This window comes from Rhipicephalus microplus, chromosome 7, assembly GCF_043290135.1.
Source record: "Rhipicephalus microplus isolate Deutch F79 chromosome 7, USDA_Rmic, whole genome shotgun sequence".
NCBI lineage: Eukaryota > Metazoa > Arthropoda > Arachnida > Ixodida > Ixodidae > Rhipicephalus > Rhipicephalus microplus.
The window spans coordinates 54,634,995-54,695,942 of record NC_134706.1 but is presented as its reverse complement, the minus strand read 5'-3'; the positions used below and the strand labels follow the sequence as shown (position 1 = coordinate 54,695,942).

Genomic DNA, 60,948 nt, shown 5'->3' with positions numbered 1-60,948 from the left:
GGAGCATGCCGGCAAATCAGCGTTAGTCACTAAGAGGCATTCAGTTGGGTCAGTGCTTAATAGGTACGAGGGAGTCATTACTAGTCACGCGATCGTAATTTTTTCTGTTTCATGTTTGCTTGACTGAAGTTTAGTAGCAAAAAGTGTCGTGACTTGAGACTATATTTTCCAAAAAAATGTAAGAATGGCATTGCTGATTGATTCCGATTATGCCAAATATATATAAATAAGCGTCTCCCGATGAGTGTGCTCTTTCATATAGAAAAATACATCAGAAGACATGTCTGCGCTACAACTTATTTCTGCAAGGAGTGCCTACAGAAAGAACATTTATTGAGAAATAAAGCGCGACTGAGCAGCCACATCTAAAACACATCTCAAAAATGCAACCAAAGGTGGCACGCTATCGTACAGTCGTCGAACTTCAGTGCACGCAAGCTTTCCTGCAAGTCTCCAACGTGTTGAAACGGTTCTTTCCTGCCAGGCACAGCTTGCCATCAAGGTTCTTGGCCGTGGCTTTCAAACATCGCTCAGCCGCCCCCGACGCGGCCAGGTTGGCAAAGTAAGGCTTTTTCAGCATGTCTGGCACACACGCCACTTCCCTCGGCGCTATACAGCGGCTGGTCCGTGAATCCTCATTGTGGCAGGTACGCCGGCATTCTTCTGACGTCGCAAATAAGCTTCCCTGGCTGTCGTTTGCGGCTGGGCAGAGGCCTCCAGGGAAGTCCCACTGCTCACAACGATGGCCGTTGTAGTACCACAGCGGGCCGACGACGTCCTCACTGCGTACAGATAGACACCTCAATTTGTGCACCTGTTGCTTTCTTGAAGGACTGCATCATGTATCTTAAGCCACCAAAAGCTGCTTCAACAATGAATTCCTAAACCACGGGCGGACATGTACAGACATGGGCATGCACTTTAACTCACACGAGCGAAGTCACTGCTCGTGTGATTTACTGCCCGACAAGTCTACAGACAAAGAAATGAAATTTTTACACTGAGAAGAAGGCTCTGGGCCTGAGATTGGAATTTAACCCGCTTTACTTTCGCATCTCTCACCAAGTCGCCGGAATAAAATAGTGATAGGAAAACAAGCCACACAAAAAAATCAGAGATAGCCCCGAACTTAATATTTCTACCCTCTACCTTGCCATTCCTGATGTTGTTTTACATTCGTCTTTAAATTCGAGTCTTGAAATTCTGCTTTCCAGCTATTACACGTAGGCGCTACATTAAACTAAACCTAGACAAGCTCCATTTAACCACCGACAACGAGCTAGCTACGCGTACCCCAAAAGTTGAATATCGGTTTTGCTTGAAAGCCTTACCGCTGGCCCGGAGGTCTCCGGCAGCCGCAATGCGATTGGGGCGCAAATGTGATTCTTTCTGGTATAGTTCGAATGAGGTGCATATTAAGTAATTCCTGGTTTCCGCGAATTCTGGAGCCTTTTATAGCATACGCTACAACAGTTTGAGCGTAATTATTTAACGTTAAAAAATACAAAATTAACTTGCACGAATATTACCACTTATAGTTTTTGTTTTTTCAAATAACAATCATGAGGTGCTCGTTTAAATAACCGAAGCCTGGGGCGATTGCATGCCTCGGTTATTCACATGCAGTACGTGCTTCTGTATTTTACCTGACGCTTATGACCAAAACCGACTTCCTATTGGCTAAGAATTTTTTTACAATGGCACGACTCTCTCCATTTTGAAAATGTACCACCGTTATGCAGTTCTCTTATCCCTAATGTGGTTCTGTATTCTGTGCGGTAGAAAAAAATTCGATTTTTATTTTTAAAAGTGCAAAAAGATACTACATGAAGGCAGCGTCCCGAAGCTTTGTGGTGATGCTACTGCATAATGGGAAATGCTCCAACATCGCCTGATAAAGTCATATAAGCAAAGATATTTTTTTTTTGTATGAACAGCATGCAAACCGACCACATCAGTACCGAGGAAGGTATCGTCAGCAAAAAAAGTTCACAACATGAAGCATATTCCCAGTAGACGGTGAGCGCCCTAATGCTATCAGCAACGGAGGAGTGCACGGGGACACATTCATTCATAGCGTGCGCGATGTCGACTGATGGAATCTGTTACATCACGGATATAATTCATGAAGCTGGTGCTATCCGAGCCATTGAAGTGTCCTAGGTCCATTTCCACGAGAAGGCTACACTTGAGCGACTTTAGTTGGTATCAATACTACGGATTATTGAGGGCTTGAGGGCAGCGATTGCTGTGACAATGGCGCTAGTCTAGAATGAACACCCTCTCTATATGTTAGTGAATATAAAATGCGTGACCTCACGACATCAAATCATTTCAGATGCCAAACTGTCACGTGCAAATATTGCAGAGACCCATGACAGATGAATGGAGTTTGCCTGGACATGACCGCACAAAACTGTGCAAGCTATTTGAGATCAACCAGTTCAATACTTGAAAGATTGACCGATTGGTGCGAGATCTTGAACATAATTGGAAAGAAAAGGAAATGGCGAGCTACCAACAGTCGAACGAGAAGTGATGCAATTTGTTTGTTTCACTTTTTTTACAGTTATGGTTTTCTCCAGTTGTTAGAATTTTCGATGGAATGAATCAACTGGCAACGCGGTGCCATACCTTACACTAAATGGCCAGGCAGTCATGAATTGTGTATTTCTGTCAATGGAATTTTCCCATTTTCGCATGCAGTACCACATCAGTCAGTGGCATTTAGAGCAAACTTTCGCATTTGCAGCCACGCAAGTGGCCCCCGTCATTGTGAGCAAGTGGGCGAAATGATGTCATTGTAGGATCATACGAAAATTTGTATTCTGCCAAAGAGAAAAAAAATACCATTCTTCTATGATTGTAGCCAGATGTTACACGAGCCTTTATACCATAGAAGCTTCAGTCTTGCACTATTTTGTGCTTTCTAGAGAGACAGAGAAAAACAAACGCATATACCTCATCATATGGAAGAGAAGCTGTGAGGAGGCGAGGGATCTCAGTCGTAGTAAACCGCCCATGCCACCTCCGCCCACCACAGGATAGCCTCCTAAAGTTTGGGGTTAAAACTGCACATGGCAGCTTCTCATAGCTTACTTCTTTAAGAAAACTCGGGGACGAGAGTGATTTTGCCAGTGCCACGTAAAGTGGTTATCCTCCACTTCCCTCACCGCACAAGACTTTCCTGAATTAGGATATACAATACAGAGAAAATTTTATCACATGTCAGGAGATGAAAGTACGTGTTCGCAATCTGCTCCGTTGAGCGTCACGTCTGCGGAAGGTCTAGGCAGCGAAGACAGCAGTGTTCTACAACCAAGGTTACAGTGCCCGAAAGTGTGGTTGAAGTTTGTTTAGCTTGCCAAGTTGAACCAAAGCCTATACGCAACGGCAGGTGACAAAGTGATCTCAAGAAATTGTGACAGCAAAGCCGCCAACATAGCATCAACGGCTTACATCGATCTTTTTCAATGATCGTTAGTCTCAAAGCGAAGTACACCACCATCTTGCGTGAGTTTGGCAGCCGTACATTTGCTGTCGTAAGGAAGAAAAACGTATGGATCCTAGCAAACTGCACGCTGCAGTCTGTTAATCGGGCAATTATGCGCATGGCGCCGGACAGGAACGTGAAAATACAAAAAAAAGATGAGCGCAAGAAGGCATTGGCAAAAAGAGTCCGGTGACCGAAGAGCTCATCACCACAATGAGCACATATTACGACTGAGCTCTTAAATTCGGCGACATTGATTAGAATGTGTTTGTTATACAGTAGACTATGACGCAGTAGTGGCAATGGTATCGTCGTGCCAAATGTAAACAAGAATGACTCGTCCACCTACAAAAGCCCGTCTAGTTTGTGCTTATTTATTGTGTCTTCCCAACGCTCTGAAACCAAAAGGCGATGAACTCCATAGGCAGCACAGATTGAGAAGGATCTCACGACCTCCGCTTTTTGTGTATTTATGACTGGGTCAAAACTTTGTTTTATTATGACGCCAGAGATTGCATCGTACAATTTGAAACAGCGCCTTAAATCGGTCATTTCAAGTTATAGGTGGTACATCAAACTACTTAAATTGGCCCAGGTGGTTGTGGGGTGTTAAACCCCACATATAAATCAATTCATTTCTAAAATAAATTACATGGGCAGTTTCAACTTAAACTCACCATATGAATAATTGCCGTGCAGGTATTTCTGCTTTTTATACCTTCTTCAGCACTTCGATGCAAAAGAAGATGCTCTTCTGGCTAATCACGCTAACACGCTGCTTTTTGATGAAAAAAATCAGTTCCACATGAAAGACTATTAGGATCTATGTCAACCGCTTGAAAACAACGGCACAGTATGCATCATAGTGCGATATAACACACCCAATGTACCATGAATGAGGCGTTACCGACGTTCAATATTTAGGATAATTGTTGTATGGATTTGGCCATTTCAATGTAGCCATTTCTCGCAGATTTTCAGGATAGTGCGAGCTCATTTATTACGGGCTTTTGAAGGAATATTTCAGAGTTTGTTGGTTCGTAATGCTAACGCCAGCGATGGTTCAGCGATGGCGTAGTGATTAGAGCATCCGCCTTGCATGCAAAAGGTCCGTGGTTCAAATCATGGTGCCGCGCAGTTTCCAACCGGATAAAAAAAATCCACGTGGTGATGGAACTGCATTAAGAGGTCTGGGAAGCGGCGGTAACCACCGCCGGGAACACACTCCCTCAGCAGAGAAGGATTGACCACCCTGGTGCAGTATCTGGCCACTACCTCCCGCATGCATACGTCAAATAACTCACGGCCCTCAGTCCCCAGCAGCTGCGAAGCGACTGACCACGGCGGCGGTCAGATCTGCAACGCAGCAGAGGGTGCTAAGAATCTCTGGATCCGGACACGCCGCCATTGGAACCTAAACTTGGCAATGTTTACAGGCCAAGAATTACAGGCCGATCAGCTTGCTCGCTGTAATATACAAGCTATTTACAAAGGTAATTGCTAACAGAGTAAAAACAAACATTAGAATTCAATCAACCAAAAGAACAAGCAGGATTTTGAACAGGCTACTCAATAATTGACCACATTCATATTATCAATCAGGTAACAGAGAAATGCTCAGAATATAACCAACCACTATACATAGCCTTCATAGATTACGAGAAGGCGTTTGATTCAGTAGAAACATCAGCCGTCATGCAGGCACTGCGGAATAAGGGCGTCGATGAAGTATATATAAACATCCTAGAAGAAATCTACAGATAAACTGCCACCATAGTGTTTCATAAAGAAAGCATCAGAATACCAATCAAGGAGGGTGTAAGGCAGGGGGACACAATCTCCCCGATGCTATTTACCGCATGCTTACAGGAGGTTTTCAGAAACCTATATTGGGAACAGTTACGGATAAAAGTTAATGGAGAGTACCTTAGTAACCTGCGCATCGCCGATGACATTGCATTGCTGAGTAACTCAGGCGACGAAGTGCGACTCATGATTACGGAGTTAGACAAGGCGAGCAGAAAGGTGGGTCTTAAAATTAATCTGCAAAAAACGAAAGTAATGTACAACAATCTTGGAATGGAGCAGCGCTTCGAGATAGGTAATAGCGCACTTCAATTTCTAAAAGACTATGTCTACTTAGGGCACGTAATAACTGCGGAGCTGAACCACGAGATTGAAGTAACTAGAAGAATAAGAATGGTGTGGAACACATTTGACAAGCACTCTCAAATTATGACAAGTAGATTGCCACTATCCCTCAAGAGGAACGTATATAACAGCTGTATCTTGCCGGTACTGAGCTACGGAGCAGAACCCTGGAGACTTAGAAAGAGGGTTCAGCTTAAGTTGAGGACGACGCAGCGAGCAATGGAAAGAAAAATGGTAGGTGTAACCTTAAAAGACAAGAAGAGAGCAGAGTGGATTAGGGAACAAACGGGAGATAAGGATATCATAGCTGAAATCAAGAAGAAGAAATGGCATGGGCCGGACATGTAGAGCGTAGACAGGATAACCGCTGTACATTAAGGGTAACTGGATCCCCAGAGAAGGCAAGAGGGTTAGGGGGAGTCAGAAAGTTAGGTGGGCAGATGAGATTAAGAAGTTTGCGGGTATAAATTGGCAGCAGCAAGCACAGGACCGGATCAACTGGCGGAACATAGGAGAGTCGTTTGTCCTACAGTGGACGTAGTCAGGCTGATAGTGATGATGATAATGATGATGATGATGATGATGACCTAGAACTTTACTGTTACGTAGAGAAAAAACAACTTTCTCACAATTATCGTAAGAAAGTATTCCAAACACAGCTAATACTTCCGCCAGCATGAATCTTATTGGCTTCTTGGCTACATATTTGAAAGTAAATTATTAGGTGAACACGTGAAAAGAGCGGCCTATTCGTGACTGGAGTGACCGCATATCATTGCTAGCAAATTGTTTGATATGCTTGTAATCAGGACTATTTAAATTGGCCCAGGTGGTTATATTTCTGAAGCACTTCACTGCAGCACCTTTCATGTTGATGTCGTATTTTAGATTCAATATTTTAATGAATATATTATATTTGTTGGTGATGTCCTAATCAATCAGAAACTTTCTTTTTATCTAAAACAACTATGTAGAACTCTAATGAGGAGAACGAGATATACGACTGCCAACTTGCCGAAAAAGATTCGACAACAGCTTGAGACAAATGCTGTGCGAGACCATCTCACCTCTTGCACTCCGTGAAGGAAGCTGCCTCTCGGCATTTAGGATCCACGTGGTCGGCGTTTGAACCGCAGGCTGCGTCGCAGCTGGCCAGCGATGCGAACTTGTTCGCTCCCCGGATACACAGGGCAGCCCCCTTCATATCAGAGACCGAAAGGCACGCTCCTCGAGAGGCATCGAAGTAAAACTCGTGCCCCGGGGAGCCGCAGAAAGTGAAATAGAATGTCCCACAAAACTTTCGCTTCTTCGCCTGCAAGTAGCAAACAACCTAATATTTAGAGGAATGAAGGACAAAAAACATATACTGACAAAACGGACTTTGTGGCAAGGGGCCAGCTTGGTGCGCATGTTACATCTAGCAGTAATGGCTGTTTTCCGCTACGTGAACCACAGGCATTTGTCGGTCTGCCTTGCCTGCTGGCCCAATAAAGTGATCAGATAGCCAAGGCTATCACTGCCCAGGAACTCCTCCCGTCGCTTCACACCTGCTTGTTCAATGAAGGACAGTAGGCGGAATATACTATTGGGCCTATGAAATTGAGTAAATGCAGGTTTGGATCATTTTTTTTATCTTGAATAAACACAAGTATAGCTTCTTATTTTCGTTTAGCTCTAACGAAGTTAACCCTAAATTTCGAACTTCGGCTAAACTGCACTTGATGGTTATGCACAGGAATTTTCCAGTGTTGGTGCATGTTTTTATAGCACTCAGTCTAGACAGAGAGTGATCCAAATAAAGCACAGCCCTACGCAGAATATGCCCGAAGACAATATGCTTTGTCAGTGTTTTAGCTGGTCAATTGAAACATATAAGATGACCAGATCAAAAACATTGGCATATCCCACGTACAGTGGGAATCGCTGACATGCGAATCACGAATAAGAAAAGTTTATATGTTTCTTTAAAATCCGTACAACAGTACGAGGCGGAGGTAAATTAGGCCGAACATGACTTTCATGTCATAATTATGATGTTTGGACGTGTGATTTACTTTCGTCATCTATTAACATCACCTGATACCAAATTTGGTATATGTATAGCTAGCTAAAGGGCCGCGAGCACGCTATGAGCGTAGCATGTAGTGATGTTTTACATGAGACGAATATCATGCTTATCATGTTCGCACAAGTCACATACCTTCGTCGTCCGTTCACGTCTCGTTATACCAAACTTTATATATGTGAAGCTAACTAAACGGCGGCAAGCGTACGTAACATGGACGCACACGCACGCTGGGCGCAGCGAGGCTACGCTAGCAAAACGCTAGCACTTTTATGTCACCCTAGGTGCGACCAGCGTCAGCCGGCAAAGCCCAGCGGCAACCAGCGCGCAATGCGACATGCTGCATTTCGTGCCGACGACGCTATCTAGACAGCACCACGTCTGCTTATCTTCGTGACGGAAGAACGCCGGGCGCGCTCAAACGCCCATGCGTCAAAGCAATGCCGCGTGGCGTGCACCTGCGAGGCACATCGGTGCCTGGCGTAGCATCGCCGGCGTGACGCGACGAAACGAACGCCGGTGCGCACGGGAGCCGGGTCACGTCCAAGTGTTTTGGCGCCTTGAGTGTGACACGTAATCATGTTCTTACATCACACGCATCTCATGATTATCATGTTTGCACCAGTCGCATACCTTAGTCATCTATTCGCGTGACGTAATAATAAATTTCGCATATGATTGATTGATTGATATGTGGGGTTTAACGTCCCAAAACCACTATATGATTATGAGAGACGCCGTAGTGGAGGGCTCCGGAAATTTAGTCCACCTGGGGTTCTTTAACGTGGAAAAATTTCGCATATGTTAAGCTAGCGAAACGGCCGCGAGCGCATCATGAGTGTGGCATGTAGTCAAGTTGTTACATGGCACGCATCTCATGATTATCATGTTTGCACCAGTCACATACCTTCGCCATCCATTCATGTCACGTAATACCAAATTTAGTGTATGTGAAGCTAGCGAAATGGCCGCTAGTGCATCATTAGTGTGACATGTAGTCAAGTTGTTACATGGCACGCATCTCATGATTATCATGGTTGCACCAGTCACATATCTTCGCCATCCATCCACGTTCCATCACACAAAATTCGGTGTATGTGAAGCTAGCGAAACGACTGCGAGCGTGCCATGAGTGTGGCGCGTCGTCATGACTCAAGAGTCATGACCCTGATTTTCACGTTAGGGTCTATCCCGTGTGTTCGCTATCCAGTCATATCATACCATTACAATTTGGAACATGTCATGTGAGCGAAACCAGTGCAAGAGCAGCAAGACCATTAAATGTATATCATGACATTCATGACATACATGTCGTGATAGTCATGTTATGACTAGGCAATTATGCTCGTCATACACTCATATAATGCCATACCAAATTTGGTATTGATTCCATAAACGAAATGGCCAGGAGAGCTTAAAGTCGTAGATAGATAGATAGATAGATAGATAGATAGATAGATAGATAGATAGATAGATAGATAGATAGATAGATAGATAGATAGATAGATAGATAGATAGATAGATAGATAGATAGATAGATAGATAGATAGATAGATAGATAGATAGATATGCTCAAAATAGCCGAAGTTCTTTAAGAAATGGTTCGCATTTAATAATTCTCTTTTTTTTTTTTGCTCTGAACCGCATCGTCTTTCCTTCAGCGCACTTCATTATGTATCTATAAATTCACTTATACGTGGTGCCAGACTTAACATTGCTCAGAAAAAAAAAAAACTGTCTCATACTAAACTCTATAGCACACATCTAAAGGTATTGAGAATCCACAAATTCTTTAAAAAGTGGAAACGACCAACGTCTACGTGAACCAGCTTCATTTCATGATTTTGGGAGACTTGATGATGAAATAAATTAGAAAAATTTTATGGCAATACTACTACCAGATTAAGAAAACTTTACCTCGCTTAACAACTTTAGATTGTACAGCCATTGCAAAGGAAACCAAAGCTCACCGTTTGTGAGAACTGCGCAGGAATATCTGCTAGCGTGCTTGTCACCGCTTCTAGGGTTTCCGCTTCCTCGGTTGGCGCCTTGTGCACGGTGCTGAGTCATGCAAACAAATAGGTATTTCGCTGTACGTCCGTTAAGCAATGAATTTATTATTGCCACTTCAACAATAGACGGGCGCATAGTGAGAACCTGAAATGTTCAAAAATTTTTGACGAGGCGTCCGCGAGGCAGATAGTACTGTACATGAAAGGAGTTGAAACTATATATCCGCAAACCTTTCTTGCTATAGAGCCGTGTACTTATTTCGATAACTACATCGAAAGAGTCGAACGCACGAGTCGAGGCCTTCAAGCACTTCAAATAGTAGGGCATTCATAGCCAGTCAGATATGGAACGTAGTTTCAAATATCCAAATCAATTTGCAAAGAAATTTTATGGGCTTAGAAAGTTTCGAAGCACAAAACACAAATGCTGAAATCAGCACAGTAAATTACGCGCTGGTTACAAATTTTAAAGAATTTTAACTAATAGGCGTATTAGTTTGAATGGCCTCTTTTGTGACTGCGCCATGTGCATTTACAGAGGTTGTTCCATCATCCCATTGTAGTAGTCAAGGCGTGGCAGTGACAAATCATTTACGAAAATCAGTCGTTTGAATATTCGCATTTGAAAATGCTAAAAATATTTGATTTCAATGTAATTCAGATATATTATTGTACTTCGCTTCGAACTTGGTATTTTCCCACTGCTAGTATTCATTCGGATGCCAAACTCCTTCTCAATTTGTTACACAAGAGCTTGGCCTTAAAACAACACTACGAAAGCTACGACCAGAATTCCGCAATATTTTAATTTGCGATACAGAATAATGGTATTCATGTCACTTATCCACCATTTTCTTTAACAAATGATTTTTGCAATGCTACAAAGAGTATTACATATTTAGGCCAGTGGCGGAGGCGGCAAGCAATACCGCTGCTATGCGCTCCAATTATACCCTTTGCATTGTTAAACATTGTTTGTGAGCTATTAAAATGATATCATCAGCGCTTTCTGCTTTGCTTATTACCTTATCATACATTTATGATCACACGATCTTAATAGGAAACCCGCGAGAAATTCTTTCGTTGGTAATGCACAAAACATAATGCCACCTGCGCGCAGTGGGTTGATGGCAAGAGCTGCTCTCGCCCTAGGAGGGGAATGAAGAGCGCATGCATCTTTTTCGCAAGATTAATCTATGATGGACAAGTTCTTCTAGAACTAGTCACTCGCTGGTTCATTAGATAACTCTAGCAAGGCCTCGGGGATATAAAATGCTCGCTACACCAATGACTATTATTTCTGCTCCAATAGTTCTTTCACCAAGACCATTTTAATCTCGAAATTTCTGTGAAGAAACCGATTTTTCTGTTTGTGTTCTTGGTAGCATTGCTACACAACCCCGCTACGCGGCTGCAAATCACGAAAAAAAAAATCGCAGCCTATCTACGGAGTGTATGATAATAAGTGGGGCGAAGCGCTGGGGGGTTTCCTCGCTAAACTGTGAACCGTCCGCGAATATCGCCCACTACATCATAAAAGACGCGGCATACAGTGTATATATTTGTGCAAGAAATTTTATAATTGGTAAGTTGTAGCTATACGTCGCTTCCATTCCCCTTCATTAACGGCTGTATGGTTGGTGAAGTGATGGATTGGTGTTGGGGCGTAGCGGGATGTTTGCGAGGACGAAGTAGTGGTCAGTTTGCAAAGGTGGAACTATGGGCGGTCACATAGAAGCAAAGGATGAACACAGTGGCAAAATCTATGGTTCTTCAACGCGCACCTGGATACAAGTACACGACCATCTTGCATTTCATATTGGCTACTTCTCAACAGTATTGGCTTTATTCGTCGCTGAAGTGGGGGATTGGTGATGGGGTGTAGTGGAATGTTTTCAAGGTAACTACATACACCAATGGAGGAAGGACAGACCCGTACCCTAAGGAGTTTCACCCCTAAGAAAAGACTCTCTCGAATATATTTACGTTTCAACATAATACCACGCGCCAAGAAAAAGTTGCGCAAAAGCGCAGCGTTGCCAAGGACCTCTGGGCAAATGCATGCGCATGATTGGACAAATTGCATCACAGGCGACGTGCGCTGCTTCGAACAGTACTCAGGGCATGTAATGCGATAGACAATTGAGGCTGCAGCTGGCATTCTTCCTGCGACAAGTAGTCGCTGTCGACGCTTCGTTCACTCACTATGGTATATGTTATTTGATAAAAAGAAAATTTCTCTGTTCGCGGGATGAAATCCCGGCTGCAGTGGCTGCATTTTAGATGGAAGCGAAATTACTGTGGGCCCGTGTGCTCAGATTCGGGTGCACGTTAGAGAACCCCAGGTGGTCGAAATTTCCGGAGCCTTCTACTACGGCGTCCCTCATATCTCTCATATTCATATGGTGGTTTTGGGACACTTCAATCCTACATAACAATCAAAATTCCTATGTTAGGTACCACCAAATTTGAGATGCTATGCAGTAACGAAGCGTTCACCGATTACAGAAATATCAGTCCTGCACAATTTGTAGGCCTAGAAGTTGTGCAATACCTAGTTTATTCTTTAAAGAGACTGTAACGTTATCTGTCTCGCTTCAAGAGACAGCTTCAAAGTCATAATTTATATGTACATTGGTGGTCAAAATTTTGCGGACCACAAGAGTGCGTGTGAAACAGCACCACTGCGCCTTCTGAGGGCTGCCTGCCAACGCCAAAACCGCGCACTGCGCCCTCGCGGCCTTTTTTACCTACCAGCCGGCTCGTTCAGTTCCTTCAACAGCGTGCGCACCGGATGGATGGATGGATGGATGGATGGATGAATGTATGGATATGGCTGTACCCTTTAGATCGGGTGGTGGCTAGCACCACCAAGCCGTAATACCTAATGAACCAAAAACTATATTAATTTTTTTCCTTTAAATAGTGAGGTTGGGGATTCGTACTTTGCAGTGAAGGGCTTAAATTTCACTCGTGCCTTGACTTTAGCCCCCAATCAGATAACCTCCTTCTAGTTCACTCTACCCACTTAACGTCTATTTTGCCGTCCCTGTCCCTAAACCCCAGTGCTTCGAAAAACCTAGCGCCATTATCCTGAACGAAATGCTAGAAGCAGCGCCAAAAGTTAATGCAGCTGTCAGTGCGCGAACCTTATCACAAAAGGGGATTTTCGAGAAACTGACGCGGTATGCACGTTTCCGTAAAATAGGAGCGTCTGGGGCCAATCCGCAGAAGACGGCACGCACCGAGCACTGCCAGTACAATATACGTGTTTTCGTCACTATATCATCACTCGACTTGCCGCGGTGTTACTGTAGGAGTGACATCATGCGCGTCATCTGGCGCTCCGCTGCGCGCGCTGTTGATGAGGGCGAACAAACGGGCAGGCAGTGAAATTGTGGACTATTACCATTTTGATCACAGTCTTTATACACGCCCATGCAAATGCATAAATAAAGCGGAGGAGCGGCTTTTACTCCTACTCTTCACAAACACAATGCTGTGCCCAGCAGCCCTCAATCGTTTCGATCCCACCCTTTCCGGCAGCTGCTCAAACTGTGGGGAGGCTACTTCCGATATCTACCACATGGTGTGGGCCTGCCTGTGCAACCCTGCTGTACCCCTATACCCAACCATACCCGGGAGGAGTGGGAGGCGACTTTTGCTTAGATGGTTTTACCTTCAGGCCCAAAAGGCCTTGGCTCGACGAGCCCAGGCAGCAGCCGACGCCACTGGGGTCCCGTACAGGGGATCGCCACTTACTCGTTGCGGTTGCCGTCCTCTTATGGGGCGGTTGCTGCATACCTCCTGGTTTTCATTTTTGTAAATAAATGTTTTACCACCACCACCGGGCAGGTAAAAAAATTGGGGGACCCTTAAGCTTCGCCTTTATGAGTTGAACGAGATAGTGAAATCTGGCCCCTAGCGTGCCCTTAAACCGCTAAGTGCATACCTAATAATATGTTCTGTTACACACACATACAAACACACACACACGCACACGCACACACGCACACACACAAACACACACTGACGCGTGTGCGCTTACGCGACGTATAATTAGTAACGCAGTGACTGTGCAGTGTGGCCACTTCCCTCTGATGTAAAGAGTCTGACAATGTCTCACAGATAACAGCACATTATCTAGCGTTGGCTGTTTGCTACATTAACGCAATGCCTCCTGTACACCTCTAAGAATGCATGGTATATTTTCGGCTAGATGGACATAGTTGTCCATTTTTAGAGCTGTTTGAAAGTTCCTGTGTGTTTTTAGCGGCGATGGTGGCAGTATCCCAGCCTTCATCGACGTAGTTTGATGACCTCGAAAATGCGCCTACACATCGCCGAATCGGTTCGTTTTCGTCGTGACACCTGTCGAACTAAATGCGTTAAGGAGACTCCTTCCACTACATGACATTTATGTAGTGTTTTTTTGTTTTTCAAAGCAGCTGTAAGTCACATCTTGGCTTTCTGGTAGAACATCTGCTTGCCACGCGAACGGCTCGGTTGCGATCCTCACTTGTACCTAAAATTTTATTCTTTATTCACGATGTTTCACTCACGCACAATTTTTCACTCACAACCAATGGTGCCGACGCCGACAGCGGTATTTCTGCGACAGGAGTTTTTTAAGGCTAGCGGGTTAAAAGGGCCCGCGTCCGTAGTGCGCGTTTTTGCCTCAATATTCCTGGACAGGTATTTTCGTGGTCTGCAATAATTTCACCACCACTGTACACAAAGAATATGTTTGAGTCCCACTGTCAAAAACGAAAACAAAAAGCACTTCACCAACTGAACGCTTTCTCTGCTCACCGTGGCTTGAATATCTTTCGAGTATCGCTGTTCGGGCCCACTGCTACACGCGCAGACGCATTCGCACGCGTCCAGGATCCGACGCCACTGCTTCTGCGGGAGGCCACTCCAGCAGCCATGGGTGACAGGAGCTGGTGGTTGTCCGGATGACCATTCGGCTCGTTCTGTTTGGCCATCCAGGCACTGGTGCGCGCGAGCAGCAGCGACGCGACCAGCACTGCGATCAGCAATACAGAGAAGACCAGCATGCGGGTCGCGTTCCTCGTCCAGGTGCTCTGGCCAGTTGACAGGCTGCTGTGGCCCATGGATTCTCCGTTCTCCTGGGACAGCAGTCACCAGTTAATGAAAAAGTATGATTAGGCACCCCATGACACGAATGGCACAGATAATGTAATAATCATAATATCTTTGGCTTTCTTTCCCAAGAGCACGCCATGATTATACAGTGGAGGGCTTCAGGAATTCGACCATCTGGTGTTTTTCAACTCTCACTAATATCACACAGTACACGGGTCTTTAGCATTTCGCTTCCAAAGAGATGCGACCACCACGGCCAGAATCGAACTCACGACCTTCAGGGTAGCACGTTAATGCATTGTGTATAATGCCAAAATAGACGTGATTACCGTTTACGGCTTGATGACGTTGTTATGCGTCGTTCGCATGGCATCTAATTTTGGCAGAATCGGTGGCGTCACCAATGCTTCCAGTGCTTCTGATCATGAAGGCAGTGTAAATTCACGTTGGGTGCAGGAAGATCAATGCATTACTTTGAGAGTTAAAGAACAAGCCCCACAGATAACTGCTAGTTTACCAACATAATTTTCGCCTTGATGAATCAGTGGTTGGCATGTTCGGCTGCTGACTTGAAGGTCCCGGGGCCCATCTCGGTCATGGCGGTCGCATTTCGGTGGAGGTGAAATGATAGCGGTGCACGTACTGTGCGAGGTCAGCCCATGTTAAAAAACATTAGATGGTCAAAGTTTTAGGAGCCCTCTACTACGATGTCTTTCATACGTATATGGTAGTTTAGACGCGGTAAACCCCGCATATCTCTAATAGTATTATCAACAAGGTCATTACTAGCGATGTTCTCAGGCTCCTAGGTACTTCACTAAAGTAATAGTGTAAAACGATCTCAGTTTGCCGCCTTGTAAACGTCAAAATTCTAAAGTGTGGCCTGAAGTGGCGTAAAGTTTAGCCTTGCTTTTTTGCGTTGCTTGACTTCTGTTGTGTTAGGAGCAGTGGTTCAACACAGCGGTCTTTCATTTAGCTCCGCCTTAAGAAGTTGAACGCGAAAGCGACACCCTGCCCATAGTGCGTGCTTTGAGCACAGTGCACAATTTTATTGTTTGGCGTTACTCGAGAAGTTTAAATTATGAATTACTACGATGTAGGCGAAAAATAGATAGTAATGTCATTTTAATAAACTTTTGCAGCAGCTGCTCAAGAGACTCACAGCAAGTTTCATCGCTTGTTCGCCTTAGGGAGAATTGCAGGGCTTTTCGTCACCACTTCATTTGCGCCCGTTACCAGTGCCCGCAAACTTTCATTCATTCACAGAACATACCACGTGTGGGCTGCCGATAAAAGATTTTGATTTTAAGTGGAACATCACGGCGACGGCGAAAAAGCGTCTGAATCGAGTCCATAAAACATACAACGCAATAATGTCATCACAAGGGGGAGTAATCGAGATCAGAAAAGATTGCGGTGCCCCATTGCCTCCTATGTCCTCTTACTCACCCTGTGAAGCATGATCTTATAGTTATAGCATGAAGTACCGACCAGCCGCAGCAAGCACCTTGCCAACATGTAATTATATTTTAAGAGTGTGAAACGCATGATACGCTGCACTTACATCGTTCCAGGAGTGGTCAGCATGGTCTTGTCGTGCGGCCGATGGCGCCCAGAAGTGGACAGGGTCTGCCGGCAAGGACCGAGCGGCTGCCCATTGCATCTCATGCGGCAGAGGGCCACGGAGGTGTTCGCGGTTTTCATGCAGTGGTTGCTCCATTTGGGACAACACGACTCTTTTTTACCTGTTGGCTCGACGAAGAGGCTGACCAGATTGCTGCTTCTTCTACGTTCTCTTTCTTGCGTGCCCTGCGGGTGGAGAGCATCATTCGCACGCTCGTGCTCTGTTGATGATGATGGTTTGCTAGGTAAATGTGGAAACGCGCTGTTGGAAAGTCGTCTAACACAATCAATCCAATACTTGTGCAGTCAAATACATCGAGAACAAAAAACATGTGTGGTTAAGGCATGAGTTCACGAGTGATATAATGGAAAAGGTGGAACTGACCCCTCGAAATGAACGTGAAATCAAAAGGTCACTATTCACCCTTAACGAAGCAAGCAAAAGCTAGTATAATATTGTCTTAACTAAATCGGCAAACACGGTTTCCTATGCTGCCGCTTATTTTTATATCGCAGTACTTAGCTATTTATTTGGTACTTTAATGACGATGGTATCAAGCGCTTAGGCAAGCATCCTCATATTACATTTTTTTGCTATTTGAATGTCGCTGTTACAATGACATTTTTCTGAAAAGCTAACAGCTAAGACTGATATGTTCCAATCCATTGCGCTACCTACCTGTAGAACGCATCTCTCGTGGCTAGAGAACATGTTCAAAGACTAATCGCACACAATGACTCTGCACTGAATGCCACGAGCCATCATTGCACTCTTATGGTTTGCTTTCTCATAAAATTGCTGGAAAGCTCGAACAGGAATCGAGTGTAACAGCTGTGAGCATAAGTCAATGCTCGTTCCTGCGCAGGATAGGCCCACTGCGCGGTATAGTCACTTGTGTCAGGAAATGTTATCAAGTTTGACCGATCGATGAACCAACTAAATAAAAATATGATATGATCCAAAAAATGAACAAATGGAGGAAATGGTAAAATGGTCAGCAAAGTGTGGAATCCCGGCCACGGTAGTTTCGTTTCACTGGAGGTGAAACAGTTCAGGCCCGTATTCTCTGAGCGATATTAGTGCACGTTGAACAACACAAGATGGTGGAAATTTCCGGAGCCCTTCACTATACTGTGTCACTCATCATCATATCGTGGGTTTGGGCCGTAAAACATAACGGATTATTATTAATATTAGTATGAGAGGGGAATTTCGCGGAATATTCCTGTAGCTGTGATTTTAACGGTGAAGCTGTGCCTAGTCGAGGCTTTCATTTTCGGGAGCCATCGTAGACCGCCCACTGTCTTGGGATCACCCCACGAGAAGTTTGCAGATCCTATTATGCGGATGTACCGCTCCTTTCACGACTCTCACTACTCCCACAAGTCACCACAGCGCCACTACTGCTCTCGCAACTCAAGTCACATCATTCGCCCATTTGATTCACCAACTTCATTCCCACGTCGTTCCAATTCATTTAGCCAGCAGCTTCGATGTTTTATCAGCCTACGCCAATCAGAACGGGTAGATTATATAAAAAATCCTTCATGGCTGTTCGTCTTTCATCATATTCATCTCTCATTAACCATTTGCCGCAGACTGCAATAATCTGGGATAAGTTGGAACGAAAACCCCATCCCACAGAGCAACTGCGTCGTAAACGAATCACTTTATATCAGTAACATAAGTAACCGAAAATAAAAGTACGACGAAAAATCGCGGCAAAAACGCCTCCAGAAAGCAAGGCATTGACGGTGGAGTTCAACAAAAGTTCTAAACCAATGCGCTGCCCGGCTAGTCAGGAGTTTCGACAGAGCGGAAACTCTTTGTAATGATTCAAACAAAGTAAAAAAAAACTGAAGCTCTGAAAGTGGGCGTGCAGCGCTTGACTCGTTGTTGACCTTTTATTCTATAAGCGGTTTCAGCGCACTACTTTCGCAGAGATTAAGATTTGTTGAGAACTGCATTTATAATGGTGTGATTGACCAAACATGGGAGATGTCTTTGCGCTGCAATGGGCCTAGTTAGGCTGACGGTGTTGCCCCGCCACGGTGATCTAGCGGCTAACGTACTCGGCTGCTGACAGGCAGGTTGCGGGATTGAATCCGGGCTGCGGTGGCTGCATTTTCAATGGAGGTGGAAATGCTGTATGCCCGTGTGATCAGATTTGTGTGCACGTTATAAAAACCCACGTGGTCGAAATTTCTGGAGTCCTCCACTACGGTGTCTCTCATCATCAGTGGTATTGGGACGTTAAACCCCATATAACAATCAATCAATTAGGCTGACGGTGTTGATGAGCATGATGATGACGACGATATGGGAAGGTTTATGTCGAACAGATTGGCAGTTGCGTCAGTGATTGAGCATGAAGCCACTTAAACGTAATTTGGTTTTTTATGTACCTACGCTTCGCACGAGCAGTGCATTTGAGTGACTGCTGACTAGCATTTGATTTCTGGGGAGAAGTGGAAATGCGCTGGCAATAGAGGAAATGGAGGCTCATCACGTTAAAAATAAAGGCGGAGGTTGTGCCAGTTAGGTTCTCTTGTGCTGCGCAGTAAAACAATACTGATCTTAAAAACATGGTTATGGTAGGCGTATCTCTGGCTGTTTTCATTTTGACTAGCATTGTTGACAATCGCGTGAATGCGCCGGCGCGTACTGCTCGGCTATGTAGATATTTGGTAGAAGTCTCGGAATTAAGCTTGGAATAAAAAAATGGCAAATAACCTATTGCTACAGGCATCAGTCCGTCCTACGATTGAAGCGCGACTAGCTGAGGAGGGGGATATAAAAGAATCACTCAAAAGATTTCTAATAAATACTGATAATTTTGCGTATGACAAAGTATTGCAGAAGTTTCATTATATGTGAGGTTTAGCGTCTCGAAACCACCATATGATTATGAAAGACGCCGTAGTGGAGGGCTCTAGAAATTTTGACCACCTGGGGTTCTTTAACGTGCACTCAAATGTGAGCCCACGGGCCTACAGCATTTTAGCCTCCATCGGAAATGCAGCCGCCGCAGCCGGGATTCGATCCCACGGCCTGTGGGTCAGCAGCCAAGTATTTTAGCCACAAGACTACCACAGCGGTACGTTCGTTTTGAATACAGAAGAGGCACAGTGGGTACTCAGTAAACTAACTCTAATAAAATAAACGTTGAGGGAGGTCATTCGGCAACAAAATTATGTATGGCAACTAAAGTAATCTTTCAACAAGACATTTCGTTATGCAAGGGAATAACGCTTGCGTTAAAATTGTGCCTGAAACAGTGATCGCGCGTGATCAGTTCTCCACGTGCTATGATTTAACAGAAGAAGAAGAAGAAGAGCGCAGCCGCTTCGGAAGTGACCTGATCGCGTCCTGCATTTCGAAACGGTGAGTAATTGATTTGCAGCAGCAGCAATTGCACTTGCCCCAGCAAACTCTAAACACAACGACGGTACCTGATTATATTTGTGGGGTTTTACGTCCCAAAACCACCATATGATTATGAGAGACGCCGTAGTGGAGGGCACCGGAAATTTCGACCACCTGGGGTTCTTTAACGTGCACCCAAGTCTGAGTACACGGGCCTACAATATTTCCGCCTTCATCGGAAATGCAGCCGCCACTGCTGGGATTTGAACCCGTGACCTGCGGGTCAGCAGCCGAGTACCTTAGCCATTAGACCACCGCGGCGGGGCACAACGACGGTACCTCACGCAAGACCTCTTAATACCTTCACCAATGTTAGGAAAGGGCTTCGACTAAGGCCTTGAACACAACTGATAAGTATGAACGAGCTATTTTGCTTATAGTACAAAAGACATCATGTACTGTTGTTGCTTGGCGCACGTGAAATACAATTGCCAGGACTTCGGGAAAGGACCGCAATAAAGACGGATACAAACTTGGAAGGCTCTCTTTGTTGAACGCGTTTAGCTTTATCTCCCTTTAACTGGACTGCCGGGTACATAAAAAAACTATGAAACGACATCGCATCGCTCATATGGAGGTTCTAAAACTAAGCAACGAAAAAGCGGCGGAGCATGCCAAATAGATGAAGGCTGCCCTTCTACCTGCACTGTCATTTATACTCAAGTCTGCTTCTAAGCTTCTGTTTAGTAATACGAATGCCAATGCGACAGCCCTTTATTGAGGATAGCATAACTCGATTGAAGTGTGTGTTGTTCAGCAGGTGAAAGTGATCCTAGTCATGGTTAAGACAAGGAATCAAAGTAATAAATCCATTCTTTATAGTGATAGGATTTCTGTCCTCTATGCCCAAAATACCTCCCAAGGCACCAAAACTTGCGGTAAGCATTCGGGAGGCCTCTAAAAAACTCAGTTAAATTGAAGATGCCTAGTATTAGAACGAAAAATGAGTTTCACACCGTTCATTTTTTTTTTGTATTGATTGCAGATTTGGTGATTGGAGCTGTGAAAGAAAACAGCCCCATCATGGAAACGACTGGTAAGCTTAGCCAAGGAAAAAAATGTGCTCTACGATGCTTCCGCTTTCGCAAATATCGAAGTTAGAATTAACAAGAGAAATTAGAGCAGCCCGCGTGAATATGCGTGCTTCTTTAGGGGCAGCGTAAAAAAAAGGATAGAAGTAACAAACAAAAATACATGAACGACGCCGGTCTTTCTTAGTGTCTATTGAAAGGAAGAGTTCAGCTTTTAAATCGGGATACGAATCTTTAGCTCAATTAGTTACAGAAGAAAAGAAGTAAACTGACGGGACGTTATACAACTTTCAGTGTTGTTGCTCAGTGTCCCTACATGGCGCTTTAGCTTGTGCATTAAAACAGGTTCACTACAGATGCAGAGCAGGCTTCTTTCACTTTTGAAGTAAGGAGCGAATGCGTTAGGCAGCCTTCTGTAGGATTCTTTAGTAAACAAAATGGACCTGCTTAACGACGGTTATGTTTTACATTTCGCGCTCATCCATGTATTAGACATGGTTCTTGGTTAAGTACATTTTTGGGATTAGCAGTCTGACTATGACTTCTCACTGAATGAACTCATATACAAACAGCGTCAGTAGTGGCTGTTTTTCTCCGTCTTGTCCTTTGCGTTGTTGTAAAAATGCCATGCATTCTAAGTAAATTGCGCAGTCTGCCATTCTACTTCAGTTTGAATATACATTTTCTAGCAGCAGCAGTCGGCCGGGTTGATTAAAGAAGCACCAGTTAAAGACCTTCAGCGTCAATATTAAAATAGGAGTAGTTGTTTTATGAATGTTCATTCCGTCTCATTTCAGTGTAATGGAAGAGACACAAATATTAATTCAAAGAACGGGAAAACACCTAACAGCTGAAAAAACATACTAGCTGCTACTGCAGAAGATACGTAATAAAACTATTTGATAAATATTGTGCAATGCCGTAGCTTGTTTTGCAATACTGCTGCCCTACTTGAAGTGGCTCTGAGTATGTCGTTAAACAACTAAGGTAACATTGAACACCACATCACAAAATGTACAAACCTTGGAAACCATATTGTTAAAGTATGAAAGGTAGAATAATCACAGTAGTCAGAATTGCATGCATTATTCTATGAAATATTTTAGCCATACATTTCAATGCTGTCGAAATGGGCTATTAGCTGATGTATTTTAAAATATAGGAATTAAGTCAACAACGGCGTGGTAGTCATATGCAAATAAAAACGGCTCTATTGGTGCTTTTGGCAATGTATACCCTTTCTGATTATTTATCAGGACACACAATAGTAACTAAGTGTTTATTGACCAGTCCGCGGTAGACCTTGTGTACTACATAATATTTTCTATCTGTGGGAAATTATCAATTGTATAAAATTTGCATAACTTGACAGCTCTATTTGCGCCCCACCGCGGTGGTCTAGTGGCTAAGCTACTCGGCTGCTCGCCCGCAGGTCGCGGGTTCGAATCCCCGTGGCGGCGGTTGCATTTCTGATGGAGGCGGAAATGTTGTAGACCCGTGTGCTCAGATTTGGGTGCACGTTAAAGAACCCCATGTGGTCGAAACTTCCGGTGCCCTCCACTACGGTGTCTCTCATAATCATATGGTGGTTTTGGGACGTTAAACCCCACATATCAATCAAATCAATCAAATCAATTGACAGCTCTATTTGTTTTGCACACGCTAAAAATATTGCCATTAAAATTTTTGCCGCAGTACAATGAAAGAAAACGCCTCACTCCTAACGCCGATTTTGTGCTATATTATTAGAATTGATAACTGTGACAGTTGTTTAAATATACTCAGATGACCCGGGAAGCCTCGCAGGCCCGTACGCGTACATAGGGCTAGTGAGAGTCTGAAAGCGTGAGAAAGCGTTTTCAGCAAAGGAGATATGCCTCATAAATTGACCTTGCGTTACAGAACATAAGGTATACCGTAACAAAGATGTGATTCTGGGTTTACACTGTATTAAGTCGAACGTTTAAATCGTTCCAGATACGTCGAGCAGGTCATCCGTAAGTATATTAACTTCCTTGATTTGCACATTATTATATATTTTTGTGTATTCCAATTTTAGTAAAAGATACTTCGTAGCATCCTATCTTCCCATATTAAGCCAATACTTTTAGACACAAATTCTTTATCAAATCTTGAACACTAGATACAGCCGTTCGTTCTAAGGTTCGCGCCCACGCTAAGTGTGTCGTCGACTTTGATAGACGTGTGTGTATTTAACTAGCATTGCAGCACACGTGTAAGTGAATTTATATGATGGATTACAAACAATTACCTGTTTAATTAAAGAGCGTGAGAGCTCCCGGTAAATGTTAGGTCACAATGACACTCAGTAATATTTTAGTCTATTGCTACAATGTAGCCAATTTGAAACTGAATAGAGAGGCCGTGAATAAGCTTTAGTAAAGAAGTTTTAAAATGAATTGACAGGCACGGTTACTCTCATTAACCTTTAGTCATTCTCTAACGACTAATCGTGCTACCAGCATCATCACCGGGATGAACTGCCGTAGTTTCCTTCGCTCGAGCGAATCTGTCGTAGGGGGAATTCCTTGTAAATACGCTGATTGTGAACATCTACAGAAAGAATGTTTGAGAAAGAGTCGGCACCTCATGTAAAACTTCCAAGGCTGTCCCACCAGATTACGCAAGCTGATAGCGAACAATTTTTATAATTATTACCTAAACATCACCAGTGAATGGCTGTTAAGGCGTAAGCACACAAAATCTTTTATACGTATTGCGAAAAATGGCACGTACATTCACTGTGAATGAAGTAGCGAACCCGAAAAACAAAAACCATGCCCGAAGTTTCATTGATCTGCATTGTACTTCTCAACAGCTTCTGGATATTTAAATGAAGCAATTTATCGAAATTCAGCAAGTGGGTACTGAATGCTGAGGTGCAATTTGTAAACAGTAGACGAATACTTGAATCTATATATCCCAAGTGTCGCTGTGCCATTGTCAATCGCTGCAGTAAATGATATGTGAAGCTTAACAATTGCTTGTATTTTTTCTTACGAATATTTACAGCGTAAGACAGTCTTGTGAATATAAGCCCAAATGCACCTTCCTTGCTCACAATATTTGTATTATGCAAGGCCTATAATTCAAGAGCTAGAGAGAGGAAATCCACCTGATAACGACCTTTTCCACGGATTTCCTCAGCGTTGAACCAGCATACGAATTCACAAAATGTGCTGTCGTGAAAACTGTTGCTTTTTTATCAGGTATGCGGTGGCGAAAAACTGCTCAGTGCCAGCCTCAGGGCCGTAGTTGCAAAGCTTTTTCTTGCGTACTGTTTCTTTACGAATTCGTGAGTTGTCTTTCGATGGACATCAAAGGCATCAGGCGTGGATTCACTATTACCCAGCGAACGTTTGTGGCGAGAGACGGTTGCGTAAGAACTGCCCTAAATTTTCACCTAGCACAGTGCACAGTGTACACCTATTGTTTGTAGACAGCGAAATGCTAGAGCAAGCTGTATCCTCACTTTGTCGCACAACACAGCCTCCAAATAAATGTGCATCAATAGTTAGAATCTCACTCTTTCCAGTCCTCAGGTAGATCAGAACCATTACTCATAAATAGTGCAGAAATTCATTTTTGTTATACAGGCGATGTTCCGTAAACTTTGGGTCTTGGTTGTACAGTTTATTCTCTAATAACTACTACAGGCAGGTACACTTATTTGAAAGTTGTGTTCCTATACAAAATGGGCATACAACGTTCTCTAAAACAATCTGTTGTTAAATAAATCATGCATCATAATATTGTACAGACAACGAACAGCCAATGCTGAGAGCTTTTCTTTTTGTGTCAATATGGATGTTGTTTATAAAGCCGTGCATCGCATGTGCGCGCCGTTTCATTGCCGAAATGGTTAAATTTTACCGGAGAATGCACGTATTGACTTAACGAACGATAAGATATTGGCCTGATCACAGGATGTCACACTGAGCCATTATAGACAGCCAGAACACCAGTTGTAGCCGGCCTTAAACTTAGTCGCTTCGTTCTCATTTTTATACAAGGAAGTGGTCAACTGGGAAAATAGTTTCGCAACATAGTTAGCACACATGACTATGTGTCTAGCACGAGTGTCTCATAGTTCAAGGTTGGGGTGCCTCACCGCTCTGAATCTCGAGGGTGTGTCTTTTCACATTATGGGGAGTCGAAGTTCCGTTGGTCATGTTAGCACATGCAGACACACTGCATCAAAGCGAACAGCTGCTGTATCATGGCAGACTACACTTGCCTTTATAATATGGTGGCACCATTATTACGAGCTTCGACATGCTTTGATAATTAAGATTGGTGATAACGGTGTCTCAAGCGAACAAAAATGAATCTACGAAGCTATAAATGACCACGCCTGATAGCTGACACACTTGAATTTTTCAAAGTTGTAAATCACCGGCAGCTAGTTAAACACAATCTCACTTCAGTATTTGCATCAAACCAAGAAAACAAGATGACACGCCATAAGGCACCACCCTATTATTACCCTGGGGCACGTCATCTCCCATGGCGAAGTGTTAGTGGTGTCTTATGGACTCAAAATACGAAACGGTGTCTATTAACATCTACTGAAGTTATGATTTAGTGGTTTTAGGTGATGTGTATTACCTTGAATAAAGCAGAGCCGTAAAAAAAATGACCATAAAACCGATGAATCAAGGATGCATACAAGAGAATAAAAATGACAGGCTTTGGTTCGCCATTGTTTATTTCAATCTTTGGGCACATTGCCTTCGTTAATGAAAACACAAACTAGAACAAGGAACTACCCAACTTAACAATAGAATGACATGATGCGACTTTTTTTTCTGCAGGGCACATACTCCAGCTCCGGTTTGAGCGCGAGCCAAGCGAGCACCGCTACAAGCAGCGGAGGTATCGACCGATCGGAGATTCAACCGAAAGAATGGACCTCCACTGCGGGTGTCAGATCAGACGCGACTATTGTTCCCGAAGTGGCATCAGGACCGGGCGAAGAACCTGGAGGAGTACCCGTCGTAGACAGTGCTCTGTAAGACTCGGAATGTGTCGTCCTGAATATAAGGGCCGAGGAATGTGAATTGTGTACTGATGAGATGCAATTTTATGCGCGTAGAAGAGACAACGAAATGTGGCACGTTTTTGATGAGTAATAACGTGGTTTTGAACCGGGCCATTCGAGGAAAGTTCACAATAGCTTACAGCGCGTTCAAAGACACGGACGAAGAACCTCGTCTAGCGCTCGGTAAAAATTGAAGAGACCGCAAAAGGTTGATAGTTCTAAATATCCAAAGCGCAGGGTGTGGATTCAAAGAAGTAACTTGAGACGCTGTGTATTTTCAGCTCTGATTTCTCGCACTATGTCTAAATTCAGCGTAAAACGCGAATTTGATGGAACAAAAATAGGAGCATGGCAGAATAAAACCATTCAAGTTATTTGTCTTTACGAGCGTTACCGAACGAAAAATCGTTGTCAGATCAACTGTAGTGGCCAATTTATGCTTTATGATCAGACTGACGAAAAATGTCTTTTTCTCTTACTAATGCAGATCAAGCATTTCTGCTGCAATGTACATTACGGAACTGAGGTCTAAATTTTGCCGACTCTATGAAAAGAACATCTAGAAAAACTAAGACAGAATTTACTGATGCTCTTTATCGTGTCACGCAGAAATGCACCTAACCTATAACGCAAAAAGAAAAAGCAATCTCCGAAAGCCTTTAGTCCTCCCTATTAACGCCTGTGGCTCTCTGAACTCCGAATTAATTGCCTATTTGACACTCTGTGAGGCGTACCCTGGTAAACATTTCAAAGTAAGAAAAAATGTCTTAATTAAAGGCGAGTGCGCTCTGAAAATGTTCCGTCTTAACTTTACGCCAACCAGTTCAATACACTCTACTGCTCTTCAGAAGAAAATAACAAATTGGTAATAAACAACAGCTAAATAAAAGTCTCTTGGATGGTGCATGTGTGCACGGGTGGTGCTACATCCTAAAGGCCATTGCCTGTAGAACGAAGACTGATTTAGAGCGAGATGTCAGGAAATATATCTCTTAATATGCTTCCCCATAGCAATTCATTCTGGCACACACTGCCTGCATATGCTTACCATTCCAAACATTTCTTCTCTAACAGGTAAACCATGACGGAGTCCATGGGTTAAACATCTTAGTAAAATTCTGTGCACTATTCATTACTTTTCTCATCGTTGATTGATTTGTGGGGTGTATTGTCCCAAAACCATCATAGGATTATGAGAGACGCCGTAGTGGAGGACTCCGGAAATTTCTACCACCTGGGGTTCTTTAACGTGCACCCAAATCTGAGTGCACAGGCCTACAACGTTTCCGCCTCCATCAAAAATGCAGCCGCCACAGCCGAGATTTGATCCCGCAACCTGCGGATCAGCAGCCGAGTACCTTCACCACTGTAGACCACCGTGGTGGGGCAACTTTTGTCAACGTAATGTTGGATATTATTCTGGCCTTGGTAAAGCCAAAGGTGGTGCCTCAGTGAATGAGCAATTCACCCATCTTAACTATTTTGGCGAACAATACAAGACAATGGGAAATGAATGCACGTGTGTGCAGTTGGCTACCAGGAACGGAGATCAAAATAGCAGCCAGTAACACCCACAGGTGAACGTTGTAAGGGGCTTCATTGAGCCATGAAATGTGCCTATTTTGTGCATCTGTCAATGTGTTTATTTATTCACCTTCCTCCATGGTTCACACTAGTCAACTGCACGTATATGCATATGTTCTTTGGTGAGAGACGCGACTTTGCCTATCATACCTCTCTCACGTCGACTACAAATATACTCATTGATATGAAAGACATTGCATCCCTGTAGTGTATTCTTATAATGCATAATGGGTTGATGTTTACCAGGGTTATTATCTCAGGCATTTTGGTGCAAACCTTTTGCAGCGTTGCTGGAGGTGCCGGTGACGTGCTTTGGCCTTTCTGTGCGGCCGTCTGCTGCCTGGTCGCCGTGACTGTGTCGGGAGTCATCGTATTCTACATTCTATTTTTGTGTAAGTCCTCGTACGTGAAGTGTAGTTCAGGACTCCTTACACGGCGATATGCGTAGCTGTTTTAACGATGCAGACAAAACTAACGTTTGCGCAGCATTTAGATAGCTAACGACAGTTTATCTTGCCTTGGTCTCTAAATTTATCCTAAATAAACATATGAGCTGCTAGCAACCATTCAATAATATACATTCCGAACAGTAGTATTTGATAGTCGGTACTGTAGAAAGCGCGTCAATTGTCATTGAAAAAGCTAGTGCTGTCCGTTTAAACAGTCCTTAAATCAATGTTATTGTTTGAAATGTTTGCCATGTTTTTTTGTGTAATACCTTGGAATTGACCATGGCATGTAAGTTTATGGATAAGACAGCCTGATGTACATTCAGCAATAGGAAGTTAGAAAGAACCTCAAATATTATGTCACAGTACTTTGTTAACTAATTGTGTGGTGCGGGATGTTTTTTGGGAGATGGGGGGTGGAGGGCTGGCGCTACCATCAAGCGCCCAATCAGGGTACAAGTATTGGTGCTTTTCGGTGAGGGTTTTTATCATCTCAAAATGGCTGTGGCCACTATAGAAGCCGTAATGAACGGCTCGCACTCATTTCTCGCACCTGATGTATTTTATCCTCCAGTCGAATATCACATCACACAGATCTCCTATAAGGCGTCAAAACCGAAATGTGACCTCTGCCGCTATGATTGAACCTTAGTGTATTGGAATGCCAGCCAAGCACCGTAAACTATAAGGCAACCCAGTGCCGCAACGTGGCGATATTTGTAACTTAAGAAGCTTTTAACAGCACTGGGCGTGTAATTCTTGTTGTGTTTCGTTATTTCGTAGTATACTCACTTTTTTTTTACATCACAAGCGAAACTCCTGCCAGATAGGCGGAGATCAGCCCCAATCACTATCCTTACAGCCACCTCCGGCCTTAGAATATTCATCCCTAAAATTACTTGTTATGATGGTATAAATATTCAATCAATTCATTAGCAGAAAAAGTGGTTTCCATATGCATTGGTAACTGACGTCACTGAACACTGCATGCTGAATTCTTGAATGACGTTAGTGCTTCGTTGCTTAAAGTATATAAATATGGCAAAGCACACACCTCGGCAAAAGGAGTGACCTCTACAACGTCGCCGTCTCCTGAAGGGATGAATGCTGACCAAAAATAAATCTCGCGCATCTCCTTCCCTCATCGTGTGCTATGGCTGTGCATTGTGAAAGCATGTTTAGGACCAAAAGGCAGGCTTTTTTATACCGGTAATAAACAAAAAGCTTATTTTTGATGTTCATGTTCCGTTCTCTGTGATTATAACTCATTTCGCAGCAATTGCGCCATCGGTGTCTTTACGTCGCTACAAGTGGGGATCGAAGCGTGGTTGTTTGCGTCGCAAATGAATGTCCCACTAGACGGCCACGCGTCGGCTTGGAAACACAGTGAAAGTATCTTTCATGCGTTACGTATACACGCGACCTGTGCGCGTGCTAACACAGCATTAAATATTGCAGTAATAATGTGTGCTACAAGCGCTCATTGCCAGCGAGTATGAAAAGATGTGATTATCATATATTCTAGGTGTTCGAAAGCCGGTCACCCTCATCAAAAGGCACACACGCTACTATGCATTTTCCCTTATAAGACTACGCAGAGAGTGCTTAGAAAGCTCGAAAACGTTTCTTGCACTGACAGTTTGAAGTACGCCCAAGGAACAAGACATTGTTTTCGTGTTCAACTCATAAAGGCGAAGCATGAAGGTCCCCTAATTTTTTAACCATGTGCTAATGCAACATTACAAAGTTCAAAAGAGTGGCGCAAGCAAGCGCATAAGCAGAGACAGATCACAACGGGAGAAAGCACTATGACGAAAAAACACGGAACCCAGCGGACACGGCGCTGAGTTCATTATTGATCTGTCGTCGTCCGTTAGCTTCTTCGTGCTACTGTTCTGAATTATCCACTGCCAACTAGCCAATCAGGCTGTCTTTTTCAAGCGTAGATAATAATGACGATCATGATAATAATAATTATAGTGACACTATTCCCCAAACATGTGAGCTTTGGCACGCTGGTATCGTGATATGAATTTCATTAACAATACACTAGTGCACTGTTTACTGATTTAAAACATGCTGCTTATTTGACATGCAACAAAGTCTATAGTCAGACACATACTTACCGATGCATGACATTTCCTTCTCATAGGTTAGTGAAAATGCCTACGTTAGTAGGTGCGCAAGCCAGCCAGACGTCACGAGGTGTATGGCCGGCAACAACGCCTTGTGATTCCATTTCTGAAAGCACGAGCTTGACAATTTTTTTACACACCAAGTTGATGAACTGCCATGCTTCCTCTGTGGTCGGATCTCTCCACACATCTGAAGTTGTGTGTGGCTATAAGCAAGCGTTTATTTTGTGCTCACATTTTACCCCCATCAAGTTAGGCAATCTTTGAAACTGAATGTAAACATTCCACCGCTGGAAGTTGTGTTTCATTTTTATCTTCGAAGTCAATGGCTAAAAAAAGCCTACAGACTTGCCAGTGCTTTTGATCATTGCGTTGGCTTTTCCAACACACAGCTGGTAATGACGAGCCTCTAACGACAGTGCAAACGCACACCCCATCGATAACCTTGTCCACAACATCCACCACTGAGGTTTCCCCAGACCTGCCGGTCCTGACGACACCGACACCTCCCGCATCACGTCCTACTCCTACGCCAATGACAAGCTCGACTCTACCCTCCTTGACGACAAGCTCTACAATGTCAGGAGCTGACACGCGAACAAGCATTTCTCCGACGCAATCAACGCCAAAGCCGTCAAGTAAGTACCGTACGCATATTGGTTGACAACGTTTTTTTTTCAGGGCCGAAGCTGCTTAAGCCGTGGGCTGTGCGTCCGTGATGTATGCAGTAGTAGTAGTAGTAGTAGTAGTAGTAGTAGTAGTAGTAGTAGTAGTAGTAGTAGTAGTAGTAGTAGTAGTAGAGCGTCTTAGTACTAGGAAGCCTCCTGCACGGCTGGCCTAGAAGATCGGTATGCACGTACTCATTTTCGTTGAGGAGGAAGCCTGCGCCCGTTATTCAGGAATAAAAATATTTTTTATGTATAAATGACTTACAGGCATGAGTATAAGGGACTTAATCCCCAATAAAGTTTGCCTTGAGTATGATGCTTACTAAACACAACTAGTATCTGAAGGACGCACTTTAAGCACTATCTGATCAGAAGGCGTTGCCACGTTAAACTCGCTGAGCGTAAGTCCTTGTTTTTAGCAAGATTTAGCGAGGGTTTGGCCACAGTTCACAAACTACAGGAGGTGAAGGGTGGGAACTAGTCACGAAGTGCCGGTCATAAGAAAGTGCGCGCGTGTCGCTCCTTCAGTCCGGCGGGGCCACTGTAGAAAATAGACTTATTGGGGCGTAGCCTTAGTGGCAGGACCTAGGACGAAAGGGGATTGAAAACTAACCCTTTGTTTAGTAAAGCCGTGTTCAGTTCTACGACCACGGGTCCTTGTTCTTAACATTTGGTGCCGAAGCCCGGGAGAGGTCACTTCGGGACGACGATGTCCTCAGCCGAGCGTCTTCGGAAGGTGCGTGGGACTGTCATGGGCAGCGTCTCACGAAATATTACGCGCCTGACTGTACTACTGCGAGGCTTCGACCCAGAGGCACGCGAGGTGAACAGGCAAGTCACCATTTTGATGACTAGAGAAGCGGATTTCCACCAGTCGGACAAGCAAATCCTCGACGTAACCGAAAACGAGGCAGTTGACCATAATCTTGAGGACTCTGTATGCTACCGTGAGAAGTTCTTGTATGGATCGTTGAGGGGCAGTATTTCCTGACTGAGCGTGGACAGTCTCTTCACCTTCGTGGTACGTGTTTTCCACCTCTTGATTTTGTCAGAGCTACCAGCAGAAACTGCGTGCAACCTAGCATAATTAAAACACTGTTGCTTGTGACAGCACTTGCAAAGGGAACGGAAAAAAACAGATGTTCTGCAGGCTCAAATTCGGACCATAAAATCACTCTGTCTGCAGGTCAAGAAAAATATGACAACAGTTGGATTGAAGATGAAGAAAATACAGCATTGGACGGGATGGCGTGTGAGAGTGTGAAACTGCCACACTTCTCATCACGGTTGGTAGTGATCAAGCGACAGTGCCGTTTGTGCAAGATTCTCCAGAGCTACGGTGTAACGCTGCTAATTCTATTGGAGAGAAACAGCCACTGGAGAATTGTGGAGACATTTCGAAGTGGGAGAAAGAACCGAAAGAACAGTATCATGCAATAGCCAACCCCGCAAGTCAAAATGATGGAAACTGTGACATGAATGATAATATTGAAACATATAACTGCGTTGCTGTCAGTGAACAACTGAGGAAGTAGGCAAATGAATAACCCGCCTAAAGTGTGCCCACCAGAAACAATGGCTTGTTTGATCTCCTGAGAGATGAAGCCAGGAGTCCTGTGTTTCCTGTGGTGCCCTCGTCATTGTTTGCCGAAGCTGGGCATCAGAACTTTGTTCTGCTCAGCTTCTGGAAATGGCACAATGTCGTGACGAACCAAGGAGAAGGTGGCCTAGAAACACAAATGAAAACCTTGCTTCTGCCTCTGAATGTGAAGCGGAGGGTCCTGGAAAAGGAGCCGCAGTAGAACCGTCACGCGAATACACCACTTAAGCATATCCTTATGATGCAGCGGGAAAGCAAGGCATCGTATTTGGGCCACAGCAAGAAACGTCAATGCAGGAATCTAGGCGCCTCATGAAGAAGACTCCATAATGCTTCAATAAATGGTCTACGGGAGCACTCGTGTGTGCAGTGCACCCGCAACGCCGTAACGAGATGAAAACGACAAAGATGAAAGCGCGCGCGTTATTCACGTGTCGGACCAGCAGGCTTCATGTCGGATAGTTTTTACAGACGTGGTGACTGTACAAGAACACCTGTCCGAATGACGTAACCCTGTCACAGCTTGTTCTGTGCGTTTGGCAACTAACCACCACAAGGTGAACCAAGCGGGATAAAGTATTGCATGTTGAAAGCGACAGCATGAATTGTGTGACGCGGTTCCCTCCCTTGGCACAATGTTTAAAATGAAGAAGTAGGGTATAGACTTGGGGGAGGCACGACAGACGTAAAGAAGGAGAAGAACGAAGCAGAAATGCGGAGCTAGCCCTGATGGGGTAAACATTGTGCTTTTGAACCACGACCACGGGTCCTTCTTAACATTTGCTTGGTTGAACCTAACTTGGCTCAATCGAAGACATTGTTGTCCATCACGGACAAGTTGCCGGGTCTCATGGCACCAAAAGTTAAGAAGGAGGACCCGTGGTCGTAGGTCAAGAACACAACGTTTACACCATCAGGGCTAGCTCCATTTTCCTGCTTCGCTCTTCTCCTCCTTCAAGTCTGTCGTGCCTCCCCCCAAGCCCATGTTCCACTTTCTTATTTTCAACAGCCACCTCTCGTTTAGTCCTTGGAATGTCCGCTGAATCGCGGTACTTCTATAAAATGGCTATATGATGAAAAGATGCGAGATGCCGGTGCTTGAAGTGTTCACTAGATGGATGGACTGGTGGACGGATGCACGGACGGACGGACGTACGGACGGACAGATGCACGGACTGACGCTCGGAAGAACGAATGGATGCATAGACAAACGGATTGGCGCACAGAATTATGTACGCACGGACGGAAGCACAGACGGAAGGAAGCAAGAACGTACGAATGGACGGAAGCATGGACGGACTCATCATCCACTCCGTGGATATGCTGTAATTTTTTGAGGGCAAAGCTCCCTAAGCCGTGGATCGTGCGTCCGCAATGTATGTAGTAGAAGTACTCGTAGTATCCACTTAGAACAGCCGGACTAGAAGAGGGGCACGCGCACATCCTTCTCGAGTGAGGAGGAATCCCACGCACGTTAATCATAAATGAAAAGATAGTTGTTTCTAAAGATATAACTAACAGAGACTAGAATCGGGGACTTAATCTCTAATAAAATTTGCCTTCGACTTGCTGCTTACTAAAAAATAAACTAGTATCAGAAGTACGCACTTTGAGCTTTATCTCACTTGAAAGGGTTGACACGCTAAACTCGCAAGGCGTAGCCTCCTTGGTTTTAGGAAGGTTTGTGAAGGCTGTCTGGGAATTAATTTCTGCTCTTCACGGGACGGCTTTATGCTCTCCCGTAGTAGAGTACTTAGTTCTCTATATCGTTACCCACTCTTTTAAACACACATGTTTAGCAAGGGTTGGGCTGCAGTTCCATGAATATAGTGAACTAGTTTAGAGCCATGAACTATGTGGAGGCCGTAAGAAAGGGCGCGAGTGCCATCTCTCGTTTAGTTCTTGGAATATCCGCTTGATGGCAAAACTTCAATATGCGAATATATGATGAAAAGATGTGAAACGGTAGTAGGTATGGCGTCATCCATTGGCGGATTCAGAGTGACCCACGGACTCTGCGCCGGAGCACTTCCCTCTAACGTAGCGCAACAGAAGGGAATCTACTACTGGAACTGATGCAACCCACGCGCTTCCTCGGGAGCGAAGTGACCACGCTGAGCACAGCGATGCTACGCTAAAAAAACGGGAGCTCTGACGCCAGGTGCAACTGACGCGAACGGCGTCCGTTGGCGCGCCTAAAGATGACACCGTTTCAAGACAATTCAAGGCGCGGGCTGCTTGCAACTTCCGGTTGAATCCGCCGTTATTAGAAAAGAAAAAGTTACTTCGTGGAGTGATTTTCGCGACGGAGATGCTCAAATCTCCTAATGAAACGTACAGGTAGCACGCAATCTGCCAATAGAGTATACCTGCTCCTCACGAAACAGAAGAAAGTATTACGGAAGTGCTTCAAATCTGCCGGTGGATGACACCGTTAGAGTGTTCACTAGGTGAACAGACGGACGGATGGACAGACGGACAGACGATAGATGCACGGGAAAATGCACGCAGCAATGGACGAATGGATGGAAGCATGAATGAACGAATGCATGGACGGACGCAGGAAGAAGGCATGGACGAACGCAGGGTCAGATGCTCAGATGGACGCTGAGAAGGACGGACGCATGGACGCATTCACAGACGGATGGTTGTTAGCACACACAGACGCACGGAAGCAAGAATTAACGCATGGACGGATGCTTCGCCCCACTCATCATCATGCACTCTATGGGTATGCTATATTTTTTTTAATGCGGAGCATTTCTTAGTCGCACAATGCAATGAATCTGGCACAGCCGTCAAGAAAGTACCATGTGTATATGCGCTGACAACGTTTTCTTTTAAATGCGGACCATTTCTTTGTCAATCATTCAATCAATCAATCAATCATTTGCTTTCCAATTCAGGAAGTAGAGGGCATGGGAAGAAAAAGCTGACGTTGACGAGTGGCTTGCCTTATACGAGCGCGTCAGCAAGCAATACAGGTGGGATGAGACCCTTATGTTGGCCAACATCATCTTTTACCTGCGAGGTACTGCACGCGCCTGGTACAAGACGCATGAGGAAGACCAGACGAGGTGGGACGTGTGCAAGCAGAAGCTCTGTGACTTGTTCGGCTGGTCAGTTGCTCGACAGATGGCAGCCAGGCAGGGACTCGCATCATGACTTCTATCTTTCACCGAGTCGTACGTCACCTATATTCATGACGTGCTCACCTTGTGTCAAAAAGCCAACATAGGAGTTTGCCAACATGGGCGTCCTAGTTCCCCTAAACTCTAGCCTTACACCGCAGCGCATAAATCCTAAAGCTCACTACCACGCCGCTCCACTTTTTGCTGCTTCCGCGTCGGTCCCACGGTTCTTTTCGCGCTACCAAAATCCATCTAAGTGGCGCACTCAAGGTGATCGACCGATTAGCTTCTCTTGCCATCGCATTGGCCACATTTCCCGCCACTGCCGCAAGAATGGCCCTTCCGGCGGCAACGTTTTCTAGACGACCAACGACAGGATCATGGGCAGTATTCGCCACCTCGTTTTGCTGATGACCACCTTCAGGACCTGCCACCTAGCCTTTCAACGCAACGCTCCGAACCATCCTATGCCGATGTCGTCGCCCAGGGAACCTGGTCCAGCCGCTCGCCGTCGCCTCAGGGTCGCTAGCCCCGCTCCTATCAACGCCGTCGTTCCCCGTTACCGGCGTATTCTGGGCAGTTCTCGGGAAACTAACTGATGCAGCTCCTGGAGGTGGTGCTGCATTGACAACTCGGACTGAAAAAGCTGTACTGACCAATTATTCTAGACGAAATATACTCTGTGTGATTATCAATGGCCTGACCGTTACAGCTCTAATAGACACTGGTGCCCACATATCCGTTATGAGTTCACGTCTTCGATCCCACCTGAGAAAAGTTCTAAGCCCTGCCACGTCTTCGACTGTGCGAGTAGACGATGGCAGCCGAACATCAGTTCTTGGTATGTGCACTGCCTGCGTCACTGTTGCCGGCCTTCACACTTCAGTCCTCTTCGCTGTTCTAGACGCTTTCCCACACGACGTGATTCTTGGCATCGACTTCTTGAGCACGCATTCAGCCCTCTTTTATGCTCAACCGGCACTTTACAGCTAGATTTGCCTTTGTAGACTGATATCCCTCCTGCAGCTGGTACACGGCTACAGTCCTTTGAGTGTCTACGATTACCGCTTCAGGCTACTGTGTACCTTTCTATGTCGCCGTTCCCACCTGTTTCTGATGGCGACTACTTGCAGGCTCCACTCATTGACATGACCCTTTGCCGGAACATCATACTTCTTCATACCATAGTAAGGATTAGCGACAACACGATGCTTCTCCCTGTCCTCAACTTTTCAGTGTCGACTCAGGTCATTCCTCAAGGTATTGCCTTAGCAGAACTCTCCACTCCGGAGCAAAGTGCGATTTCATCTCTCACTCCTGACATCAAGACCGCAGCCGAACCTGTCGCAGACACACAGAGTAGAGCTTTCCTAGAAAAAATTATGTCAAACGACCTGTCGCCGTCCCAAGTTGAAGCGCTCCGTGGTCTTCTATTTTCTTACCTCGACATTTTTTTTATTTCAACGGCCGTTCCTTGGGCCGCACGAGCGTTGTAGCCCACTGTATCGACACTGGCCACGCCAGTCCCCTTCATAAGCGTCCTTACCGTGTTCTCATTGAGAGCGCCAAATAATCCAGAAGGAGGTACAGAAAATGCTCGACAAAGACGTCATAGAGCCTTCAACCAGTCCTTGGGCATCACCTGTTGGGCTTGTTAAAAAAAACGACAACACCTGGCGGTTCTGCGTCGATTATCGCCATCTGAATTGAATAACCAAGGAGGATATCTATCCTCTACCTCGAATTGATAATGCGCTTGAATGCCTTCATGGTGCCAAGTATTTCTTTTCCCTGGACCTACGATCTGGATATTGGCAAATTTCAGTCGATGATCGCGACCACGGGAAGACGGCATTCATACCGACCGACAGGATTTACCAATTTAAAGTCATGCTTTTTGGGTTGTGCAGTGCGCCAGCAACTTTTGAACGCATGGTGGACTCCGTTCTTCGCGGTTTCACACAGTCGACGTGCCTGTGCTATCTAGACGATGTCCTCGTTTTCTCGCCAACCTTCGAAAGCCATCTTCCACGTCTATCGACCAACCTTGATGTTTTTCGCTGTGCTGGCCTCCAGTTTAACGCGTCTAAGTGCATCTTTGGGCCACACCAGATAAAGCTACTTGGCCACCTTGTTGACGCTGCTGGTGTGCGACCCGACCCTGATAAAGTCCGAGCGGTGCGAGAGTTTTCAATCCCACATTCCACGCGAGAAGTTCGCAGCTTTTGGGGACTCTGTTCGTATTTCTGCCGTTTTGTCAGCAGCATCTCAAAAATTGCTTGGCCCCTCACGGATCTCCTCAAAAAGAACGTGGCTTTTTCCTGGCGTGAAGACCAAAATCATTCCTTTGCGTCGTTGATTTCTGTGCTCACATCACCACCTGTGTTGGCCCAATTTGACCCAGCTGCTCGAACGGAGCTACGCACTGACGCAAGTGGTCATGGCATAGAGGCAATACTCGCACAACTGCAGAACGGCACAAACTGTGTCATAGCTTGTTTCTTGCTTCTGATACTTGTTTCTTTATTTTGTCTTTTTTCTTGTGTGTTATATATGTTGTACCCACCCCCTCTGTAATGCCCTACGGGCCCTGAGGGTATTCTAATAAATAAATAAATAAATAAATAAATAGCGCACGCCAGCCGCTTACTTTCTCAGTCGGAAAGGAACTATTCAATTTCTGAGCGAGAGTGCCTGGCTCTCATCTGGGCTCTCGCAAAATTTCCTCCGTACCTATATGTACGCACGTTCGCAGCCATCACACACCACCATGCGCTCTGCTTGCTGTCAACCCTTAAGGATCCTACAGGAAGACTCGGGCGACGGACGTTGCAATTGCAGTAGTACACGTTCTCTGTAGTGTACAAGCCTGGCAAGCCTAACAGCAAAGTCGACTGCTTATCTCGACATCCTCTTGATCCAATTGACTCCTCTGAGTTAGAAGCTGATGCCAACATCCTAGCCATAACAAATTTTCTGCAAATAGCCGACGACCAACGCCGAGATTCATCGCTACTATCGATGATTGACCGTCTTCAATCCGGCCATAAAGACCCTTCACTTAGCCTATTTTTTCTTCAAGACAACGTTTTGTACCGCCGCAATTGACCTACATCCCGATGGCGTGGAACTTTTGCTCGTCGTCCCACGTCATCTGCGCAAGGACATCTTGCAAGAACTTCACAACGCCCCAACTGCCGGACATTTAAATGTCTTCAAAACCTATTCTTGCGTCCGCCGACGGGTATTCTGTCGGTGGAAGGGCCTTTATCGTTCCGTTCGCCGCTACGTTGCAGTGTGTGACCTGTGCCAGCGTCGGAGGAAGCCTACGTCTCTCCCTGCCGGTCACCTTATATATATTGAAATCCCAGGCAAGCAGTTTCATCGTGTGGGTTTGGATTTGTTAGGTCTCTTCCTAACATCGGACACGGGAACAAATGGATAGCAGTAGCTACGAATTATGCCACTCGGTATGCAATTACTTCAGGGCTACCGACCAGCTTCACAACGGGCGTCGCAGATTTCCTACTCTATGACATCATCCTTCAGCATGGCACTCCTTCTCACCCACTCACGGACCGTGGCCGCTGCTTCCTGGCTCCTGTGGTTGACGAGCTCCTTAGATCCTGTGTTACGTGGCATAACTTTACGACTTCTTACCATCCTCAGACCAACGGACTTACTGAGCGCCTCCATCGCACACTGACGGACATGCTTGCTATGTATGTTTCTGACGACCACACTAATTATGACACTGCCCTTCCATTCGTAACCTTCGCCTACAGCTCGTCCCGTCATGAAACTGCCGGCTACTCACCATTTTATCTTCTCTTTGGCCGTGATCCTTTACTTCCTTTCGATACGCTGCTTGCGCATGACCTTTCGTCCACCTTTTCGTACGCACAAGATGCCATCTCCGGTGCTCTGATCGCACGTACAGTAGCACGCGCCAGGTTCTCATCGTCCCAGAGAGCACAAAAGTCACTTTACGACAGCCGACATAGGGATGTCGATTTTTCTCCGGGCTCCCTCGTTGCTACTGTGGCTGCCATCCCGTCGTGTCGGCCTGTGCGAGAAACTTTTATCGCAGTACATTGGGCCTAACCGAGTTATGCGCCAAGTCACACCTGTCACCTATGAAATTTCTCTTACTACGAACCCCACTGATACATCCAGAAGTGACATTGTGCATGTGTCCCGCCTGAAGCCCAATCACAGTGACCCGTCCGTCTAATAACAGCAGACACCGGGACGGTGCTTTGCCGCCCGGGGTAATGTCACGGGAATAAAAAGGTACCTTAGGCATGGGTGCAGAAATGATGCAGAAGGAATGAAGACGACGATGTTGTTGTGGGGCTGCGTCTGAACTGCCCCCTTGTCCTGCATTCTTGCATATTGTGTGAAGTGTTAGCCCACCTGGCGTTCACTTATTAAATACTCCTCATTACAATATCTAAGAACAAGGCGTAAGTTATACAAGTTGAAAACCGTAGGGATATCGGCAGCTCGGTAGAGCTGTGCAGAAGGGTGATGTCTGGCTAAGTTATAAAAGTTGTGTAAAGCTTTTTTTTGTAGGACGTATAGCTTCTTTAAGGATGTGCGCGTGCCAGTGCCCCATAGAAGTTAGATATAATTCGTTTGAGACATGAACAATGATTTGAAAAGCAATCATTTGATACTAGTTGGAAGAACACAGTTATTGCGGTATAAGAGGCAAAAAAAACGCGTAACAGCTAAGCACATGTGGTGGACATGCACATCTTACAGCAACTTTTCTGTAAACCAAACACCAAGGGTTTTAAATGCTGCTACGATTTCTATGTATTTAGAGCTATAGTTCAAAGATTCCCAAAATGATACAGCTTTACCCTTATGACGAAAAATGATCGCTTTAGTTTCGGCTGCATCGTTGCACAAATGCAAAGAACCGGTTATATAAACATCTGCAACTCTTCAACGTATGTATCTGCGTGCAACATTTGTACATATATTTAGCGTCATTTCATGAGTTGTCGCTCAATAGAAAAATTTCAACATGGTCACCTTCCTCCCGCATCCTTCGCATAACGTCGATTCCCCGGTGCGTGGGATCTGCCAAATTTTTTAGGTTGGGGGTTGAGATAGATAGATAGATAGATAGATAGATAGATAGATAGATAGATAGATAGATAGATAGATAGATAGACAGATAGATAGATAGATAGATAGATAGATAGATAGATAGATAGATAGATAGATAGATAGATAGATAGATAGATAGATAGATAGATAGATAGATAGATAGATAGATAGATAGATAGATAGATAAATAGATAGATAGATAGATAGATAGAAAAGCTCGAAGTACCTGTAGTTCACCAAGAAATTTTTCCGCATTAAAAATAATTATGTGTACTTTGGTTAGTCCAGAGTGTCCACGTGTATGTTGCTTCCAGGGTGGCCCCCATGCGCCGAGTTAAATGCAGCACTGGTTCTTGCCGCGTGGTCAAAATACGCCGGGTTTAACGTGACTGAGCTAATTGCTGTACGCAACAAAAACGGGACATAAAATTGTGGCATGCATTTTTTAGATGTTGCATAGAGCAGTCAGCCACCTTATAACGTAGAATTCGAATGAGCTCTGCAGCTGACAAAACGCTGACATGATGAAAGTGCACAACTGGTGGGTCAAACACTGCTGACGCATCTGCAAATGGGCGTGCAGCTTCCAGTTCGACTACGAAACCAAGTATGCCCACGCCTCCAAAAGCAACCGTAAGCCCAAGTCCACCAACTATGACAAGTACGACCCCCAAAGCTACACCAAGCCCAAGTCCACCAACTACAAGTACGAGCCCTAAAGCTACGCCAAGCCCGAGCCCACCAATTACAAGTACGACCCCCAAAGCTACACCAAGCCCAAGTCCACCAACTACAAGTACGACCCCTAAAGCTACGCCAAGCCCGAGCCCACCAATTACAAGTACGACCCCCAAAGCTACGCCAACCCCGAGTCCAACAACTACAAGTACGACACCTAAAGCTACGCCAAGCACGAGTCCAACAACTACAAGTACGACCCCCAAAGCTACGCCAAGCCCGAGTCCAACAACTACAAGTACGACCCCCAAAGCTACGCCAAGCCCGAGTCCAACAACTACAAGTACGACCCCCAAAGCTACGCCAAGCCCGAGTCCAACAACTACAAGTACGACCGCTAAATCTACGCCAAGTCCAAGTACGCCAACTTCGACAAGTACGACCACTACAAGTACTTCCACAGCACCGCCTACTACTACGACCCTGAAGCCATGTAAGCCAGACTGTAGAGTATCTGAATATCAATCAGCTGAACCATCACTATTGGGCAGCATTTTATGGGCCCCGGCTGTCGTATGCTGTCGTCATATGCGGTCGTTGATGCGAGTAACAAAGGCAAAGCGATGTGTAGCACAATCATTTATGTATAACATACTCGTATATGCCTACTCACCTGTGTATGAAAGCGAAGCTGCAGAGAAACGGTCGGAGGGCGAGCACGAGGTAAAGAAGGAAGACAGTAAAACGTATCATAGTAGTGTATTACTTCAGGCATGCATACGCATGAGTAGCATAGCCATCTACAGTTGCGAATTCACGAGAATGAGCTCTTCGTAAAGCGTCCATTGTCACGCAGAGGTCTTTCCTTGGTTCAACAAAACTTTTTTATATGAAAATCATGTGCGGTTTCGTGCTACTCGGTTATACGGCCATAATATACAAAACACGAGAAATTTGAAGATATGATGTATGCTCCGTTTTTTTTTTCGTGGAATCTACCTGCTGTTATTTCATGCCCTCGCTTGGCGGCACGCGCATAAGTCATATATAGCATAAGCAAGGGGAATGCAACAGATATTGAGTATGGCTAGTAGAGAAATAATTATGCGAAAGCTTAGTGTAGCTATTTATTGTTGTCACTTGAAGAAAAAATTGTCTATACAGCAGTGTTTAGTATTTGCCACTCTGGAATGTGAATGAATCAAGGGTCATTCAACATTTCTGCAACCCTGGAATGGAATGGCGAAAAAGCTTGAAAAAATGGAACGGGAATGGAATTAAACGCGGTTTGCGCGGATTAAAATGCGAATGAAATGCTAGCATTAGTAATTGAGACCCTCAAATTTCACACTAAAGCAGTAATTGAAAAAAGGCTTGCCTAATTAGAAGCCGGGTACATTTATAGGCAACGCACCTACTACAAGCATTTCAATAGAATGTATTGCATTGAAGCTTTTCCCTAACCTTCGCGGAACCACTCCTCCATGCTGAGATATCCGTTGTTCGGAACTACGGTGGCGGCACTCCCCCTCATACACCTCGTGATTTTCCACCTTTGGTGGCGCCTCAGCCACCCACTGTTCCCCCACCCTTCACTTCTTTGTTTTTACTTGTCACCGTTGGTGCCTCGGGCGCATATTCGAAAAAGCACTTCTCTATGTTGTGATGCCTGTTGACGATTGCGCGATGCTTCGGTTTACTGCAAGCTTTCGTAAATCAGCGTACGCATTATATCAACTATTACCCCCTCCCCCTTTTTTTACTACTGTTCACCCTGCATACAGGTATGGGCGCCTTTCCCCGCAACTCTATCGCAATGGTCTGTGTTTAGGCCCGCGCAGCACACATTCTTACACAATGTACTGCCTGATGTGTGATCTTTGTGTACGATGAACTGTTGTACAAGATGAAACCTATACAGAGAGACATAAAATAGACTTCTAAAAGCATTGGTTCCGGTAGCCAGCGAAAGCAGGTGATTACATGCAACTGAGGGGGTGCCTCTCCAAATTCCTGCGCGGGAATTTGCAATTTCGTCATTATAGCATTTGCGCATTTAAGCCAAACCGATACAAAACCATCAACATTCGTTCAAACATGCACTCTTACAAAAGAAAAGTATGCATATTCGCCAACTAAACACAAACTGTTTTCTTATCACAAAAAGCACTAACTTCCTAGCAAGTGAAGGTAGTGAAATTCAGGTAAGTGACCCGTGATAGTTTGCTACGTAGTTAGTTTATAGTGCTGAACTTCCTAGCAAGTGAAGGTAGTGAAATGCAGGTAAGTGACCCGTGAGAGTTTGCTACGTAGTTAGTTTATAGTGCTGACTCGAATGCTTAGTACATTACTAATTTTAATAATGCGTTTTTACATGTACGGGTACATTGCCATATGAAATAAATTTCATAAGTAATTATGTTAGAATGATAAGCGAGGTGCTACTGTACACGTAAATTAATTTCCCGTCCCTAATTCATGCAATTACCATGGCAAGTATGCATCGCATCAACATACATTGGAGCATGAACGAATGACAGTCGAGGATATATACGTGCATACACGGACACAGAATATGAATACGTAGAACCGGTATTGGCTGTTAAATCAGTTTGAAGGCCATTTCTGCTTCTAATTGAGAACATCACACTGTGTTCTTGTTCACAGCCATCAAGTTTAGAAAATAATATACGTTTGCAACAGATCCTCGTCTGCCCTTTCATTTGTATGTCGATTGTATTCCAAAGCAATCAACAAAGTTAGGGTTGGTGTAAATTTTTCTTCACAGTGTCACAATAATTGCTAAATAAATGGCGGTGTTTTTGAGAGATCTGGCAACGTATTTGGCTTAGTAGCTACCTAGATAAAAAGACTAAGAAAGCTTCCCTGGTAAGTAATGACGAAAGTTTTAAGCTTTACTACCTGCTGGCTATACGTTCCACAAAGTAGTAAAATACGCTCAAAACAGGCAAATACATGCACTGCAAACCATTTGCTAACATTTTTTTTCCAAGAGTGTGTTGACCATGCAAATGCTACAGGTAGCAGGAAAACGGCCCCTACAAGAATCAGTAGTGTGGTTATTCTGCACGACATACGTCACCAAGCTACTCTGCTGCCACCGTGGTAACGTGCGTGTGTTGCGTGCTTTTGCAGATATTAAATCATTTGATGTGATCAGCTTTGTGGGGCGTTTATTCTTAGCTCAATAAAGCTATCAAGGTGCCTCTCCTACGCTGAGTAATTGCATGAATGGAATTGACCTGCCCGCCCATTCTAGAAATGGCAATGGGCCAAGTTTTTTTTTTTATTTCCGGGAATTCAGAGGCTTAGAATAACACTCAGCACTCATTCACCAGAACAGAATTGGAATAGGATGGAGGTGCCCGTTCTGCAACGCTGATATACAGTGCATACTCAGGAGTAGTATCGTGTAGTAAAAGTTCTACGATGGGAAGGGATAGTGAGAAAGAGGTGAGAGCGTAGCATGGGCGTGTGTATTATAATATAGGAAACGTCAAAATAAGGTGAAGAGAAATAATGTGAGGAGGAGCTGAAGGGAAAGGCGCATGGTAGGTGGCATAGGAAGCTTTCTTTTCCTAAATGTTCAATTGTAGGTGATCCAGGTCACAGGGTAAGTAAGGATGGCAAGATGCGCAAGCTCTTGAATGTGACCACCTTTGAAAGAACGCCGCTTCGATTTCCCTGTCTACTCGTATTCTGGCGTCTCGTCCCGAGCGCAAAGCCGCCACAGTCGTGTAGTGGCTAAGGAAATCGGATGCAGACAAGCAGGTCGCGGGATCGAATCCCGGCTGCGTCGGCTGCCTTTTCAATGGAGGTGAATTGCTATATATAAACTCGTGTGCTCTCAATTGGGTGCACAATAAAGAACACCAGGTGAACGACGAAATTTCCGGAGTCCTCACCTACGGCGTCTCTCATATTTATATCATGGTTTTGGCTCGTTAAACCCCAGGTATTATTATAATCACTATCGCTCCTAGCGCACTCTACCAAGTATACCACGAGTGCGGTGTCCTTGCCTTCGTTCATCTCAGTTTTGAAAACCGACGTATATGGAAGTGCTAAGGGCTACATAAACTGGCGTTGCGCCTAGGAAAACACAATCAACCGGTAATTCATGGGTCTAGCGATGTCATTCATTGGTAGATTCGTAGCACTTCCGGTAATACTTTTTTCTGCTCTATGCAGAGCAAGTACAATCTTATGGCGGATTGAGAGTGCTCCGTGTATGCTCCATTGGCAGATCTGGAGCAGCTACGTCGCGAGATTCACTCCACGGAGCAACTTTCTCTACTACGTGAAAATTGGCGGATTCGACCAGAAGTCGCGACTACACCGTACATTAAAGCGGTACCAACTTTGCGCGTGCCTGCGGTCGTCGCGTGCGTCAGTTGCGCCTCGCGTCGGAGCACACGTTTTGCTAGCGTAGTCTCGCCGTGTTCAGTGTGCCCACTCAAGCGAGAAGAGAGACAGGCGCATCGCGTTCCATTCTGACACTGCCATTCGCTCCAGAAGAAGCGCGTGTGTTCCTTTGGGAGATTCCTCTCTGTGTCCTTTCGCCGGGGTGGAGTGCACTTGCGCAGAGTTTTCCGGTCACTCCGAATCCGCCAATGAATGACGTCATTACTTTTCTAAGTAAGAAAAATGTAGGTGGTCTCCAAGCCTATGTTTACGTGTGAGTACAAAACTGCAGGTTGCGAAAATTTCTGCAGACCACTAATATGGCACCGCGTACTCATATCGTGCTTCTGGGACGTAGAAACTGCTTGTTATTATTATTATAATATTATTATCATTATTATATTATTATTATTATTATTATTATTATTATTATTATTATTATTATTATTATTATTATTATTATTATTATTATTATTATTATTATTATTATTATTATTATTATGGTTTGAACATTATTATTTTACGTAAAACGCTTCAGTGCGTGAGTAGGTGTTACCTAGTATATGAGTCGCAGTGACCTAGCAACGAGTGGCAGATTAGTGATTGCAATGGGCTCACGTTTTTCGGGATATTTAGGGGGCACAATATTTTACCACTTTACGCGCAGCGGGGGTCGACAGCGACTCGTTTTTCTGCACCACATCTCTCGGACTCGTTCCGATTGCGGTGCCACCCGATGGTGTCTGCGACTACGTGTTCTTCGACTCACTGTACACGAACAACGACTTCAAGTTCATCGACAGTGCACCGACGGGAGAACTACTGACGTTCCTCACTGCCGCAAAGGACACGCGTAGAACAGAGTACGGATGTGGCATCAATGTCAGGTAAGAGCGTGTTACCTGCGTGCTTAATACTGCTTGTCGGTCAGCTAGTTGGTCACTATGGCCTATATAGCCTACTCAGAAGAGCGCTTACGCGAAACATCCTCTCAGTAAAGACGAAATTCTTGACAGCTTATCACGGTGTATAACTTTTGTTCTAATACCAAATTTATAAATTTATGTTAATACACCTAATACAATACCTCCAATTACCTTAGCGGTATCTTAGAAAAAAAAACACTCAGACACGCATATATATATATATATATATATATATATATATATATATATATATATATATATATATATATATATATATATATATATATATATATATATATATATATATATATATATGATTCATGTATGACCTTCGTCGTGGCAAGGCCTTGCCACGGCCGATCTTGTCAAGTGGTGGTTCTCTATGAAATGGGGAATGAGATACAGGAGCATTAGGCTTTTAGTTAACGTGCACTCTGCGATCCCCATTAGCAGCCATTGACATGTACATTGAGCACAATCTGACAAGACAGGGTTGCTACGTTATACTCACTGGGTGTAACCTCCTTAGTTTTAGAAAAGTTTAGCGATCGTTGAGCCGCAGTGCCATGAATACATTGAACTAGTATATACCTTGAATGAACTTGAGGTGGTTAAAGGTGGGAAGCAGATACGAAGCGCAAGCCATAGGAAAGTAAAAGCCGAATTCTCCTGTCTCATTTGCCATTAGCAGCCATTGGCATGTGCATTGAGCACTACCTGACAGGAAACGGTTGCTACGTTATACGCGCTGGGTGTAACCTCCTTGGCTTTAGAAAGGCTTAGCGAGCGTTGGGCCGCATTGCTATGAATACAGTCTCTCGGTGGTTAAAGGTGGGAAGTAGACCCGAAGCGCAAGCCGTAAGAAAGTGTGCGTGTGCCACATCTCGTTGTGTCCTTGGAATGTCCGCTGAATAGTGGTGCTTCTATATGGGGAATATATGATGAAAAGATGCGAGATGGTGGTACTTGGAGTGTTGAATACATGGACGAATGGACACACAGACAGATGCATGGATGGACGCATGAACGGACGCAGGGGTGGATGCATGGACAAACGCAAGGACGGACGCACGAACAGACGCACGCACGGACGGGTGGATGGACGCATGAACGGTCACACAGACGGACGCATGGACGGACGGAAGCAAAAACGAATGGACGGACAAATGCTTCGCCCCACTCTCCATCATTCACTCCGTGGATATGCTGCCAATTTTTTTTATGCTCATTTTGTGCGTGCTTCCTTTTTCAAATGTGCGCTGCACGTTTTGAGCTGCTTGCCCTTCTTCGCGAGACATTGGAAGTTTTTGCTGTAGCATGCATTTCTTCTACCCTTGTGGCGAAGATGCTGAACTCCCAAGCACACATTTCTTGGTTTTGTTGTTTTTGTTAAGTGAGTCTGCCTAGATGAAGTGTTCAGGAAGTTTCTATGAAAAAGTTCAAGTTGAAATAAACATGGTATCAATTTTTTTGCGGCACCTGAACTGCAACCTAAAGATTTCATTCGCTTTCAACGCTGATGCATTTGCTGGTATTTCATAGATACAAGCTAATAACTAGAAGCTCACTTTTGTTTTGCACATTTTATTGTTTTGTGATATAAAGAACAGCTGCTATAACATTTATTTTCATTCAATTTCAGGGATGAACATTTCAAAAGAGCCACATAGTTTTCAAAACTAACCTATGTATTGTAAGGTGCCATAATAACTCTTAAAAGTAGCTAAATGCAATAGGCAAACTTCTCTCAACTTTTCTGAATGAGACATTTGACATATCTTTACAAAAATTTGAAGCTTCCTGCCATGATACACGTGCATTGCATGTTTTACTAAGATTGAATCAAAAATAGAAAAAAGATATTGTTCATATCCTTATCACTCCTTAAAAATAACACAGGCTTTTATAATTAAACTCTCTGGTAATCTGATGCCAAAGCTTATAACTGACCTTGTTTTGTGATATCTGAGAAGTACCATATAATTGACAGTACAATTGATTGATATATAGGTTTTAACGTCCTAATACCACTATATGATTATGAGAGACGCCGTAGTGGAGGGCTCCGGAAATTTAGACAACCTGGGGTTCTTTACCATGCACCCAAATCTGAGCACAAGGGCCTACAACACTTCCGCCTCCTTCGGAAAATCAGCCACTGCAGCCGGCATTCGATACCGCGACCTGCGGGTCAGCAGCCGAGTACTTTAGCCAGTAGATCACCGCAGTGGGGCTAATTGACAGTACAAAGCAAGTTCCGGAGTAGCTGATTTTTTTTCCAAACAGCGCTGTGTTGCTTCGGTCTATTGTTACTACAACATTTGTTTATTAAATGTTCCGTCACATGAGAACAAAATTTTGAACATGACATCACATTCACACGCCAGATTCTTTTGGGACTACTTTTTGTGCTCGAAACTTCTCACTAATATATGTGTGACCTAATTGTAACTTTAGCGTGCAAATATTTGAACAACTTGAAGGTTTTTTATTGTGACAGCAGTGAACAAAGAGAAAAGGGTTTCTTTCTATTCTTTGACCCTTCCTGGTTGTTGTAATTATCAGAGTCAAAAAATGTTCCCATCCAACTCACATTAGGCTAGTAGTCTCAATAAAGCATAATATCAAAGGCCGCACATACTCAGCACAGGCATGGACATCTATAGGCATTCAAGAGCTTAGCCTCAACACAAACAAATTTTTCATAAACACTTCGCTACCTCGTGATCACTTCGCGTAAAATAAATGCGCCGATGTGTGTAAGCTGTCGGACATATACTATTTACAAAATTGGTCGCAGCGTTGAAGAAAGTGAAGATAGTTAGACTATAGAAACTCCCTGCTCCGTAGGTGTAGAAAATATGTATATGCTCTCGGGCATTTAGGCTGTCACTTACGAATTCAATGAAGTGGCACCCCTGCTAGATCAGAGTATGTGTTTCGGCGGAATCCGTAACTTCGTTGCTTTAATTTGAACTTTTACCAGATACACGTCGGACGCTCGAAGCCACCTACGAATGCGACCAGAAGATTGCACGAATTTCATCCAGGCCCTGATCAGCAGCAACATTATCGCATTTGGCATCTTAAGCATAAACAAGAACCAGTTTTCTGACGCCACCGTCTTTGGGAGAGCTGTCTCCCTTCTCTCGGTACGTGGGATTCTCTATTTGTTGTATTTGGATTGCAATGTTTTATTCTTGGGAAGAAAACTATTACTTTGGCCATATGAGTGCTCAAAGAGAAGCTACGTATTCTACAAACATATAAATGCTTAAAGAGAAGCTACGTATTAAGTCCCAACACTACTAAATCATGTATATAGAGAACTGCACATGACGCAAGCGAGGCGCGCTAGGCGAGGGAAGGATTTCTGCACTATGATTCAGTGTCTGCTCCATACATTGTATCTCAAGCGATTCGAGATACAAGCTTGACTTTCTCGTTTCTTTGTTACCGACGATGCTCGCGTTCATCAATCCACTGGAGAGATTAGTCATCGCTGCATCCTAAGCCAGATAATTAGACATCACTTTATTCTTTTTGAGAATGTTCTGAGGCTGGCGCATGCGCTGTCAATATTTCAGGTTCTCCCAATATCCGAACAAAAGGCTTGGTAGACAACGCCAGGAAACATTTCGTGTGGCAGCTGTCATTTCTATTTATATGTGCTCTCTTGACTTCCGCACAGGCATGCACATGACTTCAACATTGTAGCTACGCAACACGCGCGATATTGTCGTGATTTGGTTGGCGTACTTTGTTTCCATCGTAACGTTTTTTCCCGACCCGAAGAAATTCCGTCGGACACTTGACGGAAAAGTAATCATCTGTGATTTGATGGGCTGATGAATTTTCACGAGCAGAGCTGGAACGCATGATCGTGGCACCATTTTCGTAAAGATATCCTGATTCATCGCAACAACGAGAAAACGAAAGTATGAAATGACTGCAAGCACTCACGCTCAGTGCTACTTGAGAAATGGGTGACACTTGCTGTCCGTAAGTATAGTGACTGCAGCGCGCAACCAAGGTCCGGGAACTCGGCGATAGTTTCTGTTTCAAGAAACATGTGCGCTCGTGTAGTGATTGCCAGAAATCCCAAGATCTGTTTGAACAAGAGAAAATTAGCATGGATTTTTGCATGTATTGTCCTTAACGACTTTTCTACAAATAAAAAATTGGTCATTATCTACAGTACTCATCTTTAGTTTATCTTTTTTATTACTCATTTTGTCAATTTGGAATCTAGTGAAGCCCCGGAAACATGTTTTAGCGCTTGCCTCCGCTCATCCTTGCCACTTGCTCAGCGATATCACATGTTGAATCGCGCTCTGTTGCCTCACTGTGTTAACATGCGAAATACGAATACGGCGAAAATAATACATTTGATGTGGCGTGCAGCGAACAGAAGCTGAAGTCGGTCTGGTAAATACGGTTAACCATGTAGGAGACGAAGATGGCTAAACCAGGGCATTACATGTTTCACACGGCTCTGCAATGTGTTAACCCGGAGATTTCTGGTTCCACGTAGAACTTCTAGGTTTCCTTCAACTGGTGAGCGCAAGTTTTAGGGTATATCGTTAGAGCAGGTATTGATATCACCTGAGTGGATGAGTGAACACTGTTTTATGCAAGTCTGACTGGACTGATATGAATTCAGTGTCTCGAAGACTCACTTGAGATGACAAGAGCTTACCTGCTGCGTCCAAAATGTTTCATGAAAGGCTTAAATAAGTGTTGACAGGGCTACACAGTTTTTTCACCCTTTATTTCTGGGGTGTAGTTGAAACTCCGTAAAGCAACTACAATCCTTCCTTAATTATTCTTCCTTATCATTAGGAAATCATTCAATTTCCATGAATGACTCTGTGGTATTTCTAAGTTGGACTTTGAAAAGCCATTTAAAGTTTGAATTTTTCATCAATCCTACTGAAAAGAAGTCCGCTTTTGGTAATGGTGTGCTCATCAAGGCACGTCAGTATTTTCACATCCTGCATTGCTTTCGCTGTATTTTGCATTAATTATTTCGCATATTAACCACGGCATAATTCCTTAGAGTAACACCTATCATTGTTATCTTCATTCCATCCAAGATAAACGAAATCAAGCCATACGTATCATAACTTACCGTTCTTCGCATTCAGGTGCCTGCAGTCTGCTTTCTGAGCACAAAATTTTATCTGTTAAAAAAGTTATTTAAGTGAACATAAGTGTATAGTTTTATAAGTTACTTGATTCCCAGCTCTCCACTGAATATATTGAATGCAGCCTCTGAAGAATACTAACCCCATCAGATTGGCTTCTAACCATATCATTTGCTGCCACCGACTTGCACTAACTATGGCAAGAAAACATCTAAATTCCCTACCATTCATCTTTAGAATAGTTTGGCGGTTGAACCTAAAGCTTTGTCTGTAATTTCACTGTTCAAAACATCAATGAACTCTTTCATTTTAACTCGTGATTATCCACCTTAGCTATCGTGTATAATTTTTCTCCACTTGTTCTCATTTAGTTTATGTGTGCATTTCTGTTTCCTGTCTAAGGTTCTAGTTTTTTTTCGCTTTCATTTTTTTTGCATGTTATATGCATTTATTCCGTATAATTCAAGGTGTCGTACTTGACTTTTCTTTTCGTCACTTTTTACATTATATTTCACACTTTGTTTTTCATTTTAATCTATTATTTTATGTTTTTATTTGAACTGTTCTAAGATGTTGGTGCTTGTTTTGCCTTGTATGAGATTATTATTACCACCTGCTAGTTTTCCACCAATTGTTTCCAATTCACGTTTGTTGTAGTTTTGACTAAGCATTCCATTTTCAATATTCATTTTCTGGGTGCTTCATCTGCATACACGTGATGGGTTCCTGATGCTTATGTGACTAATAAAACCGAAACTGAAGCTGTACACGGAAACGCCTATAGCTAGTTAGAAACATTGTTGGCCTTTGATTCTTATACTGTCAACAAAATACACCAAATAAGTTTACTGATGTTTTGAGAAATAATTGAACAGGGATTGTGCTGGAGCCAACGTTTTTGAAAAGTGGAGATTTTGATACCTTGACGAAAACAGGTTAGTTAACTTGCCGAAACAAATTTTACCGCCGCATTCACTGAGCAACGTTTTCTCGTCGATTCACGCCTCTATCTACCTGCAAACTTCTGTCTTGTTTGGTACTCAAGATCCTAAAAAAACATTAGCTTTCATAAAAGACGTGATTCAACAAAGTACAGGGTGACGCCTTGGTGAAGGTTTTAACGATTTTCGCATGGGCTTATTTAGTCTTGAATAATTGCTAGCTTATTATGTGGGTATTTCAGTGATGAATAGAAGCTGCTTTTGTAAGTCGACTCTTCAAACTACGTGCATGCTCTGTTCTAGTGCGTCAGTGCGGAAAAAAAAGATTTAAATTAAACTTCGTTCAAGTGAGGTTAGTTAAAATAGAATTATCGGGCTGTCAAAACTATGCGAATTTCAAAGAATCTGAAGCATAGTGAAAATTTATGCAACTACTTGCTGTAGCACGGCCTTACTCGTACGTTTGCGGGGGCTCTGTCAACTAGTGCAATTAAAGAAGGTGCCCTAATTCTGAATATATACGCTCGAAGTAGGCAGTATTAAGATTAAGCTTCATGGTCTTTATTAGAGGTTATCTTGTAAAACAGGGTTACCCCTAATCATTAAGTGCTCGTTTATCGTAGCCTAGTCACCTTTAGGCACTCCTAATGTATCTTCTGTATATCAGTTTGGATACTAATATGCTGCCACATCAAGTGATATTTTGTCCACTACATTTTCAGGAACTGAAGGCGTTTCTGCTTAATGCTCTCGGCCGTGATGACTTGTTCACACTCATCGGAATCTACATTAGTGGCATGGAGACGAAAGACGCGATGACGAGAACGTTTAAGTAAGTTTTGTGTACATTAGCATACACTACTGCAACACACGGTTGGCGCCCTTCTTGTAAAGTAGCAATGGCTACGTGCTATTTTGAGAGCCATATAACTTTTATCATGAATGACGCAACTTTATCAGTCCGCCATGAAGCAAGGTCTCATGACGAACTTCTTCGTTAAATCAGGTTAGCGCCTAAACCCACGAAGCATCACTGGAAAAACTTTCGATTGTTGAGCCATTCCCGTCGTGAATGGAAAGACAACTACGGTAGGCAGTAACTACTTTGTTGGTGGGAAGGAAGAAAAGAAGGTACAGGAACGAAAGGTAGAAAATGTTAACCTGTCTAGGAGGATTGCTATGCTACTTTACGCAATTAAATCAGATGGGGCAGACTAAAGATGGAGTTGGAAAGAGACAGAAGAGAGCACGCAAGAATTCACCGTTTGAAGTAACTCTTGTGGTGGTGTGGCTGGTCTAATTCGATTCACGCCAAATGATTTCAGTAACGCACCTCAACTCGTATTTTTCGTAATTATAGGTAGACGTTTGGTTATTTGTAAATTACATAAAATGGTGGTTCTAGGTCTGAAAACACAAACATACAATCTTCTATCCCTCAGAAGTGTTCGTTTTCAAGCGTTAAAATCACCATGTCAGGTCGTACTTTTTTTTTCAATTTTCTTACTCTACAAATGAAGCTAGAGTTGCTTGAGTTTCAAATTAGCATACTGTGTTTCGAATAAAGTGACATAGTTGGAAGGATTGGCGAGTGGTAGGATGCGTATACACCAACTGAGTGCTTACGTTTGTTGCCAGATGGCCATGGCCAAGTCTTAAGTTAACACTCTTTTTCGATTTATCACAGTTGGTGATTGCATTCTTTGATAAAATGTATATTTGGCTGATTATTTCAGTGCTGTCAAAGCTCCCGACGTCATCATCGGGCTGGGACACATCGCCTACGTAACCAGCAACATGACAAACTGCGAAATGTTGCCTCATAGCACGTACAATAACACCAAAAAGTCCCAGCAGCTGCGAGCGAAGTACGGCAGTCTCTATGACTTGGTAAGCTCAATAAATATTCGAGTGAAACTAAATTACTTTAATGGTTTAACAAGAAATTGTTTTTGCCAGGGTTCACCATGCCTCCACTGACGCATTTCTGTCGCGTATATAACGCTGTAAAGTACATATCATAACAGATTGCAAAAAAAAATAACAAAATGGAAAAGTTTTGTTGCAGGCCACCGAACCAGCGAACTCTCACTTCACAGCGCCCCCTCTAAACCACTGGACCACAGAACGTACAATGTCGATTTTTGCTAACGGCGAGTTTTATGTACACCATTATTCATTGGCGTTACTGAGACCTTAGCTACTTCAGCGCGTTTTCGTCAACAGTAACAAGATGGCACGAGAGTCACGCGTTGGGTGCAGACGCCCGAAAGATCGTTGCACCGCACATTTTCATTTGCGCACGCATCCAAATGGCTTGGTCATGCGTTTTAATAGGAGTGTCACGTAACGAGTCACGTGTGAGTGAATCCTCTTCTCTTTATTGCAAGTACGTTTCCTATATTTGAATATTTAAAGTGATCCAACATTGCCAATATCACCTTTAACTTGCGCTGATCCGCCGTTCCTTCTGTTGTCTAATTTTACTCTTCTTCTTTAATAACAAATCAAAGTACTGAAATGAAGGGCGTACACAGTAGCGCAAGATGTAGGCCGGAAAGAATTACAACGGTTCCGGCATGCGCTTGTGGCAATGTGCAGTCATGCAGAAACATCAGAGCTTTGAATCTGTTATCTGTTGAAAAACTAAAATCGAAATATCATCAATACCACTCATGCCCATCTTTTCAATTTGAAAGCCTGCAATATTCTGACCTAATGAGTCAACATTCCTGAGTACAGTCTCAATCTGACTCATGATAAGGGGTCGACATCTGTCGGCTCTAAAATACTGAAACGGCTGCTTGGAGGATGGGTTACATATCGCATTTTAACTGCGCTAAAAGACCAAAACCTATGCAAAGGCAGACACACACGCACGCTCACACCACGCACACTGCGCGGGTACCCCGTCTTCTTTTGCGGTTAAAATTTCGTGCGCTGTCTTTATCGCATCTTCCGCTTTCGTTAACACTCCAGTCGCAAATCTGCCTATCTCCTCAGCACCAAAAGTTCTCGAGTCCGCGCTTCCAAAGTTTCTGCTCTCTCCTACATTTCACGCAACATTCTCCACAGCCGCCATATTTTTACCCTTACTGTTCTCTTCTTTACTGAATTTTTTTCTACTCGTCATGTAAAGGTGGTTCTTGTCTCTTTGTTTAACAATACACTGGGCCATAGCCATTTCTGCAACGTCAGAGCACTATGCATGTTACAAATTTCCAATATCCCCACTTGCAATTAACTCCCGAGTCCCCACACGCCTCTACTAAAATTTCCTGTGTCGTCATTTCTTCCGACACGTGCGTTGTTTTCCATGTGTTACGGATGGGTGTGTATTCCGTTAGCTAGAGTGCTTCGTTTGTCTGCCGTTCTTTCTCATTGGCAGAAAAGGAACGTCTTGCAATGCTATAGACACACATCGAGAGTCTGAGAAGGAGTTGGATATTCCCAATACTTTGCAAGGTGAAGCATACGAGCGAAGCCAAAAACCTGGCTAGATTCATTTCGTTGTAGCACAAACACCAGTGAACCTGTCATAAAATGTTTATAAAGCCAACTCTTCAGTGTCCGCACATAAAAACTCTGAGTTATTCCCCTAGTATATAGTTATAGCGGATTTGCCACCGTCATATTGGTTCTTAGATAATGTTGTTTCTGTTTCTTTCAGTAATGCTACGAACTGTTGAACTGTTAAGCGGCGCAAACTTTGTCTTTCCTCCCTGAAGTTCACGCTACTTAACAGTTCGAAAGAATAAGAACAAGTCCAAACAAGCGACTTGCTTAATGTTACGAAATAGATGAAGCTATGGTAGAGCAACAGCTAACGAGCAATGCAGCTCTTTCGGTACTTACATATTCAGGCCAATATTATACTGCAAAAGCTGTTATGAGATCACAACCAGGTTTGCATGCGCCTTAGTTGTTTGTCCGCCACCGCCAGTGTATACACAGCTACTATCATGGAAAATAAGCCGAAAAACCTAAGTGAACAAACACCACGGAAGTAATGGTTTCAAACCCGGGTTGCCTCTGTGCCAGCCCAATATTCTGCCACTAAGCCACGCCGGTATTTGAAACTCCGTTGTGAGCTGACCATATAGGTACGGCTCATGTCGGGAAGTAATCGCGTTAATATGAGCAATGAATTATTTTAGAACAGAGGAGGAAAAACCAGGCGTCGCGCAAAGGGAGGGTGTAATGAGTTGATAACTGGATGCAGTAATTTGTTACAATATCGTCAGACATGATTCTTTATTGTCGTCAGCCACAGATTGAAAAAAATTGCGCAAAATTCTTTCAAGCGTGTATACTGTATACCAATCTTCGCCGCAGGAAAAATTGGGGGCCCTTAAGCTTCGCCTTGAAGAGTTGAACGCGACAGCAAATTCCGGCGCCCTATAGTGCGTCCTTCAGCGACTAAGTGCATACTTATGAATATGTTTTGTTACACGCCCACACGCGCACACAAACGCATGCGCGTGCGCGCAAGCACGACTTAGCTATAGTAATGCAGTGACTGTGCAGTTTGGCCACTTCTTTCTGCTAGATCAGCGCTTCGCTGGAGTCGAGGCACATTTTTCACGATGTCTCGCAGATGGCCCAAAGACGCATGCGCGCGAATGGTACTACTAACGTCATATAAAACCCGAACATCGGCAAGCCTTTGCGATAGTCTAGTGCGTGCCGTCCAGTTATAACCATTGACAGGCGCGCGCATCCTATTCGGCAGCTTTGCACATATATGCCTGTCTGTTAGTAAAGATAAGTGCACGGCACGCATTATACTATCGCGAAGGCTTGCCGCTGTTTGCGTTTCCTTTGACGCGGATAGTACATACAGGTTTTTTATCTAAAGCAACAGTCGCATGGCCGAGTCGCATGGCCTCTTAAACACACGCCACGCGCTCGCCATCTTTCAGGCCTTAAATAGTTTCACAATGCCTCATATAAGGCAGCACACTATCTAGCGTTTGCTTTTTGCTTGACCAAGACCTCTGGAAAGGCATGATGCTTGATGGGCAAAGTTATCCATTTTTAAAGCTGTTTGAAAGTTCCTGTAGGTTTTTAGCGGCGATGGCTGCACTATCGCGGCCTTTTACGAAGAAGTTTGATGGCCTCCCAAATGCGCTTACAAATCGCCAAACGGGCTCGTTTTCGTCGTGACACCTGTCGAACAAAAAGCGCTAAGGAGACGCCTTCCCCTACATGTCCTTCATGCAGTGTGTTTTCCTCAAGCAGCTTCAAGTAACTTCGTAGCTTTGTGGTAGGACACCTGCTTGCCACGCGAACGTCCCAGGTTACATCCTCAATGTGACCGAAAATTTCATTTTTAGTTATTTTTGCTACTTCTCAATTTTTCGCTCACAACCAACAGTGCTGACACCAACGGCGGAATTTCAGCCAGACGAGCCTGCTAACGCTATCGCGTTAATAAAAAAGTATGGCACAGTGGGTGCCTTCTTAGCAAACTAAAAATATGATGATTTTTGGCGTAGTGGGTGTCCATCAAGTGTGTTTATAGCCGTTACCCAGAAAAAAAAAAGACGCTGATGGACCGCTTTTTCCAGCTGTCGCTGTGACATTGCTTCCCCTCCGGGCAGGCCTGGTGTTTTTTTTTTAATTATAAATTTGCGTAGTTCCAGTAGCTAACTTGAGGAAACGGTGTCCATATAAATGAACCAACGTTTAGCTGCTAGAAAAACTGAAAGAACAAAGTGCGGATTAGAGATACGAATCTTGAGGTTACGTTTATGCGTTGGATATAACCTGAATGCAATGAAAACAATAAATATTGAATTGCAGGTCCAGGGTAGAAGGTATCAAAGACTCGGCACCCAAACCGCCTTTTCACAAGCAATATATGTTTTTGCTTTTTTTTAGATGCGAAGTTGCTTAGGGTCTAGCTCAATCCGGTGTCCGGTGTGATCACTCGTACTGCACCTCCCCTCCCCTATTTCTTACGATCTATCCAAAATTGGTATTGCATAATATGATGGTGTTGCGAGTATATATGAATGACTAGTCATAACATGAAAATCATATGTCTGTCGTGAATGTCGTGATTCACATTTCACGGTTTTGCAGCCCTTGCGGTGGTTTCGTCCACATAAAATATTGCGAAACTCTCATGGTATGCCATGGCTGCATCTTTAACAAAAGTGCCAGGCCCTAACGTGCAAATACTGATATGGAAGTCATGTAAGTGATGACTACACGCCGCGCTCATGCAGCGCTTGCGGTCATTTCGCAAGCTTCACGTATCCAAACTTGGCATTACGAGACGTGAATGGATGACGAAGGCATATGATAATCATGACATGCGTCTAAAAATAACGAACATGATAGCGAACATGATAACAATGACATGTGTCTCATGTAAGCACGTGACTGCATACCACGCTCATGATGCGCTCGTGGCCGTTTCGCTATCTTGAAATATACAGACTTTGGTATTGCGTAACGCGAATGAACGACAAAGGTAAACGACACGTCCAAACATGGTTAGCAAGACATGTGTCTGATGGAAAGCATGACTACATGACAGGTTCATAATGCGCTCGCGGCCGTTCCGCTAGTTTCACACATACCAAACCTGGTAATACGTGACGCGAACAGATGACGCTCAAACGTGATAATGCGTAAAACATGAGTACATGCCATGCTCCCGGTGCGCTTGCGGTCGTTTCGCTGGCTTCACATATACCTGATTTGGTAGTACAGGACAGGAATGTACGACGAACAGTGCCAGATGCAAACATGATAATAATGACGTGGAATGACATGTATGGCATAATTTACAAAACAACCACTGCTGGTGCTGGAATTTCAAATGTTTGTACTATAGTCGTTACGCAACTACAAAATACATACTTGCATCTTTTTAGATACCTGAGTGCACATAACATTTCTGATTGTGTTTACTGTGTACTACGTCCGTCCGTCTCGTAACGTTGTGTTATTATAAATGTGACATATCAACATTCCTCATTCGTGCTTCGCATAACATCTATTTCCGCTGCACGTGGTATCTGCAATTTAGGTGAACTGTTATTTAGTTTTATTTATTTATTTAACAATACTACCTCTCTCAATAGAGATTGTAGCAGGGAGGGCGCACAAAAGCGGCTATTTGTTCACACAAAGTCTTAAGGAAGGAAAACACAAGAAAAAGCTGGAATTACAAAATGACATACAAATCATAGGTTATACAATGCCATTATAAGAACACACAATCAAACAATTTTAGTAATAGCCAAATTATGATCTAGGTTATTGCTAAAAACGACAGCAAAATGATAATGCATGCGTTTGTAAAATGGGGTAGGGTCAACAAGTACACTTTTTTATTGAACAACCTATTCAAACAATTTTATCTTATGAAAAATGAACTAACAAAAAAATTACACTTGTATTATAATGATCATAAAAAACCAAAAACTTTGTATTAGTAACATGACACTGACTCATGGTTTATTATGTTTATTGATGATGTGATGTCGTTAGTGCGATTTGTGAAGAAAGCAATTCGCTTTCAATCCCATCTGCAAACAAGTTTATGAATGAATTAGTGGTTAAGGTGGGTTTCAGTGAGTTCCAATTTTATATAGATGCGACTGAAGTAAATTGGATGAAAAAAAAACACTTTCCACGATTAGGGATCGCATAACGAGCCCGATGCTGCACTAATTGAGCTACGGTGGTGGGCCCTTCATACCGCATGAGTATTAGTGTTCACGGAAACTTAGAACTGTTCGTGAGCCCCCTTCGTGCGCATAACAGGAAATTTTCAACGCGCTTTTATTTTACTTTAATGCACGTCTTACAGCGCAATTATCCTCCCCTATACTTTCTCTGGGTTTATAATAAGTGGTCTTTTCGGAAGGTTATGAAAAGCAAGAAAAGTCAATTCATCACTGCTTAAGAGCAGAGTAAAATTTCGGAGATCTTGAAGCTTGTTTTGTATTATATTTTTCTCTCTTGTAAAAGCCTACGAAGGTGGCCGATATGGCAAAGTTGATGCAAGATGTACAAGGACCGGTTTGGGCGGTCGCCTCGACCCTATCAGCGAGAGTGTACGAACCCTCATTCAACCACACTCTGTACACGAGCTGCAACCGCAAAGATGAACAATACAACACGCCTGTCACAGTGAGTGGGAATAGATTAT

At 44.0% G+C, this 60,948-nt stretch overlaps 3 protein-coding genes across 3 annotated transcripts in view; 1 reads left to right on the top strand and 2 right to left on the bottom strand.

Annotated features, from left to right (window-relative positions):
* Positions 1 to 312: 312 nt before the first annotated feature.
* LOC142766940 (uncharacterized) lies at positions 313 to 6,913 on the bottom strand. Its single transcript, XM_075868132.1, has 2 exons — positions 6,712 to 6,913; positions 313 to 782 (listed from the first exon to the last, which is right to left on the bottom strand). The coding sequence occupies exons 1-2, from the start codon at positions 6,846 to 6,848 to the stop codon at positions 425 to 427; spliced, it is 495 nt and encodes a 164-aa protein (XP_075724247.1). The 5' UTR covers positions 6,849 to 6,913; the 3' UTR covers positions 313 to 424.
* Positions 6,914 to 14,529: 7,616 nt separating this feature from the next.
* LOC142767773 (uncharacterized) lies at positions 14,530 to 16,659 on the bottom strand. Its single transcript, XM_075870007.1, has 2 exons — positions 16,395 to 16,659; positions 14,530 to 14,853 (listed from the first exon to the last, which is right to left on the bottom strand). Exons 1-2 carry the CDS (start codon positions 16,548 to 16,550, stop codon positions 14,530 to 14,532), a joined length of 480 nt encoding a protein of 159 aa, XP_075726122.1. The 5' UTR covers positions 16,551 to 16,659.
* Positions 16,660 to 45,885: 29,226 nt separating this feature from the next.
* LOC142767772 (uncharacterized) overlaps positions 45,886 to 60,948 on the top strand; it is a 16,118-nt gene continuing 1,055 nt past the window's right edge. The window contains exons 1-6 of the mRNA XM_075870006.1: positions 45,886 to 46,038; positions 46,432 to 46,651; positions 49,677 to 49,842; positions 53,501 to 53,610; positions 54,515 to 54,668; positions 60,768 to 60,929. Coding sequence (XP_075726121.1) covers positions 46,029 to 46,038; positions 46,432 to 46,651; positions 49,677 to 49,842; positions 53,501 to 53,610; positions 54,515 to 54,668; positions 60,768 to 60,929 — 822 coding nt within the window. The 5' untranslated portion in view covers positions 45,886 to 46,028. The remainder of the gene's footprint in view (positions 46,039 to 46,431; positions 46,652 to 49,676; positions 49,843 to 53,500; positions 53,611 to 54,514; positions 54,669 to 60,767; positions 60,930 to 60,948) is intronic.

Excerpts from the sequence above, each read along its gene's own strand:
- LOC142766940 (XM_075868132.1), bottom strand. The coding sequence starts at position 6,848 with ATGAAGGGGGCTGCCCTGTGTATCCGGGGAGCGAACAAGTTCGCATCG. Across the intron at positions 783-6,711 it reads TCCTTCACGGAGTGCAAGAG|TGAGGACGTCGTCGGCCCGC; the intron begins GTGAGATGGTCT and ends ATCTGTACGCAG.
- LOC142767773 (XM_075870007.1), bottom strand. The coding sequence starts at position 16,550 with ATGGAGCAACCACTGCATGAAAACCGCGAACACCTCCGTGGCCCTCTG. Across the intron at positions 14,854-16,394 it reads CTGACCACTCCTGGAACGAT|GAGAACGGAGAATCCATGGG; the intron begins GTAAGTGCAGCG and ends CTGCTGTCCCAG.